The sequence below is a fragment of the Nycticebus coucang genome, chromosome 23 (assembly GCF_027406575.1).
Source record: "Nycticebus coucang isolate mNycCou1 chromosome 23, mNycCou1.pri, whole genome shotgun sequence".
Classification (NCBI taxonomy): domain Eukaryota; kingdom Metazoa; phylum Chordata; class Mammalia; order Primates; family Lorisidae; genus Nycticebus; species Nycticebus coucang.
The window spans coordinates 765251-826198 of NC_069802.1; the positions used below are offsets into that span (position 1 = coordinate 765251).

Sequence of the window (60948 nt, forward strand, 5' to 3'; positions counted from 1 at the left end):
AGCCCACAGCACTTACTCCAAAATCGATCACATCTTAGGTCACAAGTCTAACCTGAGCAAATTTAAAGGAATAGAAATTATTCCATGCATCTTCTCGGACCACCATGGAATAAAACTTGAGCTGAGTAACAACAGGAATCTGCATACTCATACAAAAACATGGAAGTTAAATAACCTTATGCTGAATGATAGCTGGGTCAGAGATGAGATTAAGAAAGAAATCACCAATTTTTGGAACAAAACAACAATGAAGACATGAACTATCAGAACCTCTGGGACACTGAGAAGGCAGTTCTAAGAGGGAAATTTATAACACTGCAAGCCTTCCTTAAGAGAACAGAAAGAGAGAAGTTAACAACTTAATGGGACATCTCAAACAACTGGAAAAGGAAGAACATTCCGACCACAAACCCAGTAGAAGAAAAGAAATAACCAAAATTAGAGCAGAATTAAATGAAACTGAAAACAAAAGAATAATACAACAGATCAATAAATCAAAAAGCTGGTTTTTCAAAAAGGTCAATAAAATAGATAAACCTTTGGCCAACCTAATCAGGAAAAAAAGAGTAAAATCTCTAATCTCATCAATCAGAAATAACAAAGACAAAATAACAACAGACTCCTCAGAAATCAAAAAAATCCTTAATGAATATTACAAGAAACTGTATTCTCAGAAATATGAAAATCTGAAGGAAATTGACGGATACTTGGAAGCACACCATCTTCCAAGACTTAGCCAGAATCAAGTGGAAATGTTGAACAGGCCCATATCAAGTTCGGAAATAGCATCAACCATACAAAACCTCCCTAAAAGGAAAAGCCCAGGGCCAGATGGTTTCACGTCAGAATTCTACCAAAGTTTTAAAGAGGAATGAGTACCTGTGTTACTCAACCTGTTCCAAAAGGTAGAAAAAGAAGGAAGACTACCTAACACGTTCTATGAAGCAAACATCACCCTGATCCCCAAACCAGGAAAAGACCCAACAAAAAAAAGAAAATTATAGACCGATATCACTAATGAATATAGATGCAAATATATTCAACAAGATCCTAACAAACAGAATCCAGCAACACATCAAACAAATTATACATCATGACCAAGTTGGTTTTATCCCAGGGTCTCAAGGCTGGTTCAATATACGTAAATCTATAAATGTAATTCAGCACATAAGCAAATTAAAAAACAAAGACCATATGATTCTCTCAATCGATGCAGAAAAAGCTTTTGATAATATTCAGCATCCCTTCATGATCAGAACACTTAAGAAAATCAGTATAGAAGGGACATTTCTTAAACTGATAGAGACCATCTACAGCAAACCCACAGCCAATATCATATTGAATGGAGTTAAATTGGAATCATTTCCACTCAGATCAGTAACCACACAAGGCTGCCCATTGTCTCCATTGCTTTTTAACATTGTAATGGAAGTTTTAGCCACTGCAATTAGGGAAGAAAAGGCGATCAAGGGTATCCATATAGGGTCAGAAGAGATCAAACTTTCGCTCTTCACGGATGATATGATAGTATATGTGGAAAACACTAGGGACTCTACTACAAAACTCTTAGAAGTGATCAAGGAATACAGCAGCATCTCAGGTTACAAAATCGACATTCATAAATTGGTAGCCTTTATATATACCAACAATAGTCAAGTTGAAAAAACAGTTAAGGAATCTATCCCATTCACAGTAGTGCCAAAGAAGATGAAATATTTGGGAATTTATCTAACAAAGGACGTGAAAGATCTCTATAAAGAGAACTATGAAACTAAGAAAAGAAATAGCTGAAAATGTTAACAAATGGAAAAACATACCATGCTCATGGCTGGGAAGAATCAACATTATTAAAATGTCCATACTACCCAAAGCAATATATAATTTCAACGCAATCCCTATTAAAGCTCCACTGTCATACTTTAAAGATCTTGAAAATACAATACTTCGTTTTATATGGAATCAGGAAAAACCTTGAACAGCCAAGACATTACTCAAAAATAAAAACAAAGCAGGAGGAATCACGCTACCAGACCTTAGACTATACTACAAATCGATAGTGATCAAAACAGCATGGTACTGGCACAAAAACAGAGAAGTAGACGTCTGTAACAGAATAGAGAACCAAGAGATGAATCCAGCTACTTACCGTTATTTAATCTTTGACAAGCCAATTAAAAACATTCAGTGGGGAAAAGATTCCCTATTTAACAAATGGTGCTGGGTGAACTGGCTGGCAACCTGTAGAAGACTGAAAGTGGACCCACACCTCTCACCATTAACTAAGATAGACTCTCACTGGATCAAAGATTTAAACTTAAGACATGAAACTATAAAAATACTAGAGGAGAGTGCAGGGAAAACCCTTGAAGAAATCGGGCTGGGTAAGTATTTTATGAGGAGGACCCCCCGGGCAATTGAAGCAGCTTCAAAAATACACTACTGGGACCTGATCAAACTAAAAAGCTTCTGCACAGCCAAGAACACAGTAAGTAAAGCAAGCAAACAGCCCTCAGAACGGGAGAAGATATTTGCAGGTTATGTCTCCGACAAAGGTTTAATAACCAGAATCCACAGAGAACTCAAACGCATTAGCAAGAATAGAACAAGGGATCCCATTGCAGGCTGGGCAAGGGATTTGAAGAGAAACTTCTCTGAAGAAGACAGGTGCGCAGCCTTCAGACACATGAAAAAATGCTCATCATCTTTAATCATCAGAGAAATGCAAATCAAAACTACTTTGAGATATCATCTAACTCCAGTGAGACTAACCTATATCACAAAATCCCAAGACCAGAGATGTTGGCGCGGATGTGAAGAAAAGGGAACACTTCTGCACTGCTGGTGGGAATGCAAATTAATACATTCCTTTTGGAAAGAGATATGGAGAACACTTAGAGATCTAAAAATAGTTCTGCCTAGCCGGGCGTTGTGGCAGGCGCCTGTAGTCCCAGCTACTCGGGAGGCTGAGGCAAGAGAATCGCTTAAGCCCAGGAGTTGGAGGTTGCTGTGAGCTGTGTGAGGCCACGGCACTCTACTGAGGGCCATAAAGTGAGACTCTGTCTCTACAAAAAAAAAAAAAAAAAATAGTTATGCCATTCAATCCTGTAATCCGTCTACTGGGCATATACCCAGAAGACCAAAAATCACATCATAACAAAGATATTTGTACCAGAATTTTTATTGCAGCCCAATTCATAATTGCTAAGTCATGGAAGAAGCCCAAGTGCCCATCGATCCATGAATGGATTAATAAATTGTGGTATATGTACACCATGTAATACTATGCAGCCTTAAAGAAAGATGGAGACTTTACCTCTTTCATGTTTACATGGATGGAGCTGGAACATATTCTTCTTAGTAAAGTATCTCAAGAATGGAAGAAAAAGTACCCAATGGACTCAGCCCTACTATGAAACTAATTTAGGGTTTTCACATGAAAGCTATAACCCAGTTACAACCTAAGAATAGGGGGAAGGGGGAAAGGGAGGGGAGGGAAGGGGGAGGTGGGTAGAGGGAAGGGGATTGGTGGGATTACACCAGCGGTGCATCTTATAAGGGTATATGTGAAACTTGGTAAACGGTCTGTAAAGCTAGAGAATGATGCCCCATGATTATATCAATGTACACAGCTACGATTTAATAAAAAAAAAAAAAAGAAAAGAAAGCCCCCAAAACAACCCAGTAAAGTTGGAGGATATTATTAATGGCAAGAGTCTGGAGGCCAAAATTCAAATGTTTTTGCTACCTCTTTGACTCTTCACCAAACCCAATTTCTTGTGCAGTAAGCTTTGTGAATGCAGATTTTTACCCTTGTCAAAATGCACCTTGATTAGGATCATCTCAGAAGACTTGGTAGAGATAACTTCTGTTCATCAGGGCAAGCATGGTCATCATGAATCTGGGACTAGTTCTCAGCAGTACAAAATATTTACTTTGTCACTTATCTGGTGAATTCTATTCCTTCATTCCTAGTGCCATGGGTATTATTACTTGAGAACAGTATGGCCCAGTTCTTATTGACTTTGAAGGAAAAATTTTGTAGATTGAATTTTAACCAACCAGGACCTTTGTTTTTGTTGGGACACTCCAAGATCCACAAAATGTGACCTGAATCAACATAAGTGAATTTTATTTAAATGAGTAAGTCAGTTTTGGTGCTGGCACCATGGACTGTATTCTCAGGATTTGAAACAAATGTCTCTTTCTCACTCTTCCCACCCACCATCAGACCCCTTTATTTTATCAGTACAATAAATTCACCAGAAGAAAAAAATGTTACCAAAAAAAAGAAAGAAAGAAAGAAAAAGAAAAGCAAAACTACATGTAGGAACAATATCAGTGAATCACATACAGATTTAGCACAGAGCCTTGTATCTAGAATATATAAAGAGCACACAAAACTCAACAGTAAACAGACAATCCAATAAGAAAGTAGCCAAAATATGTGAACAGAATTTCGCTGAAAAGAACATACAGATGAGAAATACACACATGAAAACATGTCCAACATCATAGCTATTTAGGGAATTCAAATTAAAACTACCACAAGATATCACTACACACCCATCAAAATGGCTTAAACAAAAAAATAGTGATAACACCAAATGTTTACAAGGATATGGAGAAATTGAGTTACTCATTGCTGGTGGGAATGCAAAATGGTACAGACATTCTAGAAAATATTTTATCAGTCTCTTCTAAAACTAAGCAAGCACTGCCTATACAACCCAGCAATTACACTCTTGGGCATTTATTCCACAAAAGTAAAAATTTATGTCAACAAAAAATCCTGCAAAAGAATGTTCATATAGCAGCTTTTTCATAATAGTCAAAAACTGGGAACAACCCAGTGTCCTTTAGTAGGGGAATAGTTAAATAGGATGCAATAAAAAGGAGCAAATTACAACACACACATCGAGGATAGGTCTTCTCACTTATGCTGAGTGAGAAAAGTCAGTTTCCAAAGAAAATATGCAATATGATTCCATTTATATAACTTTCATAAGGTGACAAAATAAAAAACTTATAGAGATGAAGAACAGATTAGCCATTTCCAGGTATTAGGGAGGAGGACAGGGGTGGGTTTGATTATAAAAGGATAATGAATGGTAGCCTTGTAGTGATGGAACTATTCTATATCCTGATTGTACTGGTAGTTACAAGAGTCTATGCATTTGATTAAATTGCATGGAACCCCCCACACACACACACACACGTGCGTACACCGCATACATGTAAATCTGTGAAATCTGAATATCTACACTGGAATTATGCATGGATAGTACCAATGTCAATTTCCTGGTTTAATATTGTATTATAGAATCAACATGTTATCATTGAGGAAAACCAAGAGAAGGAAGGATACATAGATCCTCACTGTAGAAAGTTTATGAGAGCTGGAGTTGTTTAATGAGAAGCCTGGGTAGTAAAAGGCTATTGCACTACTTAGTTCTTTATCTCTTCCAACTGCTACTTGAAGAATTGGTAGGTCTAGGTTTTTGAAAGTTTCATGGAAGAAAATACATTCTTCTCTTTCTTACGCCTGTTATTCCTATTCTAGACATTGCCATTCCTGGTTATGAAATACATGGAAACAGGATAAAACTTCAGAAGCTTTCAAAACTCTTCAAACTCTTTGAAGATTTCTCTTCCTTCTCCATTTGTTTGGCATCACCAACATATTCAAATTTATTAGGCATGTATTTTGTGTCAGTTGCTATTGCAGATTTTCAAAAACTAACTTAAAAGAAAAAAATGGAGATGTTTGATTTGCCTAAATTCAAACTTCAAAGTATGGACCTGGTTTCAGGCTTGGTTGCACGTCAGCATGTAGGACAATATTGATTACTTTCTCTATTCCCCTCTCATTGCTGCTCAGTTCACTCTGAACCAACTTCTCTCCACATAACCTACGTGGCCCTTCCATGTCAGATTCACAGAGAATGACAATACCTTCACCACGGCCCCTGCACAAGCCTAAAACTGATCCCTGAACAGCATAAGATTATTACAGAAGAGAGAAGGCCTGGTTTTTCAAAGAGGGAATGTTGTGTAGGCAAAAAATATACACCCACATTTTATGAATAACAAAAACTGAAGCTTTTGTAGGTCAATTATCACCCCAAATCTTCTGGTTAGCAGGTGGTGTTGCCATTACTCAAAATCAAGATGCCCACTCCACTGCTGAGTCTCTCAATCATGGAGTCATACTGTATCTAAGAATTACTATTCTCCAACTTAGATAATCCAAGTTTCTAATAATACTTGTACATTTATTTTTATTTTCTACCACATACTTATACTTTTTTCTTTATCAGTTCTGGGTTCTCAAGTCTCCCAAATGGATTAGCACAAAATAGGAAATACAATTCAGGAAGATTCTAAATAATGGTTTATACAGTGAAAAATTGCTTATTGAGGGAGGCGGAGCAAGATGGCAGCTGAGTAACAGCTTCCTTGCATCTGGGCACCGTGAGTCTGGGGATATAGGACTCCAGGCATCTCTGGCTGGTGGGATCTGCCTATCATCACCCCTGAGAGGGTACAGGGAGTCAGCGAGAGACTTCTGGACCCCAAGAGGAGGACTAAAACAGTGGAAAACCGGCAAGTGGTCGCGTGTATTCAATCCGTCTAAACCCGCCCGCAACTGTAGGTTCAGTAGCAGTGAGACTGCAAACCAGAAAGGCCTTACCTGTGAACTGTTTTGCTGTCTTTGGACTTGGCACTCAGCTGAACTGCCTTGGGGAGAGCCTGAGCGGGAGTGCGGAGAACTTTGGCCTTTGTCTAGGGCCCCAATCTGAGCCGCTGAGCCAGACGGAGCTAATAGTGTTTGGCTCTGGGTCACAGGCAGACATTGTGAGCGATCTGCCCCGGCAAGCTCCGCCCTCAGGGTCGCAGAGCTGGAATTGGGTGGGAGCTGGTAACCCAGTGACCAAGTAGCCTAAGGGCGGGGTCTGAGCCGCCTTGCAGCCCTAACCCTCGGGGACAGAGGGAGACCAGTTTTGACACACAGGGTAAGTGGATAGCCACTTCAGCAGTGATTCCAGCGACAAGCACTTCCCTGAGAAAGCTTCTGCTCAGTAAGTGAACAAGTTCAAAGTGCCTTTTAAGTGGGCTGAAGAGAGATTTAGGGTGTCTACCTGCTGGGCTTTGAGAAACTAGCAGCCTCCAGTCGTATCAGAACTGTGATTAACATCTCATACCCCAGAAGACCACGTGTTGCCCAGACAATATTCAATAATATATACATACTGCTTTGTTTTTGGTTGTGTTTTTTTTTTTTTTTTTTTGGTTTGGTTTGGTTGTTTTTTTTGTTTATTTTGATGTTGTGGATTGTTGTTTTGTTTTTTAAATTCAACCCTTTCCCTACAGATCCTTTTTCTTTCTCAATCTTTTTAGTTTAATTATAATTTCCCATTGCTGCCTATTTCAATAATTAGAACTTCATTTTTGTTAGTGTTTCTACCGCTATTATTTGGTTTTTCCAGCCAATTTTATCCCATAAAGTTTTCTGTTTGCTTGTTTTGGTTTGATTTATAGCATTTTTGTCTTTCCTCTCTACTTGGTGGAGGTGGGGTACTGTGTCTGATCAGGTTAGCAAAGAGCTGCTGACCTCAAAGGAACCACCCAACTGGGCACCCCAGAAGGTTTTTTTTTTTTAAGGTTGTATCAAAGTACCCTACTGTACACCTATATTGCTCTGTCTCCCTCTTTCTGTGCCTCTCTTCTTTTTGTCAATATTCCTTTTACCCACGCCCTCTCCTTTCTCTATTTTTCTTTTTTTTTCTTATCACTCGGTCCTCCTTTCTCTCATCCCTTTTTTGCTCTTCAACCTTCTCACCCTTCTCGTCCTGTAACCCTTAGTCCACAGGCACGAGAACTTAAAGAGCAAGAGGAAGTGAAAGGAAAATTAGGGCAAGGAAACAGATAAAAGAAACACCCATGAGGAAGAATCAGCAGAAAACTCCAGGCAACATGAAGAACCAGTCCAGAACAACCCTGCCAAGGGACCATGAGGTAGCTACTGCAGAGGATTCCACCTATACAGAAATGTTAGAAATGACAGAAAGGGAATTTAGAATACACATGTTGAAAACAATGAAAGAAATGATGGAAACAATGAAGGAAACTGCTAATAAAGTGGAAAATAACCAAAAGGAAATCCAAAAACAGAATCAAATCAGAGATGAACGATATGAAGAATATAAAAAGGATATAGCAGAGCTGAAGGAAATGAAACAGTCAATCAGGGAACTTAAAGATGCAATGGAAAGTATCAGTAACAGGTTAGACCACGCAGAAGAAAGAATTTCAGAGGTAGAAGACAAAGTTTTTGAGATAACTCAGATAGTAAAAGAGGCAGAAAAGAAGAGAGAGAAAGCAGAACGTTCACTGTCAGAATTATGGGACTTTATGAAGCGTTCCAACATACGAGTTATAGGAATCCCAGAAGGGGAAGAAGAATGCCACAGAGGAATGGAAGCCATACTAGAGAATATTATAAAAGAAAATTTCCCAAATATCACCAAAGATTCTGACACACTGCTTTCAGAGGGCTATCGGACCCCAGGTCGCCTCAACTCTAACCGAGCTTCTCCAAGACACATTGTGATGAACCTGTCCAAAGTCAAGACAAAAGAAAAGATTCTGCAAGCTGCCAGGAGTAAGCGCCAGTTGACCTACAGGGGCAAATCCATCAGAGTGACCGCAGACTTCTCTAATGAAACTTTCCAAGCAAGAAGACAATGGTCATCTACCTTTAATCTACTTAAACAGAACAATTTCCAGCCCAGAATTCTGTACCCTGCTAAGTTAAGCTTCAAAATTGATGGAGAAATCAAATCATTTACAGATATACAAACATTGAGGAAATTCGCCACAACAAGACCAGCTCTACAGGAAATACTTCAACCTGTTCTGCACACTGACCACCACAATGGATCAGCAGCAAAGTAAGAACTCAGAAATCAAAGGACAGAACCTAGCCTCCACACTGATGCAAAAGATAAAACTAAGCAATGGACTCTCACAAAATAAGATGAATAGAATACTACCACACTTATCAATTATCTCAATAAATGTTAATGGCTTGAATTCCCCACTGAAGAGACATAGATTGGTTGACTGGATTAAAAAACACAAGCCATCCATTTGCTGTCTGCAAGAAACACACCTGGCTTCAAAAGACAAATTAAAGCTCCGAGTCAAGGGTTGGAAGACAATTTTTCAGGCAAATGGAATTCAGAAGAAAAGAGGAGTTGCAATCTTATTTTCAGATACATGTGGATTTAAAGCAACTAAAGTCAAAAAAGACAAAGATGGCCACATTATATTGGTCAAGGGAAAAATACAACAAGAAGACATTTCAATTCTAAATATCTATGCACCCGATTTAAATGCTCCCAGATTCTTGAAACAGACCTTACTCAGTCTGAGCAATATGATATCTGATAATACCATAATAACAGCTTAACACTCCTCTTACAGAGCTGGACAGATCCTCTAAACAGAAATTAAACAAAGATATGAGACTTAAATGAGACCCTAGAACAACTGTGCTTGATAGACGCATATAGAACACTCCATCCCAAAGATAAAGAATATACATTCTTCTCATCACCCCATGGAACAATCTCCAAAATTGATCATATGCTGAGACACAAAACAAATATCAACAGAATCAAAAGAATTGAAATTCTACCTTGTAACTTCTCAGACCATAAGGCACTAAAGGTGGAACTCAACTCTAACAAAAATGCTCGACCCCACCCAAAGGCATGGAAACTAAACAATCTTCTGTTGAATAACAGATGGGTGCAGGAAGAAATAAAACAGGAAATCATTAACTTCCTTGAGCATAACAACAATGAAGACACAAGCTACCAAAACCTGTGGGATACGGCAAAAGCAGTTTTGAGAGGAAAATTCATCGCTTTAGATGCCTACATTTGAAAAACAGAAAGAGAGCACATCAACAATCTCACAAGAGATGTTATGGAAGTGGAAAAAAAGAACAATCTAAGCCTAAACTCAGTAGAAGAAAAGAAATATTCAAAATCAAATCAGAGATCAATGAAATTGAAAACAAAAGAATCATTCAGAAAATTAATGAAACAAGGAGTTGGTTTTTTGAAAAAATAAATAAAATAGATAAACCATTGGCCTGACTAACGAGGAATAAAGTAAAATCTCTAGTAACCTCAATCAGAAATGATAAAGGGGAAATAACAACTAATCCCACAGAGATACAAGAGATCATCTCTGAATACTACCAGAAACTCTATGCCCAGAAATTTGACAATGTGAAAAAAATGGATCAATATTTGGAATCACAACTTCTCCCTAGACTCAGCCAGGAAGAAATAGAGCTCCTGAACAGACCAATTTCAAGCACTGAGATCAAAGAAACAATAAAAAAGCTTCCAACCAAAAAATGCCCTGGTCCAGATGGCTTCACTCCAGAATTCTATCAAACATTCAAGGAAGAGCTTATTCCTGTACTGCAGAAATTATTCCAAAAATTGAGGAAGAAGGAATCTTCCCCAACACATTCTATGAAGCAAACATCACCCTGATACCAAAACCAGGAAAAGACCCAACCAAAAAGGAGAATTTCAGACCACTCTCACTCATGAATATAGATGCAAAAATTCTCAACAAAATCCTAGCCAATAGATTACAGCTTATCATCAAAAAAGTCATTCATCATGATCAAGTAGGCTTCATCCCAGGGATGCAAGGCTGGTTTAACATACACAAGTCTATAAACGTTATCCACCATATTAACAGAGGCAAAAATAAAGATCACATGATCCTCTCAATAGATGCAGAAAAAGCATTTGATAAAATCCAGCATCCTTTTCTAATTAGAACACTGAAGAGTATAGGCATAGGTGGCACATTTCTAAAACTGATTGAAGCTATCTATGACAAACCCACAGCCAATATTTTACTGAATGGAGTAAAACTGAAAGCTTTTCCTCTTAGAACTGGAACCAGACAAGGTTGTCCTCTGTCACCTTTACTATTCAACATAGTGCTGGAAGTTCTAGCCAATACAATTAGGCAAGACAAAGAAATAAAGGGAATCCAAATGGGAGCAGAGGAGGTCAAACTCTCCCTCTTTGCTGACGACATGATCTTATGCTTAGAGAACCCCAAAGACTCAACCACAAGACTCCTAGAAGCCATCAAAAAATACAGTAATGTTTCAGGATATAAAATCAATGTCCACAAGTCAGTAGCCTTTGTGTACACCAATAACAGTCAAGATGAGAAGCTAATTAAGGACACAACTCCCTTCACCATAGTCTCAAAGAAAATGAAATACCTAGGAATATACCTAACGAAGGAGGTGAAGGACCTCTATAAAGAAAACTATGAACTCCTCAGAAAGGAAATAGCAGACGATATTAACAAATGGAAGAACATACCATGCTCATGGATGGGAAGAACCAACATTGTTAAAATGTCTATACTTCTCAAAGCAATCTACCTATTCAATGCCATTCCTATCAAAATACCAACATCGTACTTTCAAGATTTGGAAAAATGATTCTGCGTTTTGTATGGAACCGGAAAAAACCCCGTATAGCTAAGGCAGTTCTCTGTAACAAAAATAAAGCTGGGGGCATCAGCATACCAGATTTTAGTCTGTACTACAAAGCCATAGTGCTCAAGACAGCATGGTACTGGCACAAAAACAGAGACATAGACACTTGGAATCGAATTGAAAACCAAGAAATGAAACGAACATTTTACAACCACCTAATCTTTGATAAACCAAACAAGAACATACCTTGGGGGAAAGACTCCCCATTCAATAAATGCTGTTGGGAGAATTGGATGTCTACATGTAAAAGACTGAAACTGGACCCACACCTTTCCCCACTCACAAAAATTGATTCAAGATGGATAAAGGACTTAAACTTAAGGCATGAAACAATAAAAATCGTCCAAGAAAGCATAGGAAAAACACTGGAAGATATTGGCCTGGGGAAAGACTTCATGAAGAAGACTGCCATGGCAATTGCAACAACAACAAAAATAAACAAATGGGACTTCATTAAACTGAAAAGCTTCTGTACAGCTAAGGAGACAATAACCAAAGCAAAGAGACAACCCACACAATGGGAAAGGATATTTGCATATTTTCAATCAGACAAAAGCTTGATAACTAGGATCTATAGAGAACTCAAATTAATCCACATGAAAAAAGCCAACAATCCCTTATATCAATGGGCAAGAGACATGAATAGAACTTTCTCTAAAGACGACAGACAAATGGCTAACAAACACATGAAAAAATGTTCATCAGCTCTATATATTAGAGAAATGCAAATCAAAACAACCCTGAGATATCATCTAACCCCAGTGAGAATGGCCCACATCACAAAATCTTAAAACTGCAGATGCTGGCGTGGATGTGGAGAGAAGGGAACACTTTTACACTGCTGGTGGGACTGCAAACTAGTACAACCTTTCTGGAAGGAAGTATGGAGAAACCTCAAAGCACTCAAGCTAGACCTCCCATTTGATCCTGCAATCCCATTACTGGGCATCTACCCAGAAGGAAAGAAATCCTTTTATCATAAGGACATTTGTACTAGACTGTTTATTGCAGCTCAATTTACAGTCGCCAAAATGTGGAAACAGCCTAAATGCCCACCAACCCAGGAATGGATTAACAAGCTGTGGTATATGTATACCATGGAATACTACAGCCATTAAAAAAAATGGAGACTTTACATCCTTAGTATTAACCTGGATGGACGTGGAAGACATTATTCTTAGTAAAGCATCACAAGAATGGAGAAGCATGAATCCTATGTACTCAATTTTGATATGAGGACAATTAATGACAATTAGGGTTATGGGGGGGGGAACAGAAAGAGGGAAGGAGGGAGGGGGGTGGAGCCTTGGTGTGTGTCACACTTTTTGGGGGCAAGACATGATTGCAAGAGGGACTTTACCTAACAATTGCAATCAGTGTAACCTGGCTTATAGTACCCTCAATGAATCCCCAACAATAGAAAAAAAAAGAAACAAAAGAAAAATTGCTTATTATTACAATGCAGCAAAAAAAGCTTGTTATTCACACGTATCACTATTTGTGCAGTTGATATATGCTCACTGTCCCTAATTATCAGAAAAATGTAAATCAAAACACCTTAAGATGTCTATCATCTAACCCACGTATCACTATTTGTGCAGTTGATATATGCTCACTGTCCCTAATTATCAGAAAAATGTAAATCAAAACACCTTAAGATGTCTATCATCTAACCCCAGAGATAATAGCCCACATCGCAAAGTCCCAAAGCCACAGACGCTGGTCTGAATGTGGAGAGAAGGAAACATTTTCTCACTGTTGGTGGTACCGCAAACTAAAATAACCTTTTTGGAAAGAAGTATGGAGAATCCTCAAGGAGCTAAAAGTAAACCTTCCATTTGATCCTCCAATCGCATTACTAGATATCTACCCAAAAGAAAAAAACATCATTTTATTTACTATAAGGACATTTGCACCAGAATGTTTATTGTAGCTCAATTCACAATCACCAAGAAGTGCAGACAACCCAAGTGCCCATCAACTCACAAATGGATAAATAAATTATGGTGTATGTATACCAAGGAATACATACAAGATGCAAAGATGGAGACTTTGCATCTTTTGTATTTACCTGGATAGATTTGGAGTAAAGTATCCCCAAAATGGAAAGGCAAGTATCCAATATACTGAATACTAATATGAAACCAGTAGATAAACAACCACACACCTACACGAGAGAAAAACACAACCAAGTGGGAGAAGGGAAAGAAGGAGGGTTGGTGCACTATCACCTAGAGGGCACAAGATAGGGGTACATGGCATCCCTCCTGGGCGAAGGGCTCAACTATAACTTGGACTTTATCCAACAAATGAAAACAATGCAACCTAATCATTTGTACCCATATATTAATCTGAAATTTAAAAAAAGAAGAAACAGGAAAAAAGTCGCATAACATTGTAAATAAAAGTTTTATAAATCAGATTATTTCCCTTATTCATTTACATTTATTCTTTAGTGCTCACTGTGACAAGCTCTCTTTTTTTTTTTGTTTTTGGCCGGGGCTGGCTTTGAACCCGCCACCTCCGGCATATGGGACTGGCACCCTACTCCTTGAGCCACAGGCGCCGCCCGACAAGCTCTCTTAATACCAGCAAGAACTTGAGATTATCAGAACAATAGAAAGCCGAAATAAAAAAAAAATTTTTTTAATGATGTGAAAATAATACATAAATAAGTACATGCCCACATGAAAGAAAAACACAAGTATATTGAAGAAAGGTGAAGGGGGAGGAAGGAAAGGAGAAAGGAGAGAAGAGAGGGTGATGGCAGTTTCTCACTTAATGTGCACCATGTGAGGGTGTACAGCGCAAGCCCTGGGTGAAGGGCTCATCTACAACTTGAACTTTACCTTAGAAATGAAAACAATGAAACCCAAACATTTGTACCCTCATATTAATCTGAAATTTAAAAAAAATTAAAAAGAAATAAAAAATCTTGCTTAGAGTACTCATTCTAGTAAAAGGAGACAGATAATAAACAAACCAACAACTATATAGATAAAGGGGGTGGCACCTATGGCTCAGTGAGTAGGGCACTGGCCCCATATACAGAGGGTAGTGGGTTCAAACCTGGCCCTGGCCAAACTGCAACAACAACAACAACAAAAAAAAAAAAAATTAGCCGGGCCTTTTGGCAGGTGCCTGTAGTCCCAGCTACTCAGGAGGCTGAGACAAGAGAATTGCCTAAGCCCAAGAGTTTGAGGTTGCTGTGAGCTGTGACACTACGGCACTCTACCAAGGGCAACAAAGTGAGACTCTGTCTCTTAAAAAAAAAAAAATAACTATATAGATAAAGGTATCAGAAGGCTATAAGTGCTCAAGGGAAAAACGTAAAACTACACAAAGGAGACAGGAAAGGGAAAGAAGACGAGGTCAGGAAGGTGACAAATGGCCCACACTGAATGCTTTTCCCAGTGTAGGATTAACTTAAGACTCAGAGTAATCATGAAGTGGTGAGGCAGGAATTAGAGGGAATGCTTTGAGATTATTTTAAAATGGAATAAAACTATGGGAGGAAAGAAGGATGAGATCAAAGAAGTTCAAGACAAGTTTAGATGACCAATAATCACCACAAATCATTTGTTGATTGACAGCTGAACTAATAGACATTAAACATATAGATCGCATGATGGAGAATACAAGAGGTGATGTGCTTGGAAACCTACTCAGATAAGGCAATTTTTTCAGCTTTATTTGAGAAGTAAATATATCATTTTGTCTATTTCTGCTTTTTCCTTTTAAGATGTTTAAATTAGGGTTGAAACTCAGTAAGATTGAAAATGTCTTACATCTGAATTCACACTAATGGGCAGAAACATAGAAAAAGAACCTGTGATTAATTTTTCAGAAAATAGGATTTGATTACTTTACAGATGAACAAAAAAATAAACTGCTTGGCCTTGCCTAGTTTTAATCCATAAATTTCTTAAAATAATATCAACTAGAATTCAATTTAGTGCAACATAACTTACATATATATACATATGCAACTTTCAGCATTTCATATCCATATGGTCCACTTTAAAAAATCAGAGCTAAAATTATTAGAGACACTAGAGATGTTATAAAATGAATAGTGATTACTTCTTTTATGACATTAACTAAATGTCGCTTGTTTTCATATTCAAAAATTTATTCCAAGTCTCTTTTTATTATTATAACTTTTGAAAAAATATCACATTATACCAACTCTTTTATTTTATTTTTTTTGGCAGTTTTTGACTGGGGCCAGGTTTGAACCCCCCACCTCTGGTATATGGGGCCACGCCCTACTCCTTTGAGCCACAGGCACCACCCCAACTCTTTTATTTTTATTTTTTAAATTACCTTTGGCCAAATGCAATAAAAATTTGAACTGAATATGTCTACATGAGAAATGTATGTATTTTTTTCATAAATATCAGATGCCTTTGGGAAATATAATTTTTTTGTTCATTTTTAAACTGACTGAAAACCAGTTAGAAATAAAAAATGATTATGCAATGTATTGTGTGGAAATAAAAATTACTTTATCTTTCCTTGTAGTTTTATAGCTATCATTTAATTTCAGGTTCCATTTTTATAAAACCTTATAGGTCTAGAAGTATCTGTTTTTCTGCCAGCTTTTTCTGGGTGTGATTCATAAATGTGTCAAAAAACCTAATAAATCTTTCACTAGTATGTATTAATATTTTAATTGCAATTTAAAGAACAGAGAAAAGATTCTTCAGTCAATGAATTGGAAATATATTTAATGTAGTAATTTAAATTAATTACAAATTGCTGCTTTTCTATAATATTTTTATTTATTTATTTTTGAGACAGAGCCTCAAGCTGTCGCCCTGGGTAGAGTGCTGTGACATCACAGATCACATCAACCTCCAACACCTGGGCTCAAGCGAGTCTCCTGCCTCCGCCTCCCAAGTAGCTGGGACCACAGGTGCCTGCCACAACGTCCAGCTATTTTTTTTGGTTGCAGCCATCATTGTTGTTTGGTGGGCCGGGGCTGGATTTGAACCTGCCAGCTCAGGTGTATGTGGCTGGCTCCTTAGCCACTTGTGCCACAGGCGCCGAGCCAATATTTTTACTCTCAGAATATTTATCATGTGAAAATCTATCTATCTGGGCATTGGTATAAGTGCAAAAACCTATTAAGTTTGCTTTTTAAAACATTCTCTTATTACTTTTCTCAAAAGAAATTTGTTTGTCAATACTGTCTCTGAGATAAGTATTCTCTACCCTCATTTCTCCAAAGGGCTCCCCACCACAACCCTCCAGACCTCAACAGACTGAAGAGAAGAAACCTAGATCCTTTTGCAAAACACAAAGGCAAAAACGGCTCTTGGACTTTCATACAAATCTTTTATTTGCTATTAGTCCACGCTACTGGCCTTGGGTGAACCTAAAAACAACCTCAAAAGGAAACTGTTAATAATGTTGCCTATTATAGTATTTCTGTCACCTATTTAAAATTAATTTTATCAAGTAATTATACAAAATAAGAAAAGCTTCCCTTTCCTGTAAAGGATGTTATTTCTTAGAATTATGTATGTTGCTATGTCATTATCAGGGCAAAGTATCTTTTCCCAGAGTGATCTCTCAGTACTGTGTAGGTCATACAAAAGTCTTCCCAGTTCACAAATTTTCTTGGAAGCAGAGAGGTTGATATTTATATAATTTGAAGAGATGGATGGGAAAAGGAACAATTAAGATTACTGGATTATTATACAGCATATGAATTATTAGTGTTCAAAGAGAACACAGCTATAAAATAGAAATTTCATCTGGATGTCAAAGGCATTTATGGAAAGAGCCAAAAGGTACCCTGTCACTAAATCACAGTTGCCCATAAGTTGACAAATGACTTTCTTTCCTGGAGCCTGAGCTCTGTAGCTCCACAGCTGTCTTCTGTCATGAACTCTATTTGAGAGATCATAGATTAATTGGGTCTTTGGAGTAGTTTGTATTTGACTTCTATACTCAGTAGAACTTTTACTCTTTAGAATTATGCATCCTTAAACACAAATTTTTCTGTACATTTTAAATTCGAAAATAGGGTGGTATTTCTAAATGGCTCACCCTTTCATGGACATAAATAGAAAATAGCAGGAAAACTGGAAAGATACATTTTCTAAGCCTTTTGGGCTGTTATTAAAAAAAATCCCATAACCAGGTGGCTTATAAACAACAGAAATGTATTTCTGACAGTTCTGGAGGCTGGGAAATCTAAGATCAAGACTGGCAGATTCCATGACTGGTGAGGACCCATTTCCAGGTACCTTAAATGGCTATGTTTGTGCTATGTCCTCACGTGTACAATAGGCAAGGGAGCTTTCTGGGTCCTCTTCAATAAGAGCACCAAGCCTACTCATGAGGGCTCTGCCTTCATTGCCTAATCACTTCTCAGAGGCCCTACCTCCAAATACAGTCATATTGGTGGTTAAGATTTCAACACTGAATTGGGGGGGGGAGGAACACAAACATTAAGTCCATAGCATGTATGATAGAGTGCAGGTGGTCTTAGAGAAGACAGAAAGCTCACTGAATGAGCGGGTGAGCATCCTATTACTAGAGCATTTAGACATGGCTTGGCATGGTGGCTCACGCCTGGATTCCAGCACCCTGGGAGGCTGAGCTGGCTGGACTACTTGAGCTCAGGAATCCGAGACTGGCCTGGCAATAGTGAGATCCTATCTCTCTATTGGCGTGCTGGCTGAGTTCAATTTTTTTCACCATTTTACAGATGGAGGCACCATAGTGGGCCCCATATTTACCAATGATCCCGATCTTCCTGGTGCATTTAGCCATGTCTCCATGAACCAAGCCCAAGCCCAGACTCTTAATTAATAATCTTTGAAAATTTTTGAGGCATATCTAAGACCCTCTCAAGGCACACCAGTGTGCAGCTGCACACACGTTGAAAATCACTGAGTTACAGCATAGTCATGGATGCAGACACACTACGTTCCCTTTCCTGTTTGACTTCTTTCATCATGACAACATTTTCAAGGTCCATCCATGTTGCAGCTTGTATCACTACTTTGCTCCTTCACGTGGCCGTGGCAGGGCCTTCTGCAGTGTCCTCTCACTTGGTCTTCCAGCTTCTACTGGGGTCCCTCAGCGTGTGCTCACCAACGATCCCCAGAGGGATCTTTTTCAAATTGTAACTAAGATCATCTCTCTCCTCTACTTAAAATTCTCCAAAGGCTTCCCATTTTAGAGAAAAATTTGAGCTCCTCATAATGGCCTATAAGACCCTTCAGTGATCAGAAACCTGCCTACTTCTCTGAGCTCAGCTCCCCACACTCCGCTCAGTCTGTGCCTACTACCCTGGCGTCCTTCTGCTCCTCATACCTTTCAGGCTTGTTTCTTGGCTAGGGCCTTTGCACTTGATGGGCCCTTTGCCTGGGGCTCCTTTTTCACAGTTCTTCCCAGAGACTGGTTCCTGCTCACATTTCAGGTCTCCCATATCACATCCTCAGATAGACGTGCCTTAGATGACCCTGTCTCATTACCTTTCCCCGTAGTCTGAGCTACCTTCTATTATTTCATTACTCTGGCTTAATTTCTTCATAGCATTTATTACTATCTGAAATTGCTGGGGGGGGATGTTTATTTGTGTATTTCTGACCGTCTTGAAAATTTGCCTACCTCATCAAGCAGAGATATTAACTGATTGGGTCACTGATGTAATCCAAGCTTCTAGAATGAAGCGTAGTAAGTGCTCAATTAATATTTGAAGGACTGCATGACTGTTTTACTTAGAATCCCTAAATCTTCTAGATCTTGCCTCTACTCTCAGTTCAGGAAGCTGAGTCTCTTTGCCTGTTAGCAGACTTCCCCGATGCCAACTACAGCCTGACTGGATTTCTTTCTATGGCCGACTCTGACATTGTTCTGACACTTCACTCTCCTTCTCTCTATATCCCTCTGTGATGACATTTCTGGGTATTCCTATCACAGACTGGCAGGTCTTGCTACTCTTCAGATCCATGACCTATTTTTTTTTTTTTTGTAGAGACAGAGTCTCACTTTATGGCCCTCGGTAGAATGCCGTGGCATCACACAGCTCACAGCAACCTCCAACTCCTGGGCTTAAGCGATTCTCTTGCCTCAGCCTCCCAAGTAGCTGGGACTACAGGCGCCCGCCACAACGCCCGGCTATTTTTTGGTTGCAGTTCAGCCAGGGCCGGGTTTGAACCCGCCACCCTCGGCATGTGGGGCTGGCACCTTACCGACTGAGCCACAGGCGCCGCCCCAGGTCCATGACCTATTATGCCTTCATTCTTATACGACATCAAGCAAAAAGCAAAGTCCAGTTCCCAATTTGTTGTCAAGAGTGTAGGTGAGATGAATCAGCATGATACTAAGAATCAAACTTTTAGTCTAGAACAGAGTAAATGGAAACGTTTTCAATGGTGGTGGTATTTACAGATATATAAGTGCAATTTAAATGAATGTGAACTTCCAGGGACAGGTTGGAATGTTTGTAACCAAATTATCAAGTCCTTAATACAAAGATCTGGGATTTACCTTCTTCAGGATTCTTGGACAAAAAGGGGTGTGCAGGATCAGCTTCCAGGTAGTGATTTGTTCCCAACATTTGTTCCTAGGGAAATAAAGAGCCTATGCACCTCTGTGGCTCCATACCCCACCTATCTTCTCTTAAAATCCAAGTCACATGATGGCATGTCTGAAAAGCCTGCCAGCGTTTTCTTAAATGTTTCTTCAAAATAACAAGTCATATTAAACCAACAGAGAAGCCATAAAAAGGGAGTAAATATTTGCTATGTATTTAACCAACAAAGGTTCCAGAAAAACAACAACAACCACCCAATGAGGAGAAAATGAAAAAAAGATATATTTTTCACTGAGACATTTCACTGAAGCGAGAGCAATAATGGCCAACACATTTGTGAAAAGACAGTCAATCTCCTTAGTAAACTGGGAACTGCAAATTAAATCCACAATGAAATTTCACATTCACCAGAATGGTAATGATTTTGCAGCCATGGAAACTTCATGCACTGTCCCTGGGAGTGTACATTGGTATAACACTTGGGAAAACAATTTACAGTAAAGTTTACCCAGATCATCCCCTGTGACCTGATAACCCTACTCTCCTTAGTTCCTCAGAAAGGTCTGGCACGTGTACACCAGGGGACATGTTAAAGAACATTCTCACAGCCTGATTCATACAGGAAAAACTCATAATGCACATGTGTCTTCTGCTGACCTGCTGGGGATATAAGAAGCGCAGAGTTCACTGTTTCAGGCTTCTGGGTTCTCACTGAGCCTCACATGCCACACTGGCTGCTAAAACTGGTGATCTTCCAGAGCGCGTCGGGGAGACACTGGGAAGAGGGTCACGGACATAGAGCTTTGTTCATCCACCTACACACTTAGGTCACTTACGTCCTTTACACTATTTATTTATTTATTTTTACTGCTTTGGAAATAAATCATAGTACAAGCAATCATGAATCAAAACTATTTTCACACATCTTTGAATCTGGACCAAACCCTATAATCTGGCCTTTCACATATGTTTCCTGCATATAAAGAACTTAGAAATGGTAGCCATTATTTATTTTTACCTGATCTATCAAGAATTTTACTCCTTCCTCTCTATATCATTCTGGACAAAGCACTAGCCCAGGCTGCCTTGTAATAGAGCCATTTAGGTATGGGTGTGGGGTCCTTTACCAAACTGTGATTTCCCTTAAGAGAGGTCCTGCTGTAACTATACGCTGTACCCCCAAAGGACTTGCCTTGCATATAGGAAGCCGCTCTGTACGTGGTTGATACACTGAAACTCCGGATTTAGGAAGAACATGATAGGGAGTAAAATGGCCAGCGGCCCCTCATGCTGATAGCCCTGAGCAGATCGCTTTACAATCTCTGTTAGCATCATCCATGGAGAATCACAGTACTTCGGCATCCCAGAGATGTCATGAATATTAAATGAAATAGCAGGAGAAGGTGCCTGACACCAAAAATGCTCCTTTCAAAATGTTAATGTGCTTCCTGCCTTTTCCTAAAATGTTCTTCACCTTTCAAAAAGGAGGTCAAATAAAATCAGTTTTCCCTCTTTCTCTAGAAGGAAATTAGAACTGTATCAGCTGCTTCCTGGACGTTTCTGCAGAGGAAGTTAAGGGAAAATACGCAGAGAACTGGCGGAAATCAGGTCACGCTACAAATCAGAATGCTATAGCTGCAGAAATGCACGGAAAAATTGTAACCTTAGGCTCGGAAATGCACAGGACATCCAGAGACCACCTAGATTTGTTAGAAACGCGTGTGTGGTCAAGCTTCCAGCAGTCCATTCTTCTTGATCCTTGATCAACAGACAGTTGCGTTTCCCTAAATGGTCTCTCTTAGGACTCTGAGAGATGGTCAATAGTTGTACTTCCCCGCGCACCGGCACTGCTCTGAAACGCACCAGGCATCGTGCTGGGAGCTGTGGAACAAAAGAGAGGTGCTGCGACCGAGGTTTGCATTCCGGCCCTCGACCCCAGTACCGCCCAGTTCCACAGACAGGGCTGCCCAGGGAGGGTGAAGAGGAAGAGGAGCCCCAGGCAGAACCAAGAAACGAGAAAGCGCCGCCACTACCGATTTTTAAAACCTGGAGCCCGGTCTCCCGTTCAAATCCTTCAAAGGTGGGAATGGACGTGCGTTGTTACAAGTCCATTCTCCTCCACACCAGGGCGAACATGCGTGGGAGCTGAGTCAGAACCTCTGGCCTGGGGGCTAGGACCGCCGCGGAGCGGGGCGGGACGGGCGCCGGTGACGCGAGGAGGCCGCGGGCGGCGGGTAGTGGGCGGCCAGGGACGCGCGCTGGTACCGCGCCGCAGCAGCCCACGTGTGCGCGAGATTTAAAAGTTGGCGGCGCGCGGGGCGGTCAGTTCGTGGCGGGGCCCCACAAGCTGCACGCCGGGGACGCCGAAGCACGGCCAGGGCTCGCGGCGGAGCAGCGCAGGGTTCCCAGCAGCTAGTGGTCCGCGGGCGCCGTGATGCCGCGGGCAGCGAGCCGCCGCCCCGGGTCTCCCCCCGGACTGGTGTCCGCGTGGTCCCCGCTCCTGCTGCTGCTGCTGGTCTGCTGTGCGGACGCCGGCCGAGGTAAGAGCCCCGCGCGCCGCGCGCTGCTCGCCCCTGCTCCGCTCGCCGCCCGCGCTTTGCCGTCCCCTTTCTCTGGTCTTCACTTGGCTTCCGGGACTTACCTTCCCCTAGTTCTTCTCGCGGTTCTCGCCCTCGACAACAGACCCGGGTCGCCGCCCCGTGGCAGCCAGCAGCGCCCGTGAGGCGGCCGGGCCGGAGCGTTTCCCGGTCCCAAGTCCCCGGGCCACGCGCAGCGGTACCCAGCTGAGACCCTACTAGGGGCAGGCTGCAGTAGGTGGAGACTTGTGAGGCTCCTGCATACTCGGAATTTACAGCCTCCGTGGCCCAGGGGTAACGGGAATTAACATGGTGAACATGAAAAGGCTTTCCCTTTGATGGCAATTATTGGAGGGCTTGATGCAATGGTAACTTGGAGAGCGCTCAGCCTCCAAGTGGGTGAGCTTGCGTTCGGTTCAGATAATCCTGAAAGGTCAAACAGGCCCTGTCCTGGCCCTTCAGAAGGGGAAAGAGTGGGCGCTCTGCGTCTTACAGGTTTTCAGCCACCAAGTCAGGAAACGGAGGACAGACCTCTGCACGCAAAGTTGGAGAGTCAGGCGTCCAAGCCCGACTTTCAGGTATTGCTACAGCTAAAGCCAGTGAAGGCAGATGTGATTTGACAACAGTAAGGACTTCCTGAACTTGGTTTAGAGAAAGAAATAGGAAAACCAAGATCTGGGAAGTAGGTCTCAAGCTTTGGGGGCACGGCAGAGCAGAACGCAAACGTTCTAGGGGGTGGATAACTTCTTTGATCCCCTAAAAGTTACAGGTCACCTTTCCAAGTACCTTGGGGAACCGTTATTCATCCCCCAAACTCTAACGCCAGGAACCCCTCCTGTGCCAGCCACTGCCTTCCAACACCCGTGAATTCTTTTGTGCAGCAGCAGGCTCCCTGTGCTGTCCTGTCGGTGAGGTAAAGGTGAGCAGACTGGGGACCTAAAATCACAACTGCGGAGGCCTTTCAGAGCCTGTAGCCCAGCCCTCAATTAGAGATGGAGAAATGGAGACTATTGTATTTTTCCTAATCTTTATTGCTCTCCTTTCTTTTCTTTTCTTTGTTGTTGTTGTTTGTTTTGTTTAGAGACAGAGTCTCACTTTTTCATTATGGGTAGAGTGCCATGGCCTCTCAGCTCACAGCAATCTCCAGCTCTTGGGCTTTAGGCGATTCTCCTGCCTCAGCCTCCCGAGTAGCTGGGACTACAGGCGCCCGCCACGACACCCGGCTATTTTTTTTTGTTGTTGTTCTCATTGCAATTTGGCCAGGGCCGGGTTCAAACCCGCCACCCTGGATATACAGGGGCCGGCACCCTACTCACTGAGCCACAGGCACCCCCCACCTTTCATTGTTTTGATTTTCCTCTTTCCTGAAGCATTGGAGATTGGGGGGTAGGGGAGTCCCTGCTTGAAGAGCAACGTAATTTGGCTTTGAAATCTAAGCAATCATAATATAACAGCCTTTTCCACATAGCCAGTGTGATACAGCCGGGCTTATGAAAGGTAAATGTTAGTCCTTTTCTATTTTAAATACATTATTGGTAAAATTAGGATTGTAATCTTTATCTGTCTTCTTAAGCAGAATAGAATAGTTTTTAAAGTGATTTTGCTATATAAAGAAAATATGCTATCCATGCATGTTACATGCTGTATTCCTGTATTCTTGCAGTGATTATTGCATCAGTGGGAGATAACAACTGCCTTTAGGGGAAGGGGAGTGGATTTTCAGGCTGCTGGTAATTGAACAGTAACTATGGAAAGAAAGCAGTAGCTGATAGCTGGAAAAGAACATTTCTGCTGGCTGACCAATCATTTTCATAAATATCCCTGGTATTTTTCAAGCAAAAGGATGAGATACCTCCTTTACCTCCCAGAAGCCTCCTAGACTGACCTTTGGACCTGCTCTTAATACTGAAAAACTAATTTTTCCTTTCTAAAAATGTGGTGGAAAGGGGAGAGGGAGATAAACAATGTGGTCTTCCCTAGTCATGAGTTACTAAAGGAAGCACTGGGGGACGTGTCACATGTAAGCCAATTCGGAGGTAATCTGCCAACATCAATCAAGATGCAACTGGATGTGTCGGAAACAGTGAAACAAGTGTCACACCACCAGAGGGAAATAAAAGTGTCAACCAGTGCAACATCTTTGGCAATAAGTGAATTAGCAGAAGGCATACTAGCAATGAGAAGATAAAAGGTCACCCACAGATTCAGCAGTTAATGTTCAAAAAAATTAACAAAATAAAGAAAGAAATTTCCTATAAGAGGAACACATTTTGGATATTTACAACAATCTGTCACTTGGTTTTGTCTGTGACAATGAATGACCAACTGGCCAATACTAAATTAAGGACTGCCTTTTTTCTCATCCAGGCCCCTTGCTCATAGAATAATTCTTAACATTCAATCAGCAGTTAATTATTTCCCAATTCCCAACCTTACAATGAAGTATGTACCAGCAATGAGAAAAAGATAATTGACACCACTTTTAGAATAATCAGGTCTTTCTTTTTCTTACACATAATGTATTTATAGACATATAAGTTGTCTGCTTATATTATTTGCATCAAAGTGTACCGTACAAGACTGATGATTAAAAAAACAAAAAAGACTGATAATTTCACTTTACTAAATAGTACTGAAGGATAATATGTCGATGAAACTTATCAAAAATAGTATAGTATAGATAATAACACTGTCTCTGAAAACATGGAAAGTAATCTAAGTACATTATTGATTGCTCTTTGATAGTATAAAGTCCACATCCAGAGTATCTTGGGAGGAAAATCACATTAACTCTAGTTAACACATAAACAAGGGGAAAAAATAATTCCCTCTTAACATTTGGGTTCAAACATAGAATATTAGTGCTGATTGTCTATAAATTGTAGAAATTTTTTTTTGTTTGGTTTCTCTGGCCTTTTTACCCTAAGAGTGTGTTTACATATTTTATGGAAGGACCACAAAATATCCCCTTTTAATTTTTTTTTTTTGCAGTTTTTGGCCAGAGCCGGGTTTGAACCCGCCGCTTCTAGTATATGGGGTCGGCACCCTACTCCTTTGAGCCACAGGTGCCGCCACCCCTTTTATCTTTTTTAAGTGCTTGAGTTTAAGTTAAATATAACGGTAATTTCTAAGTGCTCCATGCAAGATTGGGACATGGCTGGAGGCTTCTAATGGTCTTAGTGAGGCAATGTGGTTGAACGCAGTGCACCGTGGAAGCTTCCATGTTTACTTGGGGCCCAGGGGATGGCCAGGAGTATAAGAATATAAAGTTGCATTTTTTAAATATATACACCCTGTAAGATCACCCAGTATATTAAAGTATGTAAGATCACCTGTATATTAAAATCTAAGAAACATAGCTTTATCTCTTCCTGAACACAGAATGTGCTCAGAGTATAATCCATCAGACAACTGTGTCTTTGGGATATGTTTGTAGTAGTGAGAATATATAACTGAGAAGTGATGATTATTTGCCTACCTTGAATAGTTGTCCAATGAGAGGGGATTCAGCTGGGTTCTGAAATAAAGTAACTCTCTGTTATGAACTACAAAAACTCTTAAATTATTTCTAATACTCAGTACCACAGAAAATGTAGTTAGTTTATTATATTATTAGAACTTAAATAAATTATAGTAAAAACTTGTGTGAATTCAAGGCAAGACTTGCCTAAAAGTGATAGAATTAGGAATAATAAATTTATCAGGCTTGGCTTGAACTCTGCCTTTTTGCGTATCTATTTAGGTGATCTTAGACAAATTACTTAATCCTTCCTTCCTTCCTCCAGTTTCCTCCTTTTAAAATGGGGACAACAATAATAATATCCATCTTGAAAGATTAGTATGAGAATTAAAGGACATAACACATTTACAGTGGTTAACATGGTACTTTACATCAAATAAATGCTCAATCAGCGTTAGTAAGTGCTATCTCATTATTGTTAAAAGGTTCTCTTTAAGCCTATTTTTTAAAATGCTTAATTTTGCTATATTGTAAGTCTTAGAAACATTTGCAGTCTTATACTACAGGAGTTGTCTCATTTTTAAGTAAAAGTAAATGTATATGTATGTATATAAGAAATTACTCATTACGTTTAAGTATTCATAAAAATTGAAAATACTGAGATAATATTTATAATTTTCTTTTTTTTTTTTTTTTTAGAGACAGAGTCTCACTTTATCGCCCTCAGTAGAGTGCTATGGCGTCACACAGCTCACAGCAACCTCCAGCTTCTGGGCTTAGGCGATTCTCTTGCCTCAGTCTCCCAAGTAGCTGGGACTACAGGCGCCGCCACAACGCCCAGCTATTTTATGTTGCAGTTTGGCCGGGGCTGGGTTTGAACCCACCAAGCTTGGTATATGGGGCTGGCGCCCTACTCACTGAGCCACAGGCGCCGCCCCCAATATTTATAATTTTCATAGTATGAATTAGAAAATTAAACCTATGGAGAAATCTTATTCTAGAGGATGGAAGCTAGGTAACATTTTTATTTCAATAATAATTAAGGCTCTAATAAGTAATTGTTTTATTTATTTATGTTCATTTTACTTCAACATTTTATTGAATTTTTCATATTACATCATGTATTCAAAACATTTAAAGTACCAGAGAGAGACAACTGCATCTTTAAAAAAAAGAGATACAGGGCGGTGCCTATGGCTCAAAGGAGTAGGGGGAAGCACTGCCAGAGGTGGCGGGTTCAAACCCAGCCCCAGCCAAAAACTGCAAAAAAAAAGAGAGAGAGATACAGACAAAATACCTCTAGGTGAGGTAATGCTGTATAAGATTCATTGTCAAATTATACGTTTTTGTTACTCTGCTATATGATATCAATATCATATTGATATTAAATGACTTAAAAGTAGGACATTACACATTCAATTCGCGTGTGTGTGTGTGAGAGAGAGAGAGAGAGAGAGATCTATGTATAACTACTTGAATAACAGAAATGCCAATATTAAGTATCATTCAAATTCTAGGGCAATGTGAATTGTTACCAAAAGATTTTACCTGCTTATATAAGTTTTGGAAATGATTCAAACCTGGCTATTTTAAGAGCTGGCAGAGTAGTCTTTACTGTTCTAAAAGATCAGTGGGCAAACATTCTTCACAATCTCAGTTGATAAAACAAATACCAAAGCAGTATTTTTTTGTTTTTTCATTTTCTGAACGGATTTATGAATATTTGGATGAAAATATTGAAGCATTTGTGTCCAATCAATAAAGTGAATGTTTTGTGCAGCCAGTGCTTAAAAGACAGTTGTGGGTAGTCAGGAATGTCTGCAAAAGTTCCCAAGATCTCTTACCACTCCAGTTTTGTGTTTCTAAAGAGCACTGGCTAAGGACAGTATCAAATACCCTAATCCATAGTCATTTTCTTTTTGTCATAGGCTCCTTTTTATTATTTCGTATTTTTTAACATCTAGTGCTAGGAATGTAGAGGACTGAACCTAGGGATTAACCTAGGGATTTTTTTTAAAGGGCTCATAAAATAAAACAGAAGAGGGCCAGGTGTGGTGGCCCACGTCTGTACCCTCAGCATTCTGGGAGGACTAGGCAGGTAGATTGAGCCCAGGAGTCAAGACTAGCCTGAGCAAGAGCTCACCCCATCTCTTAAAAAAAAAAAAAAAAAATTCCCCAGCTCTGTGAAAGGCACCTGTAGTCCCAGCTACTCAAGAGCCTGAGGCAAGAGGCTCGTTTATGCCCAACCGTTTGAAGTTGTGAGGTATGATGCCATAGCAACCTAGGGCACTGAGTGAGTCTCTGTCTCAAAAAAAAAAAAAAAAAAAGAGAGAGAGAGAAGAGCATCTAAGGAAAGTCTATAGCACAGATTTAGTAAATCAATTCAGAAGTTCACTTTACACAGCAAGTTAATATTTATCTGCTCTTTATTCAACTGCTTTCAGTCTGTGTAACTCAAATTAAGAAACCCTATAATGAAAGGTAAGCATATCACAAGCTTCATGGCCAAAATCTGACTTTTATGTAAGAGGACCATTGGACCGGTGGAACATTTTGATAGAATCTTACTCATACTACTATTATTCATATTAAATTAAAAATAGTATTCTAAGCTATTATTATCTTAAGAAATTTAGCCCATGGATATTTGATTTTGGCACCTATATGTTAAAGAAAAATAGTTTTGAGAAGAGAAAGAGTGTCTGGTAGTTACTTTACTTATTCTTTCCTAAATTCAGTGAAATAACCTTGGCCAGCTTAAATCTAAGTACTTGACTTTTAAAGAGTTCATGTTTTAGGGTGGCGCCTGTGGCTCAAGGAGTAGGGTGCTGACCCCATATACCAGAGGTGGCCGGTTCAAACCTGGCCCAGGCCAAAAACTGCAAACCCCCCCCCCAAAAAAAAAATTTCATGTTTCAACTAATTTTGAATCGCAGTAAAAAAAAAAATTACTATTTGACTTTTCATCATTTTAATTTTAACATTAATTTGTGTTCTCTTTCTCCAAAAAGACAGAAAATAAGACCAATCTTACATATACGATTTAGCTTATCAGTTTTACAATGATTCCATAATAAAATAAATTTATATAATTGTATTTTCATCTGAGAAATTTTGTGAAACTTTAAATTTTCCAGTTTGCTTGAAACCACCTTGTTATAATAAAAGTGGGTAGTTTTTCAGAAGTTGCACATATAAACATCTAAAAAGTTATTTGGTAGTTAAAAAGCAATGAAAGCAATTCGAATGCCCTGGGTTGGACAAAGTAAACTCTACTCTAAAAGATTAATTATCACATACAAAATGTGATCAAAGGTGTTTAATTTTGTTTGCCCCCTCTTGGCAGAATTTAAAAATGGAAAATGTCTTTCAGTAATTAAAACACACAAGATAAGAGAAAGTTGATACTTACATGCTGTTTTACACTTTCTGCGTGTCTTTTTTTGTTAGTTCCAATACTACCACAAAATGTAACCATTTCTGTGACATTTAGTAAGTAAATTTCAGTTCGTGTGGATTTGGGGTTGGACAACATCAGTGCAAAGTCATTGTGCTTCAGAGTACTAAATGATTCCTGATTAAAACTGTGATCACCCAGGTGAAGTAATTAAAACTGTGATCACCCAGAAACTGAAAAATGGTTAATGATGGACTGAATGCATGTTTTACAATACAAAGACCCTAACACAACAAATTAAGTTTAGGGACAGACTTTTTTAATCTCATTTTTTCTTTTTTGTTTATATATTTAAATGTATTTTTCCCCTTCATCCATAAAATACAAAGACACGTTTCCTTCAAGGTTTGTATTTTTAGTTCAGTATTCATTCAAATGAGAATTAAAACACAGTACACACTGTGTACTGCTGTTTACAGATTACCAAAATTATTTACGCTGCTCTTCTTCAAAATAGCACTTGAGATTTAGGTTCCAGCACTAGTTAGTCCAGAAGACATAACCTGAATAATTTACTATGAAATTATTAGAGATTTAAAAAAAAGTAAGAAAAGAAATTATTAGGGATAAAAGTGAAATTGGTAGAAAAATCTCATACTGATTATCTTGACTTTTCATTTTTTTAAGACATTGGTACCCATTTTGTATGAAATTGCTTCCAAATTTGAAAACTCAATAAAAATCACACTTAAGCAAATTAAATTTTAGTTATAATATTATTCGTGCTGAAGTAAAAATGACCCTGGGAAAAAGCAAAACATTTTTATCAAATATAAAATAAAATTTCATAGAGCTGAATCTATAACCTTAATTAATATTGGTTACATATTTATTTCACCTTCTAGTCTGATGTTGGCCTGTTTTTCTTAATACAGTGTGATATCCTTAATATAATAAGGAGGTTTTACTTTTAAGCAAAAAATTATGTCATCATTGAAAAAGACTAAGAGAATTTGATCTGGCAATCTGTAAGCAAGAAGTATAGGGTTTTAAATTTCATTGTCCCTATATAACTTATCATAGTTGTATATATGTATCTTATAAAGCCATCTGTGTATACACAAATGACTTTCATTCATTTCTGAATGACTTGTCTTAGAGGAAACAAAGTTAAAATTCACCTGGGAATTTGTGCCTCTTGCCTACTGTATAGTATTCATTAAATAATGGCTTCAATTTATATTTTCTTTCAGATTTTACTTAAAGTAATTCTTTTTAAAAATACCTTCATTACAATATAGTTTTCCTACCATAAAATTGAGTTGTTTTAAGTACACAGTTCAGTGATTTTTTTTTTTTTAAGTAGACTTGTGCAGCTATCATAGAAATATAATTTTGGAACATTTCTATTATTCCCAAAAGATCTGTTATGTCCATTTGCAGTCAATCCCCATAGCTCTTTCAAGTTCCAGGCAGCCACTCCTCATTCTGTCATTATAGATTTTCTTTTTCTGGACATTTCATACACATCGAGTCACACAATATTTGATCTTTTATATCTGGCTTGTTTGACTGAACCTAGTATTTCTGAGGTTCATATTGTAACAGACGTACATTGTTAGTTCATTCATTTTTATGGCTGAAAAGCATTGCATTGTGTGGACATACTACATTTTGTTTATTTACCAGTTGATGGACATTTGGATTGTTTCTACTTTTGTACTAGCATGAATAAATGCTGCTGTCGAACATTCATGTACACGTTTTTATTTAGACATATATGTAATTCATTCTTGAGAGTAATGTCTTTCTGATTTTATTAAGGTTAATAATTATGTCTCCTTTTACTAAGTCAAATGCTGAAATATCCACATGACATATGTGGGCAATTGCATAGACTAAAAAATGAAAAATAGCATCTGAAAAGGAATTATATAGACATATTTAATTTTGGAAGAGATACTATTGAATTAACAGATGGGTATAACTTTATTTTTAGGTGCTCTGATATTACCTCAAGAATTATGGCCTGAACAAGAAGAACTACAGTTGTGGAATGAGGTAAAGAATTATAATCAAACAAATTAGTGGAAACTTTGCTTTTCTTTGAAATTATTATGGTAGAATGAAATAATATAATTGAACTTTCAGACAACTATAGTTTACCAACATTCTGATATACTAATATCCAGAATTATTATTTTTATTAAATAAAAGAAGAAAAGATGTAAAGGAAGAATACAGTAAATGGTAAAGAAATCAGAAATTACCCTTAATGATAGAGTAATTATAATAAATGTGAATGTGCTAAAATATACCACTTAAAAGACAGGTATTCTAAGATTAGATTTTTTTTAAAGATTCAGAAATATATTGTTTATAAGAGTAACACTTAGAGAAAACAAAATCAAATTTAAAAAAAAAAGGTAAGGTATAAAAGGACAGAAAATGAGGTACCAAGCAAATATGAACTGAAAGAAACTTTATGATGATGGACAAACCATCATCATCACACACAAATCTTATATGCTGATAAAAGAACAACAGAGCAAGAAGATACAGCCATCATTAATATACACTAACAATACAAATTTTGTTTAATAACTGATACAACTTCAGGAAGAAATAGGTAGATCAACAGTTGCGTTAGAGATTTTATGTACCTCTTTCAAAAACTGATAGTTAAAGCAGATAACTCATAAGTAGATATATCAGGTATCTAACCATTTAATTTGAACTGTTAAAAATATTTTTTAAACCCTACTTTAAGTAGTATACACATTCTTGTTGAGTATAATTAGAGGATTAAAAAATAGGATGTATGTTAAAACAGGAAGATTCCATAAATTAGAAAAAATTCATTTCCTATTAAATTACATTAAAAGTACAAATTTCCTTCAACAAAGGACTCCTTTGAAAAAGGTAAGAGCCTTTGTAAGGAGATAGGATAACGTCTGAAGTTGATAATGGGGTTACTTTTCTAGAATACCTAAGAAACTTCACCAAAGTTTAGATAGAGCTTGAAAATAAAAATAGTCAAAGGATAAAAAGTTTGTAGCCAGGCACAGTGGCTCACGCCTGTAATCCCAGCACTGTGGGAGGCTGAGGAAGGAGAATTGCTTGAGCTCAGGGGTTGAAGACTTGCCTGAGGGAGAGTGAGACCCTTGGCTCCTAAAAAAAAAAAAAAGAGAGAGCGAGAAACCCAGCTAGCCCCTGCGGTGAGCACCTGTAATCCCAGCAGCTTCTGGAAGCTGAGGCAGAGGGATGCCCACAGCCTGAGTCTGAGATTGCAGTGAGCTACGATGCCACTGCATTCTGCTCAGGGCATAGGGTGGGACTCTGTCTCAACAACAAAATAAAAAAAAGAAAATTTTTTTAAAAAATAAGCAAGGAAACAAACAAAAAAAAACCCAACAGTTTGCAAAAGAGGAAGCCCAAAAGGCCAGCAAACATCTAAAGAGATGTTCAGATTCATTAGTAGCAATTAAATGAAAATTAGGGCATAAAAATGTCACTTCCTACCCATCAAACTAGCAAAACATTGAAATCTACTAAGTTGAAGTGTTAACATGTATACAAGTGTTAACAAGACCTTCATGCTTTACTGGTGAGGGTGTTATCTGGTAGGGCCATCTGGAAAGCAGCTGAGTGATCCCCATGATCCAGCATGCCCTTTCTTCAGATACAGCTTTTACAGAAAGAGATATTTAAAGAAGTCCTTCAACTTCTTGATGCTAAGACATGTAGTAATTTTTCTACTGGAGTTTTTTTTTTTTAATTACAGAAGTATCTGGACGCTAGAAACACATACTTGTCTAACAATATAGAGACCTAACCGTTTCAAAATGATTCATCAGTGGACTCAACAGAGTTCTCAAAAGCAGATAGTAGCATTCAAAACTATTAGATTTATTAGCTGAATAAAATGAACGTGTGCTTACCTAAATGGAAAGTGGGCAAGCAGTGTTGCTGTGTCCTTCAAATAAATAAAAACAAAGATTGAAAAGCTTTGTAATTATCTCCTAATTTGATTAACTGGGCTTTTGAAAAATTCTGATGTTTTTATTCAGGTGAAATTGATGTCTGAGATTCAAGGGTTGTCTGTTTTTGGGCATGGGTCCCTCACATAGTGGGGCAGCCTGGTCTATGGTCAGACACCTTTCCCCTTGAGCATATATTGTCTTCAGATACGTTCACACCATGCCAACTTCAGGAGGGATAACTTCCTCCTACCCTGCTAAAGTACAGAAGATAACATTTGGAGGTGATGAGTAAGCATTACTCAAAACTCACAAAAGTCAGAACTCTAAGAGGCTATCTTTTCAGCTTTTCCCTCCCAACTGACTTCTGTTTTTATTTTTTCCCATAATTTTAATTCAATTTAGAGAATTTTTTTATTGAAGGCCAGGCACAGTAGCTCATGCTTGTAATCCTAGCATTCTGGGAAGCCAAGGCAGGTAGATTGCTTGAGCTCAGGAGTTAGAGATCAGACTGAGCAAGAGCAACTAAAAAACTAGCCTGGCATTGTGGGAGGCACCTGTAATCCCAGCAATTCCCAGCAATTCAGGAGACTGTGGCAAGAGGATGTCTTGAACCTAAGACTGAGGTTGCTGTGAACTATGATGACGCCACAGCACTTTCTCCAGAGCAACAGAGTGAGACTGTGTCAACAACAAAAATAAATAAATAAATAATTTTTACTAAATGCTTATTCTGGGCAAGTTAGATATGATGGGGCCCCTTCCCTCACTCTGTGTGTGTGTTCGTGGTTCTGGGTTTGTGTGGTGTGGAAGAGCTTGGTCCATGTGGATGAGCACAAGAGACTAGTGGAATGAAACAGTTCCCCAAATACATGTGATGAGTATAAAGAGAAGATGACAAGTCCCTGTGAGGATATAAAAGGAGATTGGAGCTTATGCTTTTCCATAGTATCTATACCTTTGTTATTCTCTAGAGCAGGCATCCTCAAACTGCGGCCTGTGGGCCACATGAAGCGGTGTGAATTGTATTTGTTCCCGTTTTGTTTTTTACTTCAAAATAAGATATGTGCAGTGTGCATAGGAATTTGTTCATAGTTTTTTTTTTTTTTTTTAAACTACAGTCCGGCCCTCCAACGGTCTGAGGGACAGTGAATTGGCCCCCTGTTTAAAAAGTTTGAGGATGCCTGCTCTAGAGAATCATACATTTTAGGACTTGGAAGCAATAAGGAGCTTGAGAAATTATGACTGAAACCCCACCCTTTCAGTTTGGTGAGAAAACAAATCAAATTAAACTCATCAAAAATGAATTCTGAGACTCTGAGAAGGGGCTTCTGAGATGTTACGCCATAAACAGGACTCAACCTAAATCATTTGAGACAGACAAGAATCAGTATCAATTTTTTCTCAGTTCCATTTTAAAAGGTCACCAAAGAAATAAATGCCATAAATAACTCCAGACCCGCACCTTAGTACTCAGCTTCTCAGCACAGTTTTTTATGATTAACATATAATAAATCTCTTTTTCTACAGTTTATAGTCTCTCAAGTATTTTTTTTCTTAGGATAAAGTCTAAGAACAGTTATTTGCTGAATATTGCATGATAATCTTCACTATGAGAATCCTTTCCTCATGCTGGTTCCATGGCAGAGGACTAGTCATTCTGCTAATTTAGGTGACACTAGATTCATGTATAAAGAGCCACATGACAACTGAAGGTCATCCTTTAGTTCGTTCTGATATTTCTCAGACCAAATAATACCCATATTCTCAGTGTGAGAGGCATCCCTGTCAGCTATCACTGAGACATATTCCCCTGTGGCTTGGGGGGGAATCTCAATTCCAGGACTTCCTAAGCAAGTTTTAGAGGCTCCTCTTCTCCAAATCCATACTCCTAAACTGTCATGAAAGTTTGAGTAATGTTACAGAGGTAACTTGAATTTGTAACATCTCCCTTCTATTTTCTGTTCTTTTTCTGTCCATATCCAAGGTGTAATTGACATTTTTGTTTTCTACAGATAGATGACGCTTGTTCACCCTTTCTGTTGGTTGATTACCAGCCTCAGGTAATTTGGTTCGGAGGTCTTTTGTAATAACGTAGGCATTCGTGTAGTACTAATACTCTTTATTTCTCCCCTTGGACCCTTATGTACATGTCAACATATTAGGTATTATTATGTCATTTGCAAGTGATAATCAGTACTATGAGCTTGTGTTGTAGAGTGTAAATAAAATATATTTACAGATGATATTCACATAGTTTGGAAATATGGAATGTCAAAGTAAAATGCTAATTTCAAAATCAAATTCTGTGTTAAGTAAAAATACAGTATCTGTTGTTATATTTGGGAGTTTAACATCCTGTACCTTACTTGATCTTGAAACCCACTGAGAGTTTGATTTACAGAGGTCAAAATATCATCATTTATAACTGAAAAATCAATTTGTGAATGTTGCTTTATATCTGGTGCTGAGTGGGTTTGCTAAAATTGCCCCCAGAATTAAACTTGCCTGCAAGTCTCAGACAGTGATTCCAGGCCTCTGAACTGGGTCAGTTTCTCAGCCACAGGGCAGAGACCAGGCAAGAACAAGCTGGCCCGAGCACTGGCTCCCTAAAAGCAAAGATCTGAACCAGAAAGTTCACAAATTTTCCAATAGGAAAGAGTTAAGAGGCGGGTTGCGGGAGAGGCCAGGAGTGCTAGTCTAGCTCCTCTGTGTGGAAACATGAGGACTGGAAAATAAATGTGTTCTTCTATTTTCTTTCCTGAGCGATGTGGCTTCTGTCTGTAGCTCACGTGTGAACTCAATGAGAGCAGTCAGTCTTCCTGTCTTGGCTTTCTTAATCAGTACACTGGTCTCCTAGGCAGAGAACAGGGCTCAGCCAAGACTCCCTGCTCTGTATGTCAAAGCTGTCAGCTCTGTGCCTGGGGTGTTCTTCCTATATAACCAGGCTGGCCTTCCCACAGTTCTTCTGGAATGTTTTCCTGGATGATGTGGAGAAGCAGCCATGTATAGAGCTGTATTTCTCCTCCTTTAATCCATTTCCCAGGCTGCAAAGGATCACCTGCACAAAATTAGAGGCATTATTATGGTAAAGCAAGACCAGGATCACACTAGATGACACTTTGGAACAATATTTCAAATTACTCAAGGAGCATTGACAAACATATATTAATCAGCATCTAAACTTTTGTGTTACACTGAAAATTTCAAGAATTCAGTGATTCAGAATCACTTTTATTTCTTCAGTCCTAGGAGGATGGATTTTAAAGCACTCATTTAGACCCCCATCAAGATAAACTTACATTTTATTGGATTATTTTACTGTGCATCTTATAAGAAAAGCTTGATAAATTTACTATTTGCGTCTTTTACATTCAGAATGTAAACTGTAATAAATTTGTCCATATCCAAGACAAATTAATCTCATCATTTATTTGCGTATCATTTATTTGCACATTAACTACTGTTTTATTTTTCACATCTGAACAATGCTTAAAAATATTTTTACCAAATAGAAAACAAAAGATCTTCTGGGTCCATAAGTTAAAAAATAAGATATTAAAATTTTTGTATATGAAAACTCCTTTAAAAGTAGTTAAGAATTGGCTTTTTGTACAGAGGATCTCAAGAAAATGAATTTGTTTTGAAACATTTTCAGTCAAGCTTCAATCTTACTGAACTTCATCTGGCTTAGAAACTGTATATACATATATATATATATATTTTTTTTTTTTTTGTCCTTTGGAGACAGAGTCTTACTATGCCACCCTTGGTAGAGTGCTGTGGCGTCACAGCTCATAGCAACCTCAAACTCTTTGGGCTTAAGCGATTCTCTTACCTCAGCCTCCCAAGTAGCTGGGAGTACAGGCACCCACCACATGCCTGGCTACCTGGCTATTTTTTGTTGCAGTTGTCATTGTTGTTTAGCTAGCCCCCTACCCTTCTCCTCCCTTCCTTCTCTCTCTCCTCCCCTTCTCCCACCCTCCACTGCGTACTAGGTCATCAATTGTCCTCATATCAAAATTGAGTACATTGGATTCTTGCTCCTCCATTTCTGTGATTCTTTTCTAAGAAGAACGTGTTCCACCTCCATCCAAGTTAGTAAAGAAGATGTATAGTCTCCATCTTTTTTAGTGGCTGAATAATATTCCATGGTATACATATACATATACATTGTTAATCCATTCCTCAGTTGATGGGACTTTAGGCTGTTTCCACATCTTGGTGACTGTAAATTGAGCTGTGATAACAGTCTAGTGCAAATGTCCTTATGATGAAAGAATTTTTTTTTTCTTCTGGGTAGAAGCCCAGTAATGGGATGACAGGATCAAATGGGAGGTCTAGTTTGAGTTCTTTGAGGATTTTCCATACTTCCTTCCAAAAAGGTTGAATTAGTTTGCAGTCCCACCAGCAATGTAAAAGTGTTCCCTTCTCTTCCACATCCATGCCAGCCAGCATCTGCAGCTTGGAGGTTTTGTGATGTGGGCCATTCTCATTGGGGTTAGGTGAAAGTATCAGCCTGGGGAAAGACTTCATGAAGAAGACTTGAGTGGCAATTGCAACAGCAGCAAAAATAAGCAAATAAGACTTAGCTTCTGTACAGCTAAGGAGACAACCAAAGCAAATAGACAACCTACACAATGGGAAGGATATTTGCATATTTTGAATCAGGCAAAAGATTGATAACTAGGATCTACAGAGAACTCAAATTAAGCAACATAAAAAGAGCCAACAATCCCTTATATCAATGGGCAAGAGAAATGACTAGAACCTTCTCTAAAGAAGACAGGCAAGGGTGGCACCTGTGGCTCAGTGAGTAGGGCGCCGGCCCCATATACCGAGGTTGGTGGGCTGAACTGCAACCAAAAAATAGCCGGGCATTGTGGGTGCCTGTAGTCCCAGCTGCTCGGGAGGCTGAGGCAGGAGAATCGCTGAAGCCCAAGAGCTAGAGGTTGCTCTGAGTCCTGTGACATCATGGCACTCTACCGAAGGCGGTAAAGTGAGACTCTGTCTCTACAAAAAAAAAAAAAAAAAGAAGACAGGCAAATGGCTAATAAACATATAAAAATATGCTCATTGTTTCTAATTATCAGAGAAATGCAAATCAAAACCACCCTTAGAAACTATTTTCTAAAGCAGTGGTTCTCAATGTTCCTGATGCTGCAATGTATTCTCATTGTTAAAAAGGGGTTGCGATCCACAGGTTGAGAACTGCTGTAAGAGAAACAACTCATATATGTGGATTTATTCTCTGAGATACAACTTTGACACATGACATCACTAGAGATTTTGTTATTTTTGTATTTTGTAGCATTTCAAAATAGGCCATAAAGGGAGACTTACAGATTGTATTTCCAGAATTTTATGGGGTGACCTGTGTACCCAGCTCTAAGTGTAACAAGGAAAGGATGTATCAGTATTCACACTCTACTTTTTCTTTCATTCAACTCCCAACTACAGGCTTAACAGGCAATACCAGTGTGGTACAGGGATACTTATAGATCAGAAGTCCTTGCTCCTAGGCCACACTTTACAAGTACTAGCCATGTATGGTAGTGGGCAAGTGACAATCTCTTAGAACAGTGATTGTCAACCCATGTGCCTCGGCACACTTGGATGCAGTGAGAGGATCTTAGGTATGCCTCAAAAAATTTTTAAGATCATTAATTAAATTATTTCAAAAGAAGTTCAAAGCACAGTAAATATATTCTTTTTCTTTACTTTTTTTAATCAACATAATTTAAGTGTGCAATAGAAATTCAAGGGTGCCCTGAGATAAAAAAAAAAAAAGGTTGAAAAACACTGTCTTAGAACCTCACCTCCTGTGTACATGAAAATAACAATTCCTGTCCTGTATACCTCACAGTTAGGTTTTCAGAACAGAATGATAGGGATACATTATAAGAAATGTGTAGCGATTTTGTCCTTGGGCTAACATCATAGAGCAAGTTAGACAAACCTAGATGGTGCAGCTTACTCCATACCTAGTCTGTATGGTACAACCCATTGCTCCTGGGGTACACACCCACAGCACATTACTGTGCTGAACACTGCAGGCAGGTGTAACATAATGGTAAGTATTTGTGTGTCTAAATACAGAAAACATACAGTAAAATACAATATAGAAGATAAATAATGTTATACCTATATGGGCACTTACCATGAATGGAGCTTGCCAGACTGGGAGTTGCTCTGGGTGAGTCACTGAGAGGGAGGGGAGTTGACTGTGAAGGCTGGGACATCATTGTGCACTACAGTATGACTTTCTAAACACTGCACACTTAGGCTGCCTTACATTTATTTTAAAACTTTTTCTCTCTTAAATAATAAATTAACCTTAGCGTGCTATAACTTTACTTCTAAACTTTTTAATTTTTTAAAACTTTTTGACTGTTTTAAAAACTTAGCTTAAAACACATACATTGTACAGCTGTACAAAAATATTTTCTTATATAAGCTTTTAAATTTAAAAGAAAATTATTTTATTTTTACTTGTTAAACATTTTTGTTAAAAACTAAGACACCTACTCACACATTCACCTAGGCTTATATAGGGTCAGGATCATCTCATCCCAAAGTGACAAGAATTTTCCAGCTTCATTATTATTGTCCAGGACCACTGTCATACATGTGGTCTGCCACTATATAGTGCATGAGTATGTATGAAAATGTTTTGTGATTTATCGAAGTATGTAAATATGAGATGTTATTGATAAATATCCCAACAGTTTGCATAGCAAGGAAACAAATGGAATGCAGAGGACAAAGTGGGCCTCTGATGCCGGGAAGGACACATAGAGAAGCCTCAGGGCTGCAAGCCATGCTCCTAACCTCAACCAACATGTCGGCCATGTACTGTTGTTGTTCAAAGTGTGGGAATATTGGTGGCCCTGAATAGTAGTTCTCTTCACATATCTTCTAAATTAATTAGCCTGTAATCCTAGCACTCTAGGAGGTCTAGGCTGGTGGATCAGTTGAGCTCAGGAGTTTGAGACCAGCCTGAGCAAGAGCAAGACCCAGTCTCAAATCAAAGAAAATACCTAGGCATTATGAAGGGTGCCTATAGTCCAGCTACTTGAGAGGCCAAGGCAAGAGGATTGCTTGAGCCCAGGAGTTTGATGTTGCTATGAGCTATGACGCCTCACAGCAACCTCATAGCACTCTACCAAGGGCAACAAAGTGAGATTCTGTCTCAAAAAATAATAAAAATAGGGTGGCGCCTGTGGCTCAGTGAGTAGGGCACCGGCCCCATATACTGAGGGTGGTGGGTTCAAACCCAGCCCCGGCCAAACTGCAACAAAAAAAATAACCAGGCGTCGTAGGGGGCGCCTGTAATCCCAGCTACTCCAGAGGCTGAGGCAAGAGAATCTCCTAAGCCCAAGGATTTGGAGGTTGCTGTGAGCTGGGACACCACGGCACTCTACTCTGTAATAGTAAAAATAAAAAATAATTGCAGACGTAAATCAAACACAAGGACTTTACCTACATTTAATTCTTCCAAGAACTCTCTCCAGTGATGTCATCTCTGATTTATGGTGGAAGAAACTGCAATTTAGAGAGGTTAGGTACCCAGCCCAAGGTGACGCAGCTAATGAAGAGTAGAAATGGAGGCAGTGCCCATAGCTCAGTGGGTAGGACGCCAGCAACATACACCCAGGTTGGCAGGTTCAAACCCAGCCCAGGCCAGCAGACAATGAAACTGCAACAACAACAACAAAAATAGCCAGGCATTGTGGTGGGCACCTATAGTCTCAGGTCCTTGGGAGGCTAAGGCAAAAGAATTGCTTAAGCCCAAGAGTTGGAGGTTGCTGTGATCTGTGACGCCATGGCACTCTACTAAGGGCAACATAGTGAGATTCTGTCTCAAAAAAAAAAAAAAAAGTAGAAATGGAACTGTGCTGCTATGTGCTACAGGCTGCCCAACTCCACAGCCCATGCTTTCAACCACTAATTATACTGCCCCCCTCTCCATTATTCAGCTCTTAATTACTCCCAAAATGCATTTGTTAAGTAATCAATTGTTCATGGTGCTACTGTGCTAAATTCTGTGCAATGCAGGTTTCGCCCCTACTTGTCCATTTATGCTACACCTTACCACACCCAGCTGGCTCCTAATTTCAGGGAGCCCTACCCCACTTCTGAGATTGAATGCTTTGCAAAACCTGATCCTGGGGTGTGCCGCCAACACCCTGGAGGGGCGGTACTCAGATTAGGTGCACCATGCACAGCTTCTTCTCCACTGCCCATTGTTTGCAAGCAGTTGCAGGGTTTTCACATTAGCCAATGATGAGTAATATTCAGCAAAGCTCACGGTTTGGCATGTAGATGCAGATTTTGCTATTAGCTAGGAAGAATAATCCCCCTTTTGGCACTGCCCCAGGGGTTACACTCAGTCATAGAATTTCATAATATCTTAGCAAATACTATGTATCTAGACTATGTATCTAGACCATAGTGGGAGCATTCATCAGTGCATATATACAGCACAGAATTTTCTTTTTTCTGGTGGGAAGGATGGTTTTACTTTTAGCTGCCAAGTTTTTGTTCTGAGAGGAATCACAGGATTCCAACAGTTTCAGTGGTCCACAGGAAGGATTCTTTTCTAGGCAGCTGGCATTTCTTTGCACTGCTAACATTTTACAGTCATATCTTCTGTGCAGATATTGTTAAAGCAGAAGCATAGCCTATGTATCTTCTCATTTCCATTAGGCATCCAAGGTACTGGAGGAGCTTTGCTTTGCGCTTTTGGGGACTCTACCAAAGCCTCGGGTAAGGATGAAGTAGTGTTTTGTTTGTGGGCAAAAAATTGCCCCCAGATTTCTTGGAATTCCCCCTGGAAGAAAACATGCCTAATTTAGGAAGCATGTCAAGAGGAGCTAAAAAGAAAATACATTGATTTTGGATAAGAAACAAATACCAGTAATCTAATTGAGAGCGACATACGAAAAACCTATAAAATGTGTTCCGGTCCAATGGAGAAATTTGAGGTCATGTTGGCTCTCTTTGTCACCATGACTCATACTACATTGGAGAACAGCTGCATTTTTCTAAGCTGCTAAACTTAAGTTATGGTTCAGATGTTAGGACATTGTAATTTGTTAGAGAGTAGGACATTGAGAATGCAAAAAAAGCAAACTGTATTGTTAATATCAGTTTGAAAATTGTATTTTTATTTTTGTGTCTTGTTTTCTTACTAAAATTATTTGAGTCTTTTGAGAGAACATTTGTCAAGAAGTGTGGATAGGTGGAAACTTGAAATATAGCATAACATTAGCATTATACCTAATTTTATATTTTGAACATAAAATTTGTTTATTTATATTTTGAACTTGAAACATAGCATAACGTTAGCATTATACCTAATTTTATATTTTGTATCTTATGGGTAAACTTATTTAAAAACCACCTTATTAAAGATGAAAGCCTCAGGTTTACAATTATATTTTTCATTTATAATTGTAATCTAACCTGTGATCATTGGTACTCTGACTTTCATGTACAGTAATTCAAAGAAAGAATCCTTGGTAGTTTGAAAGCAAAAAATATTTTCTGAACTAAATAATCTGTGTTTACAATTGTGTATTTATTGTTAGTTCTTATTGGTGACATTTTCCAAAACAACTAATTGATTTTTTCCTAATTAAGAAAAAAATGACAATGGTATTTATTCATGATCTTTTTGTATTAAAGCAAATGAGAACAAAAAAGAGAAAGAAAAATGAATGATTTTTTAATTAAAAAATGTTAGGAGGGAGAGAACATAGAAAAGTTTGTGGAAGAAAACAGAACAACTCATGTCTTACTATTTAGTGATAACCACTGCAAATATTTTGATTTGATTTTTGTAGTCTTTTTATCTGAATATCCCACCATGTGCTTGTATCATAATTCTTATTCCACCATGGTTGAATATTTAGGATGTTTCCAAGTTTTTGCTCTTATGAATAATGTTGCAGTAAAGATCTTTGTTCACAACTTTATTTATAAACAGTATTTAATTCATTTTCTATTCATTTTTAGAGCAACAGATGCCTGACCTATTTCTGTGTTGTATTTTATATGTAGCATATGTATCATGTATTTTTAAACAAAGATATTTTAGAATACATTATAAAGTTTTAGAATTTTAGAATACATTATAAAGTTTTCTATTATAATATACATAGAATATAATATAAAGTTTTATACTATTGTATATGTTATATAATATATAGTATTATTTTATAACATTATATATAATGATATATATAATCTTTTCAATAGGAACAAGGTAGAAAAGATAATACCAAAAGGGTAAGATGATTTTCACAAATATATACAGTAAAAAATAATAAAGGAAACCACTAATATTTTATAGTAAAACTCATTACTTTTTTTTTTTTTTTTTAAAAAACAGTTCTTATTTCATTATTCGAAGACACGGAAGTTTGGCAATTCAAATGTTGTGGTAAGTTGTAGTACTATTTCTTAGTAATCACTAGTATTTGTTTAAATACATAAACCTTGTTTTTACAGTTTAATAAAGCTACTTCAAAATTCAGATTTTTACATTAAAATTTTATATATGGATGAGCAAAGGAACCCAATATTTATGGCTTATTTTATATATCTATATATATATATAGCTTATTTTATATATCAATAACTACATGTACATTAAATTCATTCATTCAACAACAACTATGTACTGAGTATCTATTATATATGCCAGGCACAATCCTAGGTACTAGAAGTATGTGTGCAACAGAAATAACACAGAATAAAAAAAGAAATCTTCATTCTCATGGAACTTACATTTAAGTTAGAGGTGCAAGAAAACACTATCTGGATGAAGAGCATGCTTAGAACTTTGACTCGATCTGTACGAAAACAAATTATATAAACAAAATGTGTATGCCCTAATATCTGAAACTTTTAAGAGAGTGCAGAAAAAGCAAATAAATAAGGAAAACATTGTTTTCAATGGTAATTGTTGCAAAGGAAAAGTAGTTTTATCCTAAGACATTTTAAAAATTATTTTAAAAGATGTTTGTCAAAAACGTAATTAAATATGACTAGAAATATTCTTTTGTATTCCTAAAATCTCCTTATTAGTAATTAGGCATTTAATGTAAGAATTTACCCTCTAAGATTAGTAAGAAAGCAGTAATTTGAATTCAGTTCACTTCAAAATCATGTGGGTTTGATTTTTGTATTTACAAAATGATAACCAAACTACATGAATACTAAGTATTCAGTCTAAAATAATTAGTAATTATTTATTTGACTATAATATTATTTGAAAGCTTGTGATTCACTACCATGAACAAATTCAGGGAATGAGGAGCATAGTGTTTTTTTAAACATGTGCGTACATGTGGAAAAAAAACTTAAAGTCCATTTTAAGTATTTATTTAGTGGAATATTCATACATATGAGGAATTGGAAGTTATTATACTGGCTTGCCTCAAGTCCAAGCTGAATTGGTTAACAGATAAGCTCAACATAATCCATTTGATAAGAACCTTTAAAAAATGCAACCGTCTCAAGTAACTGGCTCCCACGCTGCAAGAATGTGTCTTAGTTACAATTTTCACCATCAGCAGCACATTATATTTATAATCCCTGCTGTCTTGCTCCAGCCATTCCCATTTTTAATATATAATTTATAGAAGGAGATTCCAAGTAAAAATGTATATAGTGGAAATTGCCTTACGCAGTGTTGGTTTCATCTGACTCAGCTCATTTGGAGTAAGTGTAGAAGCAGACATACTATTTCTGCCTCTCAGAGGTGCAGTGAGGGGTCTTATCTTCTCAGTAGACAAGAACATGGAGGCCCTCAAGAAAGTGCTTCGATGTAATGACAAAAAGCTTAGCACAGAGATGCCAAATTTCAGTTCACCTCTTGGCTTCTTCTCCACAGTGCTTTGAACTGCTAACAAGGGCTGTCTTTGATGTGTTGACTGGAAAAAAAAAATGTAAGGAAGTTCATACCTTGGAAAGCAGAGCTTTATTTCTGGTAGGCTGGAAAGCAGAGTCCCCGGCTACAAGCCAGGAACAAGTGCTTCGAGGCAGGAACTGTGGGAACAGAAATTTATTACAGAGAGGGACGGAGTATGAATACTTACTTACCTGCGCACTGGCGCTCTACACATATCCCTTTATGGGATCCCCTCAGCTGGGTGGGGGGTGGAGTTGGCACTTAGGATTTTATAACATCTTTTAATTTTCCTTTTTCTCTGAGACAAGTACAGTGGGTAAAAACAAACAGGAAACCCGCGCTCACCGCTTGTGTTCTTGCCCCCAGTCGTCGGTGGTGCACCCTCTGCTGCAGCTTGTGCCGCAACTGAACGCGAGAAGAATGAAGAGGCTCCGAGCGAACGTACGTAGGTAGCGGGGCGCATGCGCGGCGCGCAGAACTCGCTCTCCCTGGCACCAGCCCCCACCTCTGGCCCGCCAGCCGGCTTGACCGGGGAAGCGGTCCAGTCCCTCCCAGCCTTATGTCCCTTACAACTAAAGCCGGGGTTATGATCGTTTCCAAACGCCATGACCTTCTCAGTGAGAAGGTTTGGTTTAAAAAAGAACACTTAAGCGTGTCTAGTCATAAGGTAGGAATAAGAGAACAAATAAAAAAACCACTTACTGCCCCACTGTATCTAGGTTAGTAAATAGCTAGGATGGCAAGAGTTCTTGCCAAGTATTAAAATGTTGGTTAAGAGTAAGATTTGTAGTAGATATATCAGACACTAAATATAGACCTAGTAGAACCCCCTTACTTGACCACATCCTTAAGTTAACCTAATTTTCTTTTTTTAATTAAGTCATAACTCTGTACATTAATGCATTTTGGGGGTTCAGTGTTCTCATTTGATATGCAAAGTGAAATGCTTACATTGAACTGATTAACACATCTATCACAATTATATTCTTTCCTTAACAGCAGAGGGGTCCTCAAACTTTTTTTTTGAAGAGACAGAGTCTCACTTTATAGCCCTCGGTAGAGTGCCGTGGCCTCACACAGCTCACAGCAACCTCCAACTCCTGGGCTTAAGCGAGTCTCTTGCCTTAGCCTCCCGAGTAGCTGGGACTACAGGCGCCCACCACAACGCCCGGCTATTTTTTTTTTTTTTTTTTTTGGTTGCAGTTCAGCCGGGGCCGGGTTTGAACCCGCCACCCTCGGTATATGGGGCCGGCGCCTTACCGACTGAGCCACAGGCGCCGCCCGGTCCTCAAACATTTTAAACGAGGCCAGTTCACTGTCCCTCAGACGGTTGGAGGGCCGGACTATAGTTAAAAAAAACTATGAACAAATTCCTATGCACAGGGCACATACCTTGTTTTGAAGTAAAAAAAACAAAACGGGAACAAATACAATCACACTGCCTCTTGGCCCACAGGCCACGGTTTGAGGACCCCTGCTTAATAGTTTTGAAATGTACCATGGCATCATGCACATTAGGTGAGGTCCCCCCAAATACCCTCCCTCTTTCCCTCTTCCCCCTTCCCTCCCCTCTCTCTCCTCTTTCCTTCTACTTGCTGGACAACAGTTATGTTTTACCATTTATATGAATGCATAGGTGATTATATATTGATTTCATAGTAGTATTGAGTACATTGGATACTTTTTTTTGTATTCTTGAGATACTTTACTCAGAAGAATATGTTCCAGCTCCATCCAGGTAAACAGAAAAATTGTGAAGTCTCCATCTTTTTTATGGCTGCATAGTATTCCATGATGTACCTATACCACAATTTGTTAATCCATTCATGGGCCAGTGGGCACTTGGGCTGTTTCCATGTCTTGGCAATTATGAATTGGGCTGCAACAAACATTCTGGTGCAAATGTCTTAGTTGTAAAATGAATTTTGATCATCTGGGTATATACCTAGTAGAGGAATTGCTGGATTGAATGGGTCGATCTACTTTTAGTTCCTTGAGTATTCTCCAAACTGCTTTCCAAAAAGGTCGTATTACCTTCCATTCCCACTAGCAATGTAGAAGTGTTCCCTTCTCTCTATATCCATGGCAACATCTGTAGTTCTGGGATTTTGTTATGTGGGCTCGTCTTACTGGAGTTAGATAATGTCTCAAAGTGGTTTTGATTTGAGTTTCTCTGATGATTAAAGATGATGAGCATTTTTTCATGTGTTGTAGGCCATGCATCTGTCTTCATCAGAGAAGTTTCATTTATTCTCTTGCCCACATAGAAATGGGGTTATTGAGCTGGGAGGGGTGGCTCACACCTGTAATCCTAGCACTCTGGAAAGCTGAGGTGATTGCTTGAGCTTGCAAGTTTGAGACCAGCCTAGCAAAAGTGAGACCCATCTCTACTAAAAATAGAAAAAAACTGAGGCAAGAGGATTGCTTGAGCCTGAGTTGGAGGTTGCTGTGAGCTGTCACACCACAGCACTCTACACAGGGCTACAGCTTGGGACTCTGTCTCAAAAAAACAAAAAAGAAAAGAAAAGAAATGGGGTTATTTGTTCTTTTCTTACCGATTAGTTTGAGTTCTCTGTGGATTCTAGTTATCAGACCTTTGTCGGTAGCATAACCTGCAAAAATCTTCTCCCATTCTGAAGGTTGTCTGTTTGTTTTGCTTATTGTGCTCTTGGCTGTGCAGAAGCTTTTTAGTTTGATCAGATCCCAGTAATGTATTTTTTGGTGTTGCTTCAATTGCACAGGGAGTCCTCCTCATAAAACATTCTCCCAGGCCAATTTCTTCAAGTGTTTTCCCTGCACTCTCTTCTACTATTTTTATAGTTTCATGTATTAATTTTAAATCTTTTATCTAGTGAGATTCAATTGTTGTTGAAGGTGAAAGGTGGGGGTACAGTTTCAGTCTTCCACAGTTTGCCAGCCAGTTCACACAGTACCATTTGTTAAATAAAGAATCATTCCCCCACTGAATATTTTTGCTAGGTTTGTCAAAGATCAAATGACAGTAAGTAGCTAGGTTCATTTCTTAGTTCTCTATTTTATTCCATAAATCTACCTCTCTGTTTTTGTGCCAGTACCTTACTGTTTTGATCACTATAGAGTTGTAGTATAGCCTGAAGTCTGGCAATGTGATACCTCCTGATTTGTTTTTATTTCTCAGTAATGTATTAGCTATTCAAGATTTTTTTCTGATTCCATATAAAACAAAGCACTATTTTTTTCAAGCTCTGACAAGTGTGACAATGATTCTTTAATAGGGATTCCATTAAATCTGTAGATTGCTTTGCGTAGTATGGACATTTAAACAATGTTGATTCTTCCCAGCCATGAGTATAGTATGTTTTTCCATTTGTTAACATCTTCATCTATTTCTTTTTCAAGAGTTTCATAATTCTGTTTATAGAGATCTTTCATGTCCTTTCTTAGATAAATTCCTAGATAGTCATCTTCTTTGGCACTACTGTAAAAGGAATAGAGTCCTTCACTATATTTTCAACTTGACTATTGTTGGCATATATAAAAGCTACTGATTTGTAAGTTATTAATTTTGTATACTGAGATGCTGCTAATTTCCTTAATCGCTTTTAAGAGTTTTATAGTTGAGTCCCTGGTATTTTCCAAGTATAGGATCATATCATCAGTGAAGAGTGAGAGTTTCAATTCCTCTGACCCTATTTGGATAGCCTTGATCACCTCCTCTTGCCTGATTGCAATAGCCAAGACTTCCATTACTATGTTGAATAGCAGTGGAGACAATGGGCAACCTTGCCTAATTCTTCATCTGAGTAGAAATGTTTTCAATTTTGCTCTATTCAATATGATATTGGCTGTGGGTTTGCTGTAGATGGCCTCTATCAGTTTAAGAAATGACCCATCTAAGCCTATTATCTTAAGTATTCTGATCATAAAAGGATGCTGGATATTATCAAAGGCTTTTTCTGCATCAATTGAGAGAATCATATGGTTTTTGTTTTTATTTTTATTGATGTGATGCATTATCTTTATAGATATTCATATGTTGAACTAACCCTGTAACCCTGGAATAAACCCAACTTGATCATGGTGTATAATTTTTTTGATGTGTTATTGAATTTTGTTTGCTAAGATCTTATTGAATATTTTTGCATCAATATTCATTAATGATATTGGTCCATAATTTTCTTTCTTAGTTGCATTCTTTTCTGGTTTGGGGATCAGGGTGATATTTGCTTCAAAGACTGTGTTTGGAAGTATTCCTTCTTTTTCTATGCTTTGGAAAAGGTTGTATAATATAGGTTCGAGTTTCTCTTTAAAGATTTGATAGAATTCAGATGTGAAGCCATCTGGTCTCAGACTTTTCTTTTCTGGGAGATTTCATATTGTTGATGCTATTTCAGTGATTGATATAGGTCTATTTAAGATTTCTAATTCTTTCTGGTTGGGTCAAGGAAGGTGGCATGCTTCTAGGTATTGGTCCATTTCTTTCAGATTTTCATATTTCCAGGAATAGACTTTTTTGTAGTAATCATTGAGGATTTTTTTGAATTTTTGAGATGTCTGTTGTTATTCTCCTTTATTGTTTCTGATAGACGATATTAGAGATTTATCTTTTTTGTTTGTGTTTAGGTTGATCAAAGGTTTATCAGTTTTATTAATCTTTTCAAAAAACCAACTTTTTATTTTATTGATCTTCTGAACGATTCTTTTGTTTTCAATTTCATTAATTCTGCCTGAATTTTGGTTATTTATTTTCTCCTGCTGGGTTTGAGGTTGGAATGTTCTTTCTTTTCCAGTTGCTTGAGATGATCCATTAAGTTGTTAGCTTCCTCTCTTTCTGTTTCCTTGATGAAGGCTTCCAATGCTATAAATTTCCCTCTTAGGATTAACTTTGCAGTACCTCACAGGTTTTGTTTCTTTTGTTTGTTTGTTTGTTTGTTTGAGACAGAGTCTCACTTTATTGCCCTTGGTAGAGTGCTGTGGCATCATAACTCAGAGCAATCTCCAACTCTTGGGCTCAAGGAATTCTCTTGCCTCAGCCTCCAGAGTAGCTGGTACTATAGGCACCTACCACAATGCCTGGCTATTTTTTGTTGCAGTTTGGCTGGGGCCGGGTTCGAACCCACCACCCTCAGTATATGGGGCTGGCGCCCTACCCATTAAACCACAGGCGCCACCCCCCACAGGTTTTTTCTTTCTTTCTTTCTTTTTTTTTTTTTTTGAGACACAGTCTCACTTTGTCATCCTCAGTAGAGTGCTATGGCATCACAGCTCACAGCAACCTGAAACTCTTGGGCTGAAGCAGTTCTTTGCCTCAGCCTCCCAAGTAGCTGGGACTACAGGCACCCACCACAATGCCCAGCTATTTTTTTGGTTGTAGTTGTCATTGTTGTTTGGCATGCCTGGGGTGGATTCAAACCCACCAGCTCTGGCGTACGTGGCTGGCACCCTAGCCTCTGAGCTACAGGTGTTGAGCCAACACAGGTTTTGATAATTTGTGTCTTCGTTACCATTTTGTTCCAAAAATTTGGTGATTTCCTTCTTAATCTCATCTTTGACCCAGCTTTCATTGAGCCTACGATTATTTAGTTTCCTTGACTTTGTTTGAGTATGAAGATTCTTGCTGCTGTTGAGTTCATCTTTTATTCCATGGGGGTCTGAGAAGATATAAGGAATAATTTCTATTCTTTTAATTTGCTGAGGCTAGATTTGTGTCCTAAGATATGATCAGTTTTGGAGGATGATCCATGGGCTGATAAGAAGAATGTATATTCAGTTTTATTAGGATGAAAAGTTCTGTAGAGGTCTGTTATGTCCATTTTTTTCTAGGGTCAGGTTTAAGTCCAATATTTCTTTGTTTAGTTTCTTCTTGGAGGATCTACACAAGACTGTCAAAGGGGTTAAAATCTAAAACTATTATAGTGCAGGAAGATATCAAGTTGTTCATCTCCATTAGAGTTTGCTTTATAAATTGAGAAGCATTCTGGTAGGGTTCATAAATGTTAATTATCGAAATCTCTTCATGTTGGGTGTTTCTCTTGATGAATATGTAGTGACCATCCTTATCTTTCTTTATCTTTGTTGGTTTAAAGCCAATTGTATCTGCAAATAAAATTGCAATAAAATTGCTTTTTTTCTGATCTCTATTTTCCAGTATTATAGATGCCCATCCTTTCACCCTGAGTCTATTTTTATCCTTTCAGGTAAGGTGAGATTCTTGTATGCAGCAGATATCTGATCTGAGTTTATGTATCCAGTCAGCCAACTAATGCATCTTTGGAGGACAATTTAAATCATTCACATTAATTGAGAGAATTAATAAGCCTGGTAGTGTTGTGGGTGTCATGTTTTTCGAATGTCCAGTGGACATTTTTTATCTTTTCACCACTGTGGAAGTTGGGTTTGCTCAAAATTTTCTGAGTGAGTTTACTTTGGCGGTAGAGCATTTTGCTGGTCATTGTGGGGGATATCAAAGACAGCTAGTTTAGTTATGGCAAATTTTTTCAATATGTGTATGTCATTAAAGTATTTGATTTCTGCATCACAAATGACACTCAGTTTAGCTGGATAAGGGTTCCTAGGCTGGAAATTGTTTTGTTTTAGGAGATTGAAGGTTGATGACCATCCTCTTCTGGCTTGAAATGTTTCAGCTGAGGATCTGCTGGCATTCTGATATTTCTCCCTTTGTAGGTCATGCTTTTCTTATATATGACTGCTTGTAGATCTCCTACATCTTAACTTTGGCAAAGTAAATCACAATGTGTCTAGGAGATACTTTGTTTGGATCGAGTCTTGCTGAGACTCTGAAACTCTCTACCATCTGGATTTTGGTATCTCTGGCCATGTTTTGGAAATTCTCCTCCATAATCTCTTGGAGTAGAGCATCTGTACCTTTAGGACCATCCTCTTCTCCTTCAGGAATTCCTATAAGATGAATGTTTGATCTTTTGGAGTGATCTCACAACTCTCTCAGGGAATGATCAATTTTTGATCCCCATTTGTCTGCCTCCTTGAGCATTTGGGAACATTCAAAAACTCTGTCTTCAATTTCAGAGATCCTTTCTTCTGCCTGGTCAACTCTATTACTGGGGGATTCCACTATATTTTGGAGCTCCTCGAATAACTTTTTCATTGCCTCAAGCTCTGCTATCTCTTTTCTCATTATGTCCATATCTTTGGTGACTTTGTCTTTGAATTCATTAATTACTTGAAATAACTTTAGAACTACTCTTTGGATTTCAATTTCTAACTTTTCTTCCATTCTGTTCATCTGATTTGCCATCCATATTCTGAATCGATTTCTAACATTTTAGCTATTTGTGCATGGCATCTTCTGTTGCATCTCCTTTGTCATTCCTTGGAGGGGGGTGATCTACTCTGGTTATTCATGATGCCAGAGTTCTTCTGTTGGGTCCACACCATGTTCATCTTCCACTGTTTGGTTATTAGAACTGGTAGGGTGAGATTGAATTGGGGTTTCCATGTAGTAGAGATAATCAGCCCCTTACCAAAGTGCTAGGCTTTGTAATTGTGTCTTAACCCCTACAACCTTACAAAGGCCCACTGCAGAGTTTTGGCTGGAGACTCTGAGGACCTACTTGGTGAGATAGCACAAGCTAGCTCTGTTTTGATATCAGCCAACCTCTACCTTATCATAAAAAGCCACAGTATTAAGTTTAAATCTCAGCTGTGGAGAGATACAGACACCCAAAGTTCTTTTCCACTACAGAACTTTGAAGGTCAACCTCATAGTGTCCCAGGGTGGACAGCCCCAGACATGAGTTCCAATCAGTTTGTCTCAGGCAGTACAAACCCTGCTCAACAGAGAGGGATCCAAGGGTCAACAGCACAATTGGAGCCAGGGGTTCACGCCCCCTGCTGCCAGACTCATTCTATACTGGTGTCCACTTCTCTGTTCACCTGCCCAGTTGTAGCCAGGGACCATGCCCCCAGCCACCATTCTCAGTCCACATCTGGTAAGCCTCTACTCGTCAGCCCTGTTGGAGTTAGGGGACCATGTCCCCTCCTGCTGCTCTCAGTTCACACCCAGCAAGCCTCTGCTGGCTGGCCCATATGCAGTTAGGGGACCATGCCCCCATCCTCAGGTCTCAGTCCACACCTGGCAAGCCTCTGCTCACCCACTCAACTCAGTCCACAACAAGCAACCACTCTCCATGCTTGTGGGCACCAGCAGAGCTGAGGGTTCTGCACCCCTTCCCTCCAGACACAGCCCAAACCGAGGGTTAACACCACCCCTGGCTGGGCAAAGTCATAACCAGGGGACTTTTCCTCCTCCTGCCAAGGGTACCTTTCTTCCTAAACCCTCTTTCTTCTACAATAGTCACAGATTCTGTTCTGATGTTCAGCAGTCCACACTATGCCCATATCTCTCAGGAAAAGACCAAACACTCTGTGCTCTGCCAGGGACAGAACTTCAGACCACCATGCTAGGGAAGAAGGGTGGACTGGGAGTTTGGAATTGTGGGGGGAAGTATATAGGCACCTATACCTTATAAAATATTTCCATCTTTAATATATTACCAGATGTTCAATGTTATGTCTGACAGGGTGGTGTCTAGGTTCATAAGTGGGACCTTCCTGGAGAAAGAGACTGATGTTTAGCTGCTCTTTCCAGTGAGGTAAAGTGAGAGGTCTTTTGTTCCCTGCTAGCTGGCAGAGAGCCCATAGTGGGCCTCCCACTTGGGGGAGGGGCTCCCATTCTCTAGTACAGGCTTTGTACCTGTAATTTGTTTTTTTAAATTCTCTTCCTTGGAGTCAAAGCTTGCCACTTTTGGCTTCATAGAGTCTGATTCTGTCCAGTTTTTCTCCTTTGGTCAGGAGCCTCTGCTTAGGGTTGCTAGTGGTTGGCCATCTACCCAGAATTCATACTGTACATTTTAATTTATATTTTGTCCTATTTCTTTTTTCTCTTTAATATAATTTAAATGAGAACTTATAGGCATGTAAACATAGTTTATATGTGTACTTTTTAAAAACTATTTTTGGATAGTTTTATTCATATATTTACGACATTTTGATACATTTATTTATATATTTATATATATTTATTTATATATTTAAATACTAATTTTTGAATCTTGAGTAATTGGCAGTTAAAGATGAGAACTCAATACAAATATTAGGACTTTAAACTGTATTTTTTTAAGCATGTAAGCATTTAAATAGATATCAGAGCCATTTTTTAGAATTTAAGAATATGATTGTATTTATATTATGGAGTAGTTGAAAAAAGTCTTGGCTGATAAATTTTGTGGTGATTGTCATCCTAATAATACTTTTCTGATATGGGTAACCATAAAGTGGAAACCATAAAGTGTAAAATTTTTTTCATGAAGTTTAAAAGAAATGTTTAAGAAAAGAAACACTACAAGATATCCCTTATGAATAAGTAGTTTGTTTTTCTTTGATTTTTTTAAAGTTGCCATTCTGTACATGTCATTATATTGGGAAGCTATCTTCTGAAGTTTTATTGCATAGACATAGTTTACCAAAATTTTCCCTCAATTTCAATCTACATTTCTATGGAAATAGTGTATAATTGTTCTAACTTTGATACAATTCTATTATATATTTTTTCTTGTCCATGTGTTATCGCATACAATATGTATTTTAAAGAAATTATTCCATTCTAACAAAATGCTGAGATTTTAAATATAGTTAATTATAAAGTGCTTGTCAGTTTCTCTTTCAGCTCTTGTTGAATACACATACAACTGACAAAATGTCTGAAAGGAGAATCTGTCATATTGATAGGAAGCTATTTTTAAATATATTATTCTGATGATACTGCTAATCATTGAAAATTTTCAGATATAAATACAAGGATTCTCTACTCAAGTCCTTGATTCACTTTGTTTAGTTATTGTAGTTGAAAGTAGCTTTGACCTTCACTATACTCTCAAGAGGAATTTTCACTTATTTTTAGTGCTTTGTGATTTGTTATACCCTCATTTCCTCTTCCAGGAAAAATTCCAAAGTCCTTTTGCAGGTCGAAGTCGAGGATATTTTTTATTCAGGGTATGTATTTGTTTTAAAATCAATCACTATAGGGGGAGGCAGGGAGGAATAAATCCCTGTCTTCTTCATAAAAAAAAAAAAAACAATCACTATAAAAATTAAAAATACTTCATGAATTTATTTAATTAACTTATTATATTTTGAAGTTATTCATAGATTTGTGGCATCAGGTGTTATAGTCTGACATTCACCCTGCCGCTGCCTTACTGCTTCAACACCATCCATCATCACAGCATCTGTGATCCCTTCTCTGATCCTCTACTCATGTTTGTAAATACCCAAATAACATTCACCTATTTGAAAAAAATCATGACATTTTATGTATAGTAAATAAGTGGCTTACGGATATTCCTTACATTCTAAGGAATAATCTACTGAATTTTTGACTCCATAGATTGGAAGAGTTATGATACTTTCACAAGTTCTTAAAATTAAAAGAATAAACTACAATACAGGCTATAAGTAGAGAAAATTTTGTGATTGCATTTATGATTTTGTATGTCTGCATAGTCTACAAAATGTGAATTTCTTTTTAGGCACTTATACTTTATAAAATATTTCCATCTTTAATACATTACCAGAAAATTCTAATTAATTCATAGAACGGGTATTTATTGAACTTCTACTGGATGCTTGGCAGTATACCAAGGGCTGGGAATGTAAAGACAGATAGGATTCCATTCCTACACTCTAGGAGTATATAGCCTAATGGAGAAAATACTTAAGTAAATAAGTATAAAGTACTGTGTTAAATGCACCTTCAGTCCAGGGGCTATGGCTCCCTAAAGAAAAGCATTTAACTCAAGCTGGGGAATGAAGGAGTTACAGAGAAGGTTTATGGACAGAATCCTGAATCATTGACAGGAATTGATTAATGAAATATTTAGTTAAGAAAGGTCAGCTTTATTCTAGAGGTTCAGGGCTATATGGTAAGGTTTGCATTTTGCAAATTAATTCTAATAGCAAATTAGAGAATGGATTTAATGAAGGAACTAGACAGATAGCAGGAAGAAGTAAAGGTAAACAACTCTGAGTTGGTTCATATCAAATTAAAATTGAGAACACTTGTTTTAAAATTTTGATACCTTCAAGGAAATAAGCAATATCAAAACTATCTAATTCATCATGGTCCTCAGAAGTTTTCGCAGCACCTCAGAACTTGTTAGAATAATAAATTTTAGATCAGGGTGGCGCCTGTGGCTCAGTGAGTAGGGCGCCGGCCCCATATACCGAGGGTGGTGGGTTCAAATCCGGCCTCGGCCAAACTGCAACAAAAAAAGAGCCGGGCGCATTGGTGGGCGCCTGTAGTCCCAGCTGCTAGGGAGGCTGAGGCAAGAGAATCGTGTAAGCCCAAGAGTTAGAGGTTGCTGTGAGCCGTGTGACGCCATGGCACTCTACCAGAGGGCGGTACAGTGAGACTCTGTCTCTACAAAAAAAAAAAAAAAAAAAAAAAAATAAATTTTAGATCAGATGTATTATATCAGAAACTCCAGATAAGGCATCCAGCAGTCTGTGTTGTAAACAGCCCCCCAGGTGATTCTGTGATTCTGATACACAGTTAAGAAACGCTTGTCTAGACCATTAGTCTAGTTCTATGAATACATTTTAGCTTCCAGCCTTAGCTTATACTGACTTATTTCTAATTTATTATTTTTCAGCCACGTAATGGAAGAAGGTCAGCAGGTTTAATTTAAAATGGTATGTATTAAGTCAATAAAAAATAAATAAAATGGCATTTCATAATTCAACCCAGGTTGAAAATGTCTGTTGTTTTCAAATATTCACACATTAAACTAAGCTCAATGTATTTCCATTATTCAATTGCATATATGCATTAATATTCTGTATAAATACTATAGTTAGAAGGGCTTTGAGGGCTTTATATGATGGAAAATACCAGTATTTTAGGGCCAGATTTGCTTTGCCTATGTCATGTATTCTTCAGACTATGCTACAATATAATCATTATAATTGATGATTTTGTAGACATTGATCTCATCATTTATTATGCAAGTATCAGGGATTGAATTCTTTTTTTTTTTTTTTTTTTTTTTTGAGACAGAGTCTCACTCCTTTGCGCTGGGTGGAGTACCTGGGTAGACTGCTGTGGGTCATATCTCACAACAATCTCAAACTCTTGGGTTCAAGCAATCCACCTGCCTTGGCCTCCCCAACTGTTAGCATTACAGTCATGAGCCACCACACCTGGGCCAAGGATAAAATTCTTATTGTGGTAATCAGTGTCTACCATCATGGGCCAGGATGTACAGACTGAATGTATGTCTGTGTTCCAAATTACTCATACTCAAAGATTCTTTATAAAAGTTTGTGATTTATCTGTTTCTAGAGAATTACAAAAATGTGGAAAGATGTGACACGGTGACTTATTTGGTACTCCCAGAGTTTCCACCTCAGTGCTGGGCATGTGGTAGATACTTAGTAGTTGTTAAACTGGCCCCCCATTTTTAATAAATTTGTTAACACTAATATTTTATTAGATTATAAATTTTAAATTCCAACCAAAATGCAGGTTGATGAATGTATATCCTACTATATTATGTTCCTAAATCCAGATTCTATGCTGAACATATTTTTGCAGACATATCATTCATTCCTCAATCCTTAAATATATTTAGCTTAAGAACGTAGCCCCAGCTACTTGGGAGGCTGAGGCAAGAAGATCTCTTCAGCCCAACAGTTTGAGGTTGCTGTGAGCTGGGACACCACCACACTCTACCCATGATGACAGAGTGAGGACTCTGTCTAAAAAAAAAAAAAAAAAAGAGAGAGAGAATGTTAAAATTCTTTATATTTTCTGAAAGAAACAAAAACCAAAATGCACCATTTCTAACTAAAGAAGATATCAAACATCAAAATTACACAATATCTAGAAAAAAAGATTAAACATACCTATTAAAATTTAGGGGACTATATCAAAGTCATATTCAGTGGAAAATTCAAAGCCTTTCAAGAAAGAATTAATAAATCAAAAATTTAGCTCGGTAATTCAAAAAGGAACAAGGCAAATTTCAGGAAAGCAGAGGGATGAAAGTTATAAAAACAAAAGAAGAAATTAATAAAAAAAAAGTAATGTAGAAGAATTGATAATCAAGAAAAAAGGGGAAATCATAAATACACAAAAATAACATTAAAAGACAAAACAAATATAAAAGACATAAAAATCCTAAAAGATCATTTTGCATATTTCTGTACATATCAGTTTGGAAGACTAGATAAAACAGAGAATTTTCTCATAAAGCAGGAACTACCGAAATTGACCTCAGAAAAAAGAAAAAAACTAAACAGACTAATGGGCTATGGGGAAAAATTGAAATAAGAAACTATCCCCTGAAAAAGTACTAAGCCAATAATTTTGAATATTTTTGTTTCAGAAAAAGTAAAAACCTCATAATATTTTTATGAAGCCAGCATAATACTAATATTATAAACTTACAAAAATAGTCTGAAAAAGAAACTGCAAATCAATTTAGAATAAATATCAGTATATTTAAAGCATTACATGACCCCACAAAGTGAAATTTGTTCCAGAGACTGAAGGATGGTTCAACATTAGGAAGTGCATTAAAATATCTTACCATTAGAAGAAAAATTATGTGGTAATCGCAATATATGCTTTTGATAAAATTCCACATCAATTTCTGATCTGTTAAAAGAAGATCTTATAAAAAGAGATGCTTTGTTAAAAAAAAAAAAGGAGAGAAATGCTTTGTTAACATTATTTATATGGTGGTCCCTAACAAAATATAGTAGTAGGATTGATAGTGAAATCAACCTTGGAGAATTTCTACTAATGTCAGAAAAATCAATTTAATGTCAGTGAAATCAATTTGGAGAATTTCTATTAATGTCAGAAACAAAATAAGGATATACTTTACCTTATTTAATGTAGTTCCTAATGCATTAGCCATTTCCATTAGACAAGGAAAAAATACAAGCAAAGGAAAAATGTAATGATCTCATGGGACATAATTAGGAACTTGAATTTGCCAACTGTTTGGTATTAACTCCTATTTCAGAAGAGGCCTGATAAATTATGTTCACATGAGGAATATGAGAAAATACAGTCTTAATTATTTATTTTTTCAAAGAAATAAGAAAAGAGAACTCACAGAAAAGAAACTCTACCTTTTATAATATTACAAAGCTACATCGGCATTTATAAAACGTAAACAAAAGATAGTTTAATATTATATGAGGAAAAATACCTATGATTGTAACACCAAAGTGTGTTAGAGTATTCACAATGTGAAATGGAATTGAATGCATGATTTGATCAATTTAGTAAAAAATTCTCTGAAGTTGAGAAAAATTGCTTTATTTGGATTATTTCAAAGATTAGGACATATATAGACTAATTTACTCAAGATTTATTTATATTTTGCCAATAGAACAACAATTTGATGATCATTTTTCTTTGTTTTTCTTGCCTGATTATTTAAGGTCTTTCTCTATCATAATGACCTATATTTATTTAGAAAGTGGTTAAACAAAAAGTAGGATGATTTGATTGCAAATATACAAGGAAATAGGTTTGCAAGGAGTAAAGGCACATTTTAAATGTATTAATAATAAATCTTATTGGCATTAATGATCCTTAGGAAACCACTTTTATGTAGTTGAATACATAAATTTTTGGAAGATACACACACAGAATAAGTGTTCCATTAAAGAGAGGTTAAATAATGTATAGATTAAAATATACATACTAAAGAACAGTGGGGAAGTATCTCAGATGCCAATGTTATTCTATGACAAAATGTTTATAGAAATATCTGCATACAGATATTATACACACATATTCACATAGTCATTTACACTTGAACTTAATTCAGTTTTCTCTTTTTACAGGTTGCCAACTAATTTTCCACAGAAGCAATGCTATAGATTATAAAATGTAATGACATTTTGTTTGCTTCTCAAAAACCATCTTTGGCCAAGTTTACTGTATTGAAAATCCCTGTGTTGAAAACATTCTCAATAAAATTGAGATTGTAAATGTTTAATTTGTTGAAAATTAAAAAAGGCATCTTAAAATATTGTTTCTTTGTGTTTTAATGATGAATATTAAAAACCTGTACATAATAAAGTTCCTTAGATCCTTACACCTTCGGATAGTACACATGCTTTTCTAATATTTTCATTAAAGGCCCCCATAGAGAGTTGAATTTTAATGAGTTATTTTAGTTTTTCTGATTTGAATTTGCAGTGACAAAAATCACTAGCTCTTATAAACACCAGAATGCCCAATTGCTACTAGTCTCATACAATGTGAAGACCAACTGAAACCTCGCTAGTTGTGGGACTGGGCCATGACCCATCCAGTAGTCCACTAAGAAAGTTCTGACTTGTATACCGTAAAATGGATTTCTGATTGATATCAATGTATGAGGGGGCTAACCTATTCTACCAGCTCAT

The 60948-nt window shown here is 37.9% G+C and overlaps 1 protein-coding gene across 4 annotated transcripts; it reads left to right on the top strand.

The window, feature by feature from the left end:
• Window positions 1–20807: 20807 nt before the first annotated feature.
• On the top strand, window positions 20808–60571 carry NMU (neuromedin U). Of its 4 annotated transcripts, XM_053578135.1 has the most exons (10): window positions 20811–22708; window positions 31601–31662; window positions 35597–35644; window positions 42291–42350; window positions 43845–43874; window positions 43978–44028; window positions 45868–45942; window positions 55459–55512; window positions 57171–57210; window positions 60382–60571. In XM_053578135.1, the coding sequence occupies exons 1-9, from the start codon at window positions 22603–22605 to the stop codon at window positions 57204–57206; spliced, it is 522 nt and encodes a 173-aa protein (XP_053434110.1). In that variant the 5' UTR covers window positions 20811–22602; the 3' UTR covers window positions 57207–57210; window positions 60382–60571. The 4 variants fall into 4 exon arrangements, with proteins under 4 accessions (XP_053434112.1, XP_053434113.1, XP_053434111.1 ...); XM_053578137.1 differs by lacking the exon at window positions 35597–35644 and having other exon boundaries at window positions 20808–22708; XM_053578136.1 differs by lacking the exon at window positions 43845–43874 and having other exon boundaries at window positions 20810–22708.
• The last annotated feature ends 377 nt before the right edge of the window (window positions 60572–60948 follow it).

Bases quoted from the DNA above. Each gene is read 5' to 3' on its own strand.
- NMU (XM_053578135.1), top strand. From the start codon at position 22,603: ATGCCGCGGGCAGCGAGCCGCCGCCCCGGGTCTCCCCCCGGACTGGTG. The intron at 35,645-42,290 runs GTAATTTGGTTC...CATTTCCATTAG, and splicing joins TGGTTGATTACCAGCCTCAG to GCATCCAAGGTACTGGAGGA. The intron at 42,351-43,844 runs GTAAGGATGAAG...TCTTTTCAATAG, and splicing joins GGACTCTACCAAAGCCTCGG to GAACAAGGTAGAAAAGATAA.